We start from the raw sequence: 72089 nt of genomic DNA on the forward strand, positions 1-72089 counted from the left end.
GGGTTGCTTTTCAGGCAAAAGAGATACAGGATGTCCCTTGGCGAAGGTCTTTCCCCCTTCAGTTTGTGGTATAGCAACCTTAGGGCTGACAAGACCCTGTATGAATTGGTCTAGAGTTGGAAGGGTGCAAGCCCAAAAAAATCGAGAAAGTCCTTAAAAAGGACTTCAAGGGTAGTAGAGCCCCTGCCTTCATATGCTTGCGACTCCAGGCCATGAGCTTCAGTTTATTGTCAGGATGACCATCCCCCAGGGCATTACAAATTTGCTCGTTAGAGGTGGGAGCTTGACATCTCAGCAAGCCAGATAGTCCAAGACCATGAAGGGGCATGATGTCGAAGATTTTCCCTAGCGAAGAAATCGAGCTCCAATAATGCTCGGCCTCGAAAAATTCCTCCCTTGAGGAAGGAATGGCAATTGGCTGAGAGGAGGACGGACGATTTGATGACTCCATCAGTGAGAATACAAGGTCACCAGGCTTGAAGGCAACAGTTACTTTGAGTGTAGGGTCAAGAGGGATCGTTCTAAGCTCGGAGTCTGGGTCTGGATAGATAGCGACCCAAAGTTTTTTCCTTTTCCTCTCCTCAACCTCATCAATTTGACGTCGAAAGTGAGCTCGAATATCTTCCTGTTCACACCACACTTTATGTTTGCGAATTAGCCGTTGATTTCGGGTGAAGGGCGATTCAGGGCTTGGAGTTGTCGGAGAATAGGGAGTTCCGAGTAGTGATCCCCACCGTTTTTCAAGATTCTGTGACATCTAGCAAGAAAGAAAAGGGTGAGGGCCAAACACACAAGGAATAAAGAATAAAATTCTAGGTGATGCAAGCTCGAAGGCTAGAAATCACAGAATAAGCTCGGCCGAGATCGAAATCTAGAAGGAATGGGATAAATTCAAAGGAACCCCCGAGCCATTATAAGGCTCGGGCCTCAAGCATGTATTTGACGTAGAGAAGGGAAAGTGGGTTCATTTTATCAATCTTGGATTTTCAGGGAAAAATTTGACGGTTACTCAGAAAGGTGATAATTTTGGGAAACGTACAATTTAAAACCCTAAGTCAGTACCCCATTTCTTGGTCTACACGGTACATTACCCGTAAGCAAGAAATAACAATAAAAAATCTACATTCGCATCCTCTACACTAAATATGGGTTTGAAACCCATGATCTCAGAAATTTTTTGAACCCAAAGATTGTGCAGTATCAGCTAAACGATGTGGTTGAAATTACTAATTGCTACAAATATCCTAGTCCAAAATTAGCAAATATGCTCATAGTGCAACAGGGACACAGAAATGTAAAAATATATATATATATATAAATACATGGGATCAAGAACAGGAACTTACACATGGTGGCTTGCGGATACAGAGAGATTGACGACTGGAGTAGTGGTTGCAAGAATAATCTCACGGAGTCGAACAAGCCAAAGTTGTTTTGCTTTCTTGATTTGGAAAACATGCAAGAACATAACAAAGTTTGGGTTCTAGTTTTTTCTTTTTTCTCTGAAAATGAAAGTGAGGGAAAGAAGATGGTATGGGCATATTTATAAACCATAAAGAATGTCAAACGACGAACTGATCTGGACCGTTGGCCAAACTTGATATTTGATCAAACGAATGGGCACAAACGTGACAATGGCGGCATAAAGGTGGCAGATGAATAGACGTGGGCATGGTACAAAAGCGTTCAAGTGCTCTAGTTGAGCAATCCCTGGCTGACACGTGTCCACTCTTGAGTACATTAGATACCGTTTCCAAGGAGGGCAGTTCAAAAGTTTCCTTCTCATAGGATTCGAACTGATACTTTTGAGGGGGCAAAATGTTACACCTAAATTTTGAGATTGGGGAATTATGTTCCCGAAATCTAGGCTCATTAGGTGTAAGCTCGAAATAAGCACAGTTGTCATATGATCCTTCAGTCACAGTTGCACTGTAAATGACGACCTCGTGAGCTCGAGTAGTGTGTAGCCTCAAAGATTCTCCGAGCTTGTGAGGTAAGCTCGCAATAACAAGGGTTCAACACTTGTATATATTTCTTGATGCATCTCTTACCCTCAAACAAGATGGTTCGAGCTCGTAATAGACAAATAGTCTTGAAGGTGTAATGGACTCAGTATCTGAGCTAGTCGGTTACGTGTGAATGCATTTATTGTTATAGAATCCCTATGTTTAAGGGATATTATGTAATTTGTTAACCAATCCCGCGTTTTATAGGGTGTTACCGTGTATGTGGCAAATAATACATTAAGTGGCATTATATCATTTGAATTACATAATATCTTCCAGAAATATGTGGGAATGAATTCTGAAACCTTCTCTATAAATAGAGAAGGAAACTCCATTTGTAAAGGACCCGAAGTTTTGAGATCTTGAGAGAAAACTCTAGGCAACTATTCTTTGAAAGTTTCTAGAAGACTACTAAGGGTTAATAACACAGACTCGTGGACTAGAAAGATTTAACTGCTGAACCACGTAAAAAGATCAGGTTTTCATCTTCTTATTTCATTTCCTCTGATATATTCTAGTTTAATTTCTCTCCTTTTTAAGTTGACAAAAAATGGCATCAACAATAAAGAAAACTGAGGAAAGACATTTTGATACAACCTTCTCATCTATAAAAATCATATCCATACTAATTAATTCTCCATTCTCCTTAGTATTGAGAGAATCCCACAGTCTACAAACTCTAATCGTTATCATCCAATCATCTCTATCATTGTTTAAGTCGGAGAGAAAAGAATACTACATTATGAAAATTGTAATTGAATTAGTTTAGAGAGAAGAAGAGGAAGAAAAAAAGAAATTAGAGTAGAAGAAAAAATGAGAGTTAAAGAAAATGTTTAGAATATATATAAATTCATGAAGAGATATTTATAGAGAATGTTTAGAATATATATAAAATTATGAAGAGATATTTATATATAATATTATTAATTTAAATAATAATTTAATAGTAAAAAATGAATATATGGTTACAACAGATTGTATATGGTTCATCAAATGAATAACAAAATGAATCAAATGAAACTACCATCTCATGTGGTTATTCATATATAAATAACTTTTCATATATCCTAAAAATAATGTTTAAAATCAACTATACATTTGATATATAAATTATAGTATATATTTATATATCACATTATTCTTAAAATCAACTATACATCTTAATTAAAATTTCATTGTATTCCTTAAATTATATATGAATGTTTCATTGTTATTCTTAAATTATTTGTTATTTTAAAATATTTTTAATACATAAAATTTAGATTCTTATTTTAGAATCAATCATTTTAAAGATATATTTTTTTAATCACTAACCCATTAGCTTTGTAATATATATTTATCCAATATAATAATGCACCATATAAAAGTTAGTAAAAAGTTTATATTCAGTATATTCTAATAATTTTGTTTACTTCCATGCACCAAACATATTATAAACTATTGAGATCAAAAATTAAAAATATACTTTTTTATGCATGCTCTTTTCAGTAATATATAAGTCAATATATATACACACACACTTAATGCATGATTAAGTGAATATAATTAATTATGACATTATCAAATTATTAATTAGCACCATTTGTACCACAATGAGATCTTTATTATGATTATTCATATATATTTATAAAATTGTTAAATATCTTTAAATATTAAATATAATTAAAAATAAATATAATATAAACTCAAAAAATATTTATTAAATTATTAAATATATTATTAAATAAAATTATAAATAATTATAAATATAAATAAAAATATAAACACAAAAAATATCTTATTTAAAATTTTGTTAGTTTATTAGTATATGTTATGATTTTGTAAATGAATTAAAAAATTAGATTAAAGGAGACAACATAAATATTGCTTTGAAGAGATTTTAGAGTGTCACAAAATCTCCTTGAAACTCTCATTTATATATATTTATATATATATATCTTCTATATAATAAGTGTGTAGATAATGAAAATTCTTGGTTTTAATAGTTTTTTATTTTTTTAATGTTAACTTTAATGGAATATTCTTATATTTAACAGAATATTCTTATATTTAACGGTAATTTGTAAATACTTAAACTTAAATAAAATAAAATACATAAATAAAAATTTTAAAATAGGATATTTTTGAAATATTTTACAATGATGATTATTTAAAAATAATAAATGATTAAACAAATTAAAATATGATATTTTTGAGATATTTTATAATGATAATTATTTAAAAATAATAAAATTATACGTTTTATAACTTAAATAAAATTTAATTAAACTTAATCTCACTTATTAGAATAATATCTGCTTATCCAAAAAACGGCTGTTGATGACGTGGCAAGAATTTTCAACACGTGGCAGAGATACTACTAGCCTATCGACCAAAAATATTTCTGCATGCGGAGATCAAGTTTTATATACGACCAAACTGGTTGTATACTTTGTTCATTTATGTAAAGATCTGTACAGTTGTAATGATCTCCGAGAATATCTCTTCATTATGACCTGAAGATCCATTTATTAAGGGAATATATTATTACTTGACTCATGTATCCCTTCTTGAGCCTATAAATACACAAGACATAGCTCAAGGAAGGGGATCCTTTTCTCTTTTTCCGAATTATATTACTATTATCCATCGTTGTATTGTTTTCTTCTTCTAAGGTCTGTGAAACTCAGGAACTCTAGTTCTTTGATCACACCTTTGGAGCTCAATACTTATAATTGTATCAAGTGGACGTAGGTTATTACCAATCATTGGGGTCGAACCACTATAATTCTTTGTGTTCTTTATTTTCCATTAGATTGTTTTCTCTAGCTTTATATTATTCTTCTTTGTCGTTTTCTTGACTGCGTGTAGTTGACCAAAACGAGGGTCAATATTCTGGTGCTTTCATTGAGGGTTGAACTCAAGAAGATCTAATGGAAAAAACTACCAAGAAGACTGGATAGGCTGCCGCTACACCATCCCAGCCTCCTCCCCCAAATGTGGCTGAAGACGAACCTCATTTGGAGTTTGATGAGGAGGAGCTGGACTCTGAGACCCTGAAGACAACACTGGGGGTGTTGCAAGATGAGTTGGCCAATCTGAGGGCCAATCAGGAGAATGCTGCCGAGATAATGGCATCGCAGCAAAGGGAGATAGAGCGCCAGTGCTAGGAGCTGAGCGAGCGGCAGGCGGAGGTGAACCGTCGGCAGAGGGATGCCATGGCAGCCCTTGAAGCAGCCATCCAGCTGGCTAGGAATCAGGCTGCGCCAGTCTCCCAGCCGGATCAATCCCCAAGCGGGCCACCTCAAAGGGGTCCCAATCCTAGTCCTCCGCTCCAGCCAATAAGCCCTCAGAGGCTGGAGCAGCCATCTATGCCTTAGGATGATATCCCACCTAGGGATCCTGAGACGCAACCCTCGTCTCAAGCTGGTCGAGGCAATCCCCCGCGCCCGAGGAAGAATAGGGCCTGGCAACAGCCCCGCAGCCCTAGACGCCCAGGGGGTGAAGAGCCGAATCCACCAAGAAGGGGCAGCGTCCTTCTGCCAACAGAAGGAACTCAAAGACAGGCTCTGCGGTCAGGGGCACCCCACGGCATGACAATTCACGGGGACCCACCGACCAACGCAGGCCTCCCCCTAACGCTCAGGAAATGCCAGCCCAAGGAGGCAACAGAGGAAATAGCCGGTCACACCATAGCCAGTCACGGTTCAGAGATGGCCATGGCTACAATGAGGTCGACTCAGGCAAAGGAAATGCTGGTCAGAGGAACGAAGAGAGAGGTGGAGGCAGGAGACCCCCACCTAGAGAAGACTGACAAGCAGGTCATAACTCTGGGGGGCAGCCCAGACAAAATAACGTCTTTAGCCGGCTCAGAGCCAGCGAGCAGCGGCGAAGAGACGATAACTTGAGGGATGTACTCAACGACCGCCGAGAAAGGCACGATGAGTACATTCCCCCGGCACCAAAGGCCCCAGCAATTCTGGAAGCCGTTCAGGCTTAAATCGATGCCCTGAACCAGGCTGTGTAGAAGCTGGTCGAGGGGCGGACATCGCACATTGAGTACGATCGGAGGAGAGGCACCCCTTTCATACAAATGATTGTTGTGGCAGAAAACCCCAGCAAGTTCAAGATGCCGACTCTGCCAAATTTTGAAGGGTATGGAGACCTGGTATCTCATGTTAACAAGTTTAAGATACAGATGGACATTCAGAAAGTCTCTGAAGATGCTCGCTGTAGGATCTTCCCAGCGACACTTTCTGATGCCGCCCAGGAGTGGTTCTTTAAGTTCCCTCCTGCAAGTATAGTATCCTGGGAGATGTTCGTGAAGGAGTTTTACAGACAATTCTATGTGGGTAGTGTGCACCCCACCGAGGCGAACCAACTGGTCGAGATACGCCAGAAAGAGGGGGAGCCCTTGAAGGAATACATTCAATGCTTCATGCGAGCTGCAGCAGGATCCATGACTGTGGGCGATGAAGGCAAGATGATGGGCCTAACCACTGGGGTTAGGCGCCATTCACCCCTTTGGAGTAGCCTCAAAAAGCATGGGGTTAAAAGTACCCAAGATTTTTTAGACAGAGCTGATCGGTACATCAAGCTCGAGGATGCGATTGCCAATGAAGGGAAATCTCCAGCAAAAGACAAGGGGCCCAAGGATGAACCCGCCAAAGCCGCCAATGGGTCTAAACCCAATGGCAGCGACAAAGGCAACAGGAATGGCAATGGTAAGAATGGTGGAAAGCCGGCGAAAGGCGAACCCTTGACCTCCGAGAGTAAGCGCCCCAAAGGTAATCGGTATGAACTAAAATTCACCAATGACACTGCCCTTGTTAAAGCCGAGCTGAGGTTTACCAGGCGACCAGCTCGAGCGTTCCCTACAAACGACCCACGCCAATAAGGAAAGATATCTCCAAGAGAGATTCAACAAAGTTATGTCATTATCATAATGACTACGGGCATAACACCAATGAGTGTAACCAGCTGAAGGACGAAATTGAGTTCCTGATGAGACAGGGACATTTAAGAAGATATGTACGAGCCACGGGAGGTTCTCAACGAGAGGCTCAAGATGGCAACGAGTCGGCACCTGCACGCCAACGCTCACAACCTTTATAGCCAGCTCCCATGGCAGGTACCCTACTCACCATCTGCGGAGGTCCACATCTTGCAGGAGATAGTGGGAAAGCGAGGGAACGATATGCTCGAACCCTACGCCACGACCAGGACATCGAGATGATGAGTGTCGAGGATCGTGCACCAAAAAGGCTCAAACAGAGGAGGAACTGATCACCTTCTATGACGACGACACCCAGCATGTGCGATTCCCACACTCTGATCCGCTGGTCGTGGATGTACAAATCGCAAATATGATGGTGAAAAGGGTGTTGGTCGATATAGAAAGTTCGGTCAACATCCTATATAAGTCCTCGCTGGAAAGGATGAAATTGTCCGTAAAGGACCTAGAGTCGTGCAACCAAACCATTTATGGTTTTTCCGGAGAAGGGCTCACCCCAGTAGGGTCAATTAGACTCCCAGTCACAGCAGGCACTGCACCTGCTAACAGGACATTACTCACTACTTGTATAGTAGTTGATTGTCCTTCGGCGTACAATGCTGTGATAGGGAGACCAATTCTGGTCGACCTGCGAGCCATCACTTCTATAGGGCACCTCGCCATGAAATTCCCAATGGACGTAGGGGTAGGACGCGTGTTGGGAAACCAAAGGGAAGCGAGGGAATGCTACAATGCCTTGATCACCAAGGCAAAGAAGGGTGTATTGAGAGATGCCATCGGGAAGGAGTTGCAAATGGCAACTGATGTTCAAGCCCGCTCAGGTGATAATCTCACCAAATAGGGCATTTCCCAAAGGAGGATAGAGACTTAGATCCTCGCTTTGGGGATTTTGAAGAAGAAGTGAGCCCCATCGAGGACCTTGAAGAGGTCTAACTCGATGAGGAAAATCCGACCAGAGTTGTGAAAGTCGGTAAAAACTTAGAGACAACAACAAAACAAGCACTGGTGGAGTTCTTAAGGGGGAACCAGGATGTCTTTGCCTGGTCGCATAAAGACATGGTCGGGATAGATCCTGCAGTCATCAGCCATGTCCTTAACATTGAGAAAAGCTTTCCACCAATGCAACAAAAATGAAGGCTGCTCGAAAAAGAGAGATCAAAGTCCTTGAAAGAGGAAGTCGAGAAGCTAAAGGAGAATGGGTTCATCAGGGTGGCGTTTTATCCATCGTGGGTCTTTAATCTCGCACTAGTGCCCAAGCCGAATGGAAAGTGGCGTACATGCGTGGATTTTACGAACCTAAATAAAGCCTGCCTCAAAGACTGTTTCCCACTCCTGAGGATCGACAAGCTGGTCGATGCCACTGCAGGACACGAGATCCTCTCATTCATGGATGCATACTCTGGGTATAACCAAATTAGTATGCATCCCCCTGATGAGGATCACACTAGCTTTCGAACCGATACAGGGCTCTACTATTACAAGGTCATGCCCTTTGGTCTGAAAAATGCTGGTGCGACTTACCAGAGACTCGTCAACCACATGTTTAAGGAGCTGATCGGTAAAAACATGGAGGTTTACATCGACGACATGATGGTTAAGTCGAAGAAAGCAGAAGGGCATGTAAGGGATTTGCAGGAATGCTTCAACGTCCTGAATAAATATAGGATGAAGCTAAATCCCCTTAAATGCTCCTTCGGAGTAGGATCAGGGAAGTTCTTGGGATTTATAGTTAACTCAAGAGGAATTGAAGCTAATCCCGAGAAAATAAAAGCTCTGATCGAGTCGCCAGTAAAGATTAAGGATGTCCAAAGCCTGACCGGGAGAATTGCTGCTCTAAGTAGATTTATTTCAAAATCAACAGACAAGTGCGTCCCATTTTTCAATCTACTCAGAGGCAATAAGAAATTTGAATGGACAGATGAGTGCGAACAGGCCTTTCAAGCACCAAAGTGCATATGGCGCAGCCACCCATCCTGTCAAAGCCGGTCGATAAAGATATTTTGTTCATCTACCTGGCAATCACAGATTATGATGCAAGTGCTGTTCTTGTAAGAGAAGAAGAAGGTGTGCAGAAGGCTGTCTATTACATAAGCAAAAGGCTAATCGGAGCAGAATTGAGGTATCCCCCCATCGAAAGGTTAGCCTGTTGCTTAGTTTTGGCCTCTAGGAAGTTGTGGCCTTACTTCCAAGTTCATCTGATTATGGTATTGACCGACTAGCCTCTTTGGCATGTCCTGCAAAAGCCAGAGGTTTCCGGAAGATTACTATAGTGGGCAATCAAACTCGGGTAGTTCGACATATCTTACCTGCCGCGAGCATCGATAAAGGACAAGCCTTAGCTGACTTCATCGCCGAATTCACAGAGCTCGCGGGTGGTGAGCAGATTGATAAGCCCAGCGAGCCTGAATGTCAAATCCAAGCACCCTCGTGGAAATTGTTCGCAGACAGTTCATCTAACGAATCCCACGCAGGGGCAGGAGTGATATTGATAACGCCGGAAGGGCATCGATTTTACTGTGCAATTAGATTTGACTTCACTGCTTCTAACAATGAGGCTGAATATGAAGCATTACTCGCTGGACTGCGATTAGCCAAGGATATGAATATAAAAGCGCTTGACGTCTATAATGATTCTCAGCTGGTGGTGAATCAAGTCTTGGGAGAGTATCAGGCGCGAGGTTTGAAGATGGTCGCCTATTTGAACAAAGCAAAGGATCTATTAGCCCAGTTCGACAGATACAGTCTCTAGCAAGTACCTCGCGATCAAAATTCCAACGCGGACGCTTTGGCAAAGTTGGGAAGTGCAAAAGATGCTGATACTATGAACATAGTGCCAGTCGAGCGACTATCAGTACCAAGCATCCAAGCAGCAGAAACCACTCTGGTCATCCAGATGGCGGACACATGGATGGCACCATATGTAGAGTATCTGTCAAGCGGCGTGCTACCAGCGGATAGAATGAAAGCTAGGACCCTTCAGCGGCAATCTGCTAGGTATATCCTGGTCGATGGAATCCTATACCGAAGGGGATACTCACTGCCACTTCTCAGATGTGTTATGAAGGAGAAAGCCAAAGGGTTAATGAAAGAGGTGCACGAAGGTTTTCGCGGGGACAACGCTGGGGGCTAAGCCTGTCAAAAAAGATCCAAAGGCAGGGATATTTCTAGCCAACCATGAATGAAGACTCAATAGAGTTCGTGCGAAGATGTTACAAGTGTCAGAGATTTTCTAAAATCCCACGAGCAGATCCCAACGAGTTAAAGCAGATGCAGAGTCCATGGCCCTTCGCAGTTTGGGGAATAGATCTAATCGGATCTTTGCCTACGGGAAAAGGTAGTGTAAAGTATGCAGTGATTGCCGTCGACTACTTCACCAAATGGGCTGAAGCTGAGCCATTCGCGACCATAACGACCAAGAAAGTGCTTGACTTCGTAGTAAAAAACATCATCTGTCGCTATGGATTACCAAAAAATATAGTCTCAGATAATGTCCCCCAGTTTGACAGTGATCTATTCACAGACTTCTGCAAACGTCATGATATTATCAAAAGCTTTTCTTCAGTCGCTCATCCCCAGGCGAATGGGCAAGTCGAAGTAGTTAACAAAATGCTGAAGGATACCCTAAAGAAAAGACTTGAAGAAGCTAAGGGAGCATGGCCAGAACAGTTGCCTGAAGTCCTTTGGTCGTACAGAACTTGTTAGGAAAAAAAAATTGTTTTGCCTCAATGGAAATGATTATAATATTACAACTCTAAGCAATAATATTACAAATAAAAATAGATTGATTAAATAAGGTTACAACTCTATAATTGAAAATTACAAATAAACAAAGAAAAGGAAGAAGATGATGATGAAGAAGAGAATAGTGAGAATACAACTCTAAGCAAAAGATTACAAGTAAAATAAAGTGTTTAGACCAAAAGAAAAGATTACAACTCTTAAACAAAATATACAAGTAAATAGAACAAGAGAATAAGAAGAAAAGCAATAGAATAAAAAGAAGAACAGAAACACAAACAAACTCTCACTTACACAACCTAAGTGAAGAGGGTTGGGGATCACCAACTTGAACAAGGTTTAAAACCTTTGTCCAAAAGCTTATTTCCCCCTAACTCAAGCACTAAGGGATCTCTCTCAGATATTGGAAAAGCTTTCTGGAATTATCAAGCCTCAAGGTGTTTCTAGCCAAGTGCTCTAATGGATAGAAATGTTGTGTCTTACAAGTGAGCTATAGGCTCTTATTTATAGAGTTTAGAGACAACCTTTGAATTTCAAATTACACCAACCCCCATGGCTGTTACCAATGTTTAATTGGATTAATATGGAATTAAAAAAGAGATTTAGGAGTTATTTGGGTTTTTTGAGCCGTTCAACAAAGATTGAAAAAACTGAAAAATTGGTCAGTTTTTGGCCTGTGGCTGCGGCTAGAGACATTAGTGGCCGCGGCCACTGGTCTCTGTCCCACAGGCCACGGCCACCAACATTCAATGGCCACGGACACCGACCAATTTTAGCACTTAAAAATGTGCTATTTTTCCAAATGGTTCCAAACCCTCCCAAATGACTTTGTAACTGTCAAAACACATTATTGGGGTTAAAATCATTTCTCTAACAACCATATCACATATGGCTTTATGAAATTCATCTCAATATTGTGTAACAACAATTTACACAATAAAGGGTAATATTTGGAAGTTACAAATTTGTAACACCAAATATGTTACATTATTTGGATATATCTCATATATCTAAATATTGTAACTCTCTATTATATGTTACAATATGTGACACTCTTTGTCACATTTATTTAATCTAACATATTATATTATAATATAATATAATTTTACATTAAATTATAAAATAATATAACAGAACTTCCCACCGAACAGCAACAAGTCATACTCTGTTTTCCTTAGCATACAGGTATGAAGCCATGTTTCCTGTCGAGTTGGATCCACCCTCGTACCGCACAATAACATACGACCAAGATTCTAACAGCCAGCTACTGATGGAATCCTTGGATTCAATTTATGAAAGGTGTGAACAAGCCCAGCTCTGAGTAGCTTCATACCAGCAGAAGGTCCCCCGGTATTTCAACTCTAAAGTGCGAGAAAGAAAATTCAATGTTGGAGACCTTGTTCTTTGAAGAGTTTTCCTTAACACCCACAACCAAGCTGCTAGAGTACTCGGGCCAAATTGGGAAGGGCTTTACCAGATTGATAAAGTCCTTCACCCAAGCACTTATAAACTTGCCCGCTTAAACGGAGATCTCGTTCCTCGCTATTGGAATGGAGAACACCTGGGCAAGTATTACCAATGAACAATTCTTCTTAAAGAATTGGCTTGTACAAATTTTACTTTTGCAAGTTTCGGAAAAGTGTAAGATCTTATTGATCACTCGTAAAGACATGTTTAGTCCATTTATTACGAGAAATAAAAGGGACTGTGCTTAGCCAGTCATTTCTTGCCAACTATTGTATTTATTACAAGTATTTTCTCATTACGTGTGTTGTTTTGCTGTATTATAATGCTAATCATATTGCTCCGAGTACTATGTTCTAGCAGGTTCTAGTCAAGGCAAGTGACCAAGGACCTAAAGCTCCCCGATCACTTGGGGGGCATACAAGATACAAGTAAGCAAAGCATATCATTAAAAGGTACATAAACACATGAGCAAAATAAGTGAAAGCATGCTAGGGCACTTAGAGTATTTTTCAAAATTTAGTTATTTTGTTAAATCAAACCAAAGTGCTATGCTAAGTTTGGTCATACAAACAGATGTTATAATAATATGAAAATATATTATAATATCAAAATGAATCCTTTTACACTGCAAGCAATAACTGCTTGGATGTAATTATTCAAGTAAAAGTAAAAGTTGCCCATGCAGCAAACAAACATTATATTGTTTTTACATCACGACCCATAGGTTGTGTAGTTAAAAAGAAGAAACATAAACAGAAAAGACTAAGGAGCTCAAGGATTTTGAGGAGCTGGAGGATCTTGGGGGAAGGTTCTGGTCGACAACGCCCGCAGCCTCGTTGTCTGCCCTGTCCATCCCAGCGGCCAGCAAGATTTCAGGGGAAGCAGGAATCCTTGATCTTTCTTCCTCAGCCAACTGAGCAGCGCAGCGAGCAAGCTCGATATTTCTCGCATTCTTGGGAAGGTAGTCGAAGTTGGCCCCCTGATTGTGCTTCCAGAAAACATAGAAGCATCGAAGAGTGGCATTCTTGTACCTTTCCAAGTTGTCAGCGTTGGCCTTCTCCAACTCCTCAATCCGGCCCTCCAGAGTTGTGGTCTCCTGCCTGCTCGCGGCCAAATCCACCTCAAGCTGTTGCGCCGCGCGGTAGTTAAAACGGTTGGACTCCTTAAATTGGTCCCTCTGCTCGCGAACTTTCTCCAGAGACCTCTGCTTCTCCTCCAACTCCTTAGCCAGTTGGGCTTTTTCCTCAACCACCACTGCCAGCTGTTCAGCATGTTTGGCCTCAGAAGCTTTAAGTTCATCCTCATGCCGTTGCTCCGAAGTTCTGCCTGCTCAGTGATAGCACCCAAGCGGATTCAGCCAGCAGTGAGGGTCAGCATGGCCTGCAGTCAGGATAGAAGTTAGACAAACAATAAACTAAAGAAGATCTATTTCCGTAGAAAGAGATGACTTACACTAGTGAACTTGTTTAGGGCACGGTTCAGGATCGGGTCAACTCCCATCGTCTCCGTAGCAGCCATTGCCTCTCAGCAGCGGTCGTGCTTCGCAATCTTGGTGATCCTCTCCTTGATCAGTTTAAAGGCGCGACCAACTATCTCGCCCCTAGTTGAAGCTGGATCAACCTTTTGAGGTTGGTCGATCAGGGCCGCGAGAGGAGGAGTCGATCCGGCTGGAGCAAAAGGAGTCTGCTGCTCGTGGAGAGATGGTGGAGTCGTGGTAGTGGAGGGCCTATCCTCCGAAGGGCCTGTGTTCTGAGCCTTCTTCGCCTGAGGCACTTTGCTGCTCTCCCCGTGGTGTCTCTTGCTAGTTTTCTTCTTACTCGGGGGAGCTGCGGCAGCCTCAGGAGTGCTGTAGATGTCAAATACATTGACAGATTTCATGTCTAAAAAAGAAGAACAAAGTTGAAACAGTGAGATAGCATGAATGACCAAGTACATTACATCAGAAAAAGAAGCAAAAAATGATTGCAAAGTCAAATACCCGAGCTATTATTACTGGTCGCTATCCTATAGACTCTACTAGTCTTATACTCACTCTTTGACATGAAGAAGTCTGGAACTAAATGTGGAGCATATTTAAAATTGCCGTCCCTGTCGAATAGATGACAGAGAATTGGAAAATTGTCTAAAAGCAAAATAACTGTACCATTATCATCTGACGAATCATCAGAGAGTTTGACAGGCTCAGTGGCCTTCTTCTTTCCTTTCCCCAAGGGGGCCGAGGGCCTCTCTCCTGGGGTAGTGCCAGCAGGTTCCCTGATTGTGACCCCAGTTGGTCTCCTTCGTGGAGGTGACGCTGGAGGTTTCTGCTCGGGTTCCTCCTCGGCAAAGGCACTCCCTGCTGAAGGCGCCCTCGTGTCCAGTTGAGGGGCCAAGAGGCCAACCAACCTAAGGTTAGCCTCCATAACTAGATGCTTGACGCTCTTCTCTGCGTCAGTCATGCTGGCTAGGAGCACCGATCTCAACTCCATGTCCGAAGTTGGGTCTAGTCGCAGCCATGGGCCTAGAAGACATTAACAATTTAAGAAAATGTGGAGGGGAACACTAAGTGAAGAAGTAACAGCCAGTGATATGAAAAGTTTACCTCCTTGTGCGAAGGTCAGGTTGTCTGCGATCATGTCAGTTGTGAGGAAATACTCCTGATAGTACCTCCCCACATTTGAGATGTGGGTGGTGTCAGTCAGGAAGGTGCGTCCGGTTTCCTGATGACAGAAGTGAAAAAACCCCGTGCCTTCTTGGTTGGGGTTGGATTTGAGGTTGAACAGGTAGTTGACCTCATGAGGCGTTGGCACGGACCATTTCTTTTGGATGTACAGGATATAGAGTGCAGCGAGCATCCTATATCCATTTGGGGTTATTTGAAAGGGGGCAACTCCAAAATAGTTGGCCACCGCATGAAAAAATGAGTGAAGAGGCAAGGTAGCCCCTGCCTCGATATGAAACCTCGACCAAGCACTGAAGGCGCCTCCAGGCAGATTCGCCCTTTGGTCTTGGTTGGGTCTGACTAGGGTCATCCCTGTAAGACCATACTTCCTTATATAATTGGCGATCATTCTGATCGTCACTCTGCTTTCAGGAACTAAGTGCCACTCAACATTTGGCTGAATGGCTTGTCGGGGTCGAGCGCGTCTTTGAATGTTAAAGATATGAGCACTTTCATCTCGACCACTGGTCGAGGGAGCATCAGTTGAAGGAGCAGGCTGATGAGAAGGATCGAAGGTTCTCCTTTTCTGGGCTTTGGTTTTGGTGCGAGCCATATTTTGAGTCAAGACAAGGGAAGTGTTTGGATTGGCACAAGAAAATGGGATTTCGGGTATCAATGATGAGGGTTGTTCTTCATCCTCGAGCAATTGAGCTAGCAGGTCATCACGATGGGTCTTTCTCCTCCCCACGGGTCTTGCATGTAAACTGCAAACAGAGAAAGGAGGAGATAAGACGCACAGCCTGGGAGCTTATGTTGAAAGTTGGAATAATGTTGCTCGCGTCTATGACTAGCAGCATTCTAACCGAAACACTAAGTTTTATGCGAACAGTTTGAAAAACGGATCAAAAAGTGAATGTAAAAAGTTTTTCTGGAAAATGCTTTTTCAAATCCAAAGGGGCGGGAAAAACCCAGTTTTTCAGCTAGTCCACAAATCGAATTTTTTACTTCGATTTTACGCCCTAAACCTATGATCCTGACTATCAAACTGGTTCCTAACTCCTACAGAGCGAAACTACACTACCCTATCAAGCATCAAATGGTATACATAAAATCCTCACGAATTTTTACCCAAGATCACAAGGTTTCAGAACTCAAAAGCAGTATGCATGGCATCTCAAAAGGTTTAAAAGTTGAAGAAATTTACCTGGATGAAGCTTGGAGGTTCTGAAATGGAACGAATTTGGGCGTGCAAACAAAGGATCCTTAGAACAGTGACGGAAGACCTTCGAAGTTTTGAGCTCTGAGATGGAGTTCTTGAGAGTTCTTGGCAAGAAAATGGCAAGTAAAAAGTTAAAAGGTAAATGTGAGGATTATTTATAGAAGCTGAGATGTGTTGAAAAGGGGTAATCATGAGTTACCTTTTTCAAGGCATGGGGGAGTGTAATAGTCGTCCGAAAGGTTACTTGGAAACTGAAAAGGCATGATTGGACGCGATTGAGTCACAATTTTCAAGAACGCACGAGAGGCTCTAACAGATTTCATGGGGCATATGAAAGGTTAGTTTTCTAAGTTTACTTATTGCTGGTCGCAATAAATAAACTTGGGGGGCAAATGTTTATCCAAAAAATGGTTGTTGATGACGTGGCAAGAATTTTCGACACGTGGCCGACACATGGCAGAGATACTGCTCGCCTATCGACCAAAAAATTTTTTGCATGCGGAGATCAAGTTTTAAATACGACTAGATTTGTCGTATACTCTGTTCATTTACGTAAAGATTTGTACAGTTGTAATGATATCCGAGAATATCTCTTCATTATGACCTGAAGATCCGTTTATTAAGGTAAGATGTAAATGTGGAAAGTTCTCCTTGAGAATTCTATTCGCGGATGAAGCTCTATACTATGAGACACCTTCACTAGGCGAGGGCCCTCGGCCACTTGCCCATCCGAACTTCACCCTCGCTATGCAAGGGTCCCCAACTGGTCGTCCGCATGCGCCCCGTTCCATCAGGCATCAAGCCTCGCCTACACTCGGAGGAAGAATGTCAGCCTCGCTATGCGAGGGTGGGGGCTTTGTTGTGGCATCCGTGCTCCTAGCCTCGTGACGCTGCACCTGGAAGGAGGAGAGGCAGCCTCGCTATGCGAGGGTGCTACCTTGTTGCGACGCCCGTGCCATGCCCATACCTGAGGGAAAAGGGCCAGCCTCGCTATGCGAGGGTGTGGCCTTGCCACGGCGCTCTTGCTGCTAGCCTCGTGTCTATGCGATCCGCATAGGCCGGCCCTGACCCTTGGCACCTTGACTTCTCAGGACATGCATAGGTTGAATCCTCCTTGGCGTAGGCACGAGATCACTTGGGGGAACCTTGTTGATATGCCAAACAAACATGGAGCATTGAACGGGAATTGATGAGGACAACCGAGTACGGAACACGTGCGCTGACACGAGGTGTACAGTTATGGAAAGAACAGAGGCACGACCCTATGATCTGCGTCTGAGGAGTAGTGGCGGTACGGACCTGTACGAAGAGTGGTGGTACCACTTGGACACCCCCGACCATACGCCAGAGCCGACAGTACTATGTCCAAGGCCACGACTCTGACACCATCAGGGTAGACACCACTACGCCCTGAGCCACTACATTATCAGAGAACCTATGTACGTCCCTGTGGTCCGGGTCTTGTTTGTATCCAGGGCCAATAGAGCCCCCCTCCTATAAATAGACTCCGACCCCTCAGGCTAAGGGGTTGGAAAACTAAATGTATGAAAAACTTAAGAAATATATGTTTCTGGTTTTCATTGTTGCCTGAGTTTTCTTCTGTTGATTAGAGTTCTTTCTATCTGATCCAAAGCTTCCTGTAGCATTGAGACTGAAGTTTTCTAACCATCAATCGTTGACGAGTTCTGACCGTCAACAGAAGATATTATTACTTGACTCATGTAACCCTTCTTGAGCCTATAAATACACAAGACATAGCTCAAGGAAGGGGATCCTTTTCTCTTTTTCCGAATTATATTACTATTATCCATCGTTGTATTGCTTTCTTCTTCTAAGGTATGTGAAACTCAGGAACTCTAGTTCTTTGATCACACCTTTGGAGCTCAATACTTATAATAGTATCAAGTGGACGTAGGTTATTACCAATCATTGGGGCCGAACCACTATAATTCTTTGTGTTCTTTATTTTCCATTAGATTGTTTTCTCCAGCTTTATATTATTCTTCTTTGTCGTTTTCTTGACTCCGTGTCGTTGACCAAAACGAGGGTCAACAATATCATATTAAACATATAATATAATATACTGTGAAATAGCAACAAATTGATTTTTTTAGAAAAACAAGCAAGAAACTTAAATTTAAAATCCACATATAGTATTTTATATTACACTAAACGAATAATATTTAATCTCTTGTTGTCACTCCAAAATTCAAAAACTAGAACAAACATAAACTTAAACAAAAATAAATAAATTATTTATTTATTTGAAATTTATATGACATTAATATAAATTTAATAAAAATAATTAATAAATTTTATAAATTAAACTAAGAGAAACTTGCATAATGCACGTTGTTTATATCTAGTATATATATATAGATTCATACCACAATAGAATCTTTATTATAATTATTCATATATATTTATTAAATTATTAAATATAATTAAAAATAAATATAAATATAAACCTAAAAAATATCTTATTTAAATTTTTGTTAGTTTATTAGTATATGTTTTGATTTTGTAAATAAATTAAAAAATTAGATTAAAGGAGAAAATGTAAATAGTGCTTTGAAGAGATTTTAGAGTGCCACAAAATCTCCTTGAAGCTCTCATTTATATATATATATAGATTCGTACCATTGAGATTTTTATTATGATTATTCATATATATATTTATTAAATCATTAAATATCTTAAATTATTAAATATAATTAAAATAAATATAAATATAAACTAAAAAAATATCTTATTTAAATATCTTATTAAATTATTAAATATCTTATAAAATTAACTATCTAAAATCTAATAATAAAATTAAAAATTAATATAAATATAAACTAAAAAAATGTCTTATTTAAATATTTTTTAGTTTATTAGTATTTGTGTTGATTTTGTAATTAATTAAAAAATTAGATTAAAGGAGAAAATGGAAATAGTGTTTTGAAGAGATTTTAGAGTGCCACATAATCTACTTGAAGCTCTTCTTTATATATATATATATATATATATGTTACACCCAGATTTCGAGCATGAGGAATTATGATCCCGAAATTTAGGCTTGTTAGGTATAAGCTCAAATTATGCACGGTCCTCATATGATCCCCCAGTCAGGCAATTTTGCTATAAATAACGATCTCGTGAGTTCGTGCAGTATGTAGCCTCGAAGATGCTTCAAGCTTATGAGGTATGCTCGCAACAGTAAAGGGTTACAACACTTGTATATATTTCCTGATGTGTCTCTTGCCCTCAGACAAGATGATCCGAGCTCGAGAGACATAAGCTCGAATATAATGACTCCATTAATGATTTGTTGAGAGCAAAGGTGAAGCAAGAATAAAGAGCTCGTGATCGACAAATAATCTCGAAGGCATAATAAGCCCATTATCTAAGATAGTCGGTTACGTGTGAATGTATTTATTGTTGTAAAATCTCTATGTTTAAGGGATATGATGTAATTAGTTATCCAATCCTACATTATATGGGATATTATCATACATGTTATACCCAAAAAATAGGATGTGGTCCTAAGAGAGCTAAGGGGAGTGGTCCTAGGAGACCCCAAGGAGGGTGTGGTCCTAGGAGACCCCAAGAAAGTGATCCTAGGAGAACCCAAGGATGAGGTCCGAGGAGAACTCAAGAAAGTGGTCTTAGGAGACCCCAAGGAGAAAGTGGTCCTAGGAGACCCCAAGGAGGATGTGGTCCTAGGAGACTCCAAGGGTGTGTTTGAGGTAAGCCTCCCAATGTTTCCTAAGTGTTGGCTCGAACGTGTCCAAGGTAAGTAGCTAAGGAGGAGGAGTCCCATGCAAGTCAAGAATGGGGACTTAGATTTTGACAAGAAGAGCCTACACAATGTCCGATCGGACATGCTTGGGAGATGCTAAAGGAGAATGCCTTGAACTTGTCCAAGGTAAGATGTCAAGGAGGATGCCTCGGACCACCTTGGTCCGAGGAGAAGCCAAGGGGATTGGTTCAAGGAGGAACATGACATGCTAGAGGAGAGTGTTATGTTAGAGGAGAAAAGTGCATGTCCTACCACCATGCACGTTCAACCCACAAAAACATGTCCTACCACCATGCACGTCCAACCAACACTTGCATGAGTAGTCAGTAGGAGGTGGGTCAACTAGCTAAAGGAGACTAAGTCAAGGTCCCCAGAAACAACTTCAACAACATATGCGGGAATCTCTCATTCTTCCCACAAATGGGGGGTTTGTTACATTTTGAATTTTGAATGTTTCTTTGTAATTTAAATGTAATAAATATAATAAAATATCCCGGTTCTTGGGGATACCGTATGTATGACCCTAAGCCTATAAATAGGGGCTTATGGGATGAGAGAGGGGGTTCTTCTGCTTCTTCTTTCTAGAGAGAGAAAATTGGGTCTGTGTATTCTAGAGAGAGAAAATTGGGTCTGTGTATTCTAGAGAGAGAAAGTGCTGATATTTGAGAGAACTCTTGTATTTTCATAATCTGTACTGAAGAAACTCAGTTGGCTCAGTCCATCTGATCTTGAGTATAGATCTATAAATCACAACCCTAAGTGGATTAGGCTATTACCGACAATCGCGGCTGAACCACTATAAAAATCTCTTGTGTGTTCTTTATTTTCTTTATTATACCGTCTGTGTTGTTTATATTCTCTTGAAGGCTTGTCGTTATTGACGTTCTCACGTCGTTGGCTAAAAAGACAGTCAACAATACACATAGAAAATAATACATTAAGTGGCATTATATCATTTGATTTATAGAATATCTTATCGAAATATGTGGGAATGAATTCTGAAACCTTCTCCATAAATAGAGAAGGAAATTCCCTTTGTAAAGGACCGAAATTTTGAGATCTTGAGAGAAAACTCTAGGCAACTATTCTTAAAAGTTTCCAGAAGACTCCCAAGCACTTATAACACAGACTCGTGGACTAGGCAGATTTAACTGCTGAACCACGTAAAAAGATCCTGTTTTCATCTTCATGTTTCATTTCCTCTGATATATTATTGTTTAATTGCTCTCATTTTTAAGTTGACGAAAAATGGCATCAACAGTTTTGTGCTTTCATTGAGAGCCATTAAATAGTGCGTGAGTCTGTTTAGTCAGAGAGCCTCTCGGATTAGCAATGGCTACGAACGATCCCAATATACCTGAGGAGGACATTCTAAATGAAGATGAATACCCACGGTGGCCTGGAAAGTAGCCTATGGTGAATTTTGATCCCGATGAGAGGAGTGACTCGTCTAACTCCCGTGGACCACCTGTCCCCAGGGCCGACGAAGATATGTATTACAATCCCGATAGAGATTTGTTCCAATCGTGGAACTCAAAAATCGCCAACTGCGTAAACATTTGGCAGAAGCTACAAAACGCAATGAAGAGTTAGCCAGGCTAGATGCTAAAGCACATGTGGCTCAGGCCCCGCCTCCGCAAGATACCCAGCCTTCGCGAGACACTCTAGCCGCCCCACCTCGTAGGCCCAGGGGACATCCTCAAAAGAATGCAGCCACCCGGAGAGCGGAACAAGCACCATCACCAATTTCCCCTCCTGTTCAGCCAAGACCCTGGAGGGGGAATCAGGCTGAGACCACTGCCAACCCGACTGTAGCAGCACACACAGGGATGGGGAATAACCGAGCCCCCTTGGTGGCTAGGACCCCAAATCTTGGTGCAACGCAGAATGTCCCAGAACCTGATCGAGCGAATTCGGGACCTTCCAGGCCCAATAGTGGGAGATAGCCACCGTCTCCCATAAGACACCCGCCATCACCAATAAGGAATCTCTCACCAATTCAAGATGCTCTGCGACCTGCCCCTCAAAATAGGGATCCACAGGCTGGACAGGGACATAGAAATGGAGAGGCTACCCGTGATCGCAGGGCTCCTCAACCTACTAGAAGCCAAATGTCGCAGTCACGAGCTGCTGGGATGAGGAGACCAGCAGGGGATCCACCTCGTAATCACCGACCGACGAGCTACGTAAGTAAAAGCTCGAATTACACTAGGTCTGTGAGCATTTATGACACAGAGCCATGGAATGTCGGGAATCGAGGAGATCACCCTGACCTACGGGAACACTTAAACCATAATTGGGGGAGTGACAATCCCCCAAATCCAGATCTACAAGATCATCTGAACGGTCACAAGTAGCCGATATACAACCCTGCACCGAGACGAGGAACTGGAGTTGTAATCAACGATAACCAACTCCCTCCAGTTCAGGCCAGGCCTTCTGTAGATCCAGTCCAAGAGAGGATTGGGCAGTTGGAGAGAGCATTCAATCTCTTACAGAACAAACGTAGCCGGGAACGGGATGAAGAGTTCGATGAGGAACTCGAGCCCTTTGCCCGACACACCTCTAACACCCTGTTTCCTCAAGGATTTAGAATTCCTCATGTCCCGCCATTCGATGGAAATTTAGATCCATACAGCCACTTGAGCACATTCAACACAATTATGCGAGCTAGCAATGTGGGCTACGAGCTCAGGTGTATGATGTTCCCGGCCTCTCTCACGAGACCAGCAAAAAACTAGTTTGAAAAATACAAGAGATATTCGATTGCCTCCTGGGATCAATTGTCGAGAGATTTTAAGAAACAATTCAAAGCCATGGTCGGCATTATACCCGAGGCTTCAGTCTTGACCAGTGTCCGACAACAGCCAAATGAGTCAATAAAAGGTTACATCACAAGGTTTAACTTAGAAGTCGCTCGAGCTCAAGATGTTGACGATAGTGCCCATCTAATGGTCGTTCGAGCCAGAGTAATGCCTGGGATTCCTCTCTGGGAAGACTTGCAAAGAAAGCCTGTAAGGTCCTTAACCGAGTTCAAACGAAGAGCTCAGAGGTTTGTTAATGTAGAGGAGGCGAGGTCAGCATTGAATATGACCTCTCAGCCCATAACTATAACAACGAACGCTAACTCTGCCTCGACCTCGGTGGATCCTACAACTTCAAAAAACCCCCGAGGACAACCCTTCCAAGAGAAAGAAAAATGAAGGAAATAACCCCAACAAAAATGGGGGAAAGAAGAAGAAAGGGGAAAGATACTTCTCCGTTTACAAGGTGTAAACCAAACCCAATGAATCTCGGGAGAATATCTACATGGCTAATGAAAACCAGGTCCCTTTCAGATGACCTGATCCCATGAGGAATCAAAGGCGAAAAGAGATTTTAACAAATATTGTAGATTCCACAAAGATATCGGACATACAACCGATGAGTGTAGACAACTAAAGGATGAGATCGAAGGACTAATCTCGAGGGGTTATTTCAGTCAGTATGTAAGAAACCGAAACCCCAATTAGGCTTCCACAAGCCAGAGGGCAGTAGCTGCACCACCTGCCCAAAACAATAACTCCCGAGCTCAGGAAGATGAACGACCCCCTCCAATTTATGGAGAAGATGTTATAACTATCTCTGGGGGACCCCATATTGCAGGATCGGGCAGGAATGCCCAGAAAAGATATGTGAATGAGTTAAAGATTGGTGACGGATCTCCCTACGAACCCAAACCCAGAGCACTAAAACAACAAGGGGTTGAAACTCAACCTATAGCTTTCACTGAAGACGACGCGTCTCATGTACAGTTACCTCATAAGGACCCTCTGGTCATCACCCTTAAGCTCGCAAACAAGAGGGTACACCGAGTCCTAATTGACAACAACCTGAAAGGGACCTGGTTTATAAGGCTACTTTATAAAAGATGGGACTCGCGCTCGCGACCTAAAAGCCTGTGCAACTACGTTGTACGACTTTTCAGGAGAAGGGATTGCCTGCATGGGGTCCATCGAACTCCTTGTGACCTTGGGAGACTACCCGGTCTCTATAACCGGATGATGGAGTTCGTGGTGGTGGACCTTCCATCAGTGTATAACGTACTGCTTGGGAGACTAGCCCTAGTAGGGCTGGGGGCAGTTTCGTCCGTTAGGCATCTGGCCATCAAGTTCTCGACTTCTAGTGGCATCGGGGCTCTAAAAATGGAGTAACTCCCGGGGAGGGAATGCTATATCATTTCTGTTAGAGGGAAAAAACAAACTAGTGCACAGGCACTTATCATAATTTGGAAAGAGGACGGGACGATCTTCAAAATCGACGAGGAAATCGACCCTAGAGTCAAGGAAAGAGCTGACCTCGAGCCATTGGAGGAGCTTGAAGAGGTCAAGCTCGAAGAAGTCGATCCCTCAAAGACCGTGAAGGTGGGGAAAAATCTTTCTGAAAAAGGAAAATAGCGATTAATTTTCTTCTTAAAGAAAAACCAGGATTTTTTCGCATGGTCACATTCGGACATGGTAGGGATAAGTCCAAATGTAATAATCCATGAACTTAATATTGACAAGAGCTTCCCCGAAGTAGCAGAAACGTAGACTCCTGGATGATGATAGAAAGAAAGCCTTAAAGGAAGAGGTCGACTGATTAAAGGCAAATCGATTCATACGAGATGCCTTCTATCTTGATTGGATCGTTAACTCGTTGTTGGTCCAGAAATCCAATGGAACGTGGCGAACTTGTATAGATTACTCCAACCTCAACAAGGCATGCCAAAAGGATTGTTTTCCCCTTCCTCGGATCGCTCAGCTTGTAGATGCCACAACTGGGCATGGTCTTATGTCATTTATGGATGCTTATTCTGGATATAGCCAGATCGCCATGCACGCACCAGACCAAGAGCAAACGAGCTTTGTAACCGATAAAGGGATGTACTGTTACAATGATATGCCCTTCAGACTTAAAAATGCTAGAGCAACGTACCTAAGGCTGGTGAACAGAATGTTCTCCGAGCAGATAGGTAATAACATGGAAGTTTATGTTGATGATATGTTGGTCAAATCTAAACATAACGATAACCATGTAGACGACCTCAAAGACTTCTTTGTTGTGTTACGGAAATACAACACAAAACTCAAGCCCCAAAAATGCTCTTTCAGAGTGTTGTCGGGGAAGTTTCTGGGCTTCATCGTAAACACGCGAGGAATAGAGGTTAATCCTGACAAAATCCAAGTGTTAATCAACATGCCCTCACTTCGAAAGCATAAAGATGCTCAGAGTTTAACTGGACAGATGGCAACATTAAGTAGGTTTGTTTCTAAATCTACAGACCGATATCTTCCATTCTTCAACCTTTTGAGAGGAGGCAAAAAATTCGAGTGGATGGAGGAAAGCGAGCTCGCATTCCAAGACCTAATGAAACACCTCGCGAAACCGTCGATCTTGTCAAAACCTATCACATGAGAAATCTTATACTTGTATCTTGCTACAACCGAGCATGCAATCAGTGTTGTGCTCGTCCGAGAAGACAAGAAGGTACAAAAACCAGTGTACTATGTCAGCAAGAGGTTACTAGGGGCAAATTCGAGATACCCATTAACGGAAAAAATGGCTCTTAGCCTGATCCATTCATCTCGAAAGCTCCAACCTGACTTCCAAGCGCGCCCCATCCATGTGCTAACAGACCAATCACTGCGACAAGTCTTGTCCAAACCAGAGGCCTCGGGCAGATTATTAAAATGGGCAGTTGAACTCGGATAGTTTGAGATCACTTATCATCCGAGAATGACTATAAAGGGGCAAGCCCTGGCAGACTTCATCGTGGAATGTACAGGAGTATCAAATGACAAGGTTATAACCCCAGCCCGCGAGCTGTGGAAACTTTACGTCGATGGATCTTCCAATGAAAATGGATTAGGGGTAGGAATCATATTGATCACTCCAACAAGGAAGAGATTTCACTCTGCTTTAAGGTTCAGCTTCAAAGAACCCTATAACAAAGCTAAGTACGAGGCTCTATTGGCAGGACTCCAGATAGCAAAAGAACTCAAGGCAAAAGCAATACACTGCTACGGTGACTCGCAGTTCGCGGTCAACCAAATCCTAGGGGAATATCAGGCCCGTGGCGTAAGGATGGCCGCGTATCTAGAAAAAGCTAAAGCGGCGCTCGAACATTTCGAGTTCTATGCCATAGAGCAGGTTCCCCGAGAACAAAACTCAAATGTAGACACTCTAGCCAGGCTCGCCGCGTCCAGCGAAGTTGATACACTAAACGTAGTACCGATAGAGCACCTGTCGACTCGCAGTACTAGAGAGCCTAAAGAGGAAGATGTATTCATGATTGACTCCAAACCAACCTGGACAACCCTAATAGTTGATTACCTCGAAACTGGCATTCTCCCAGCAGAACGGAACAAGGCTCGAAAACTGATGTATCAGATTCCGAGATACACTATTGTGGAAGGAAGGTTATATCGAAGAGGATACTCTATGCCATTACTCCGATGTGTGACTCCACCCGAGGCAAAGAAAATCCTAGAAGAAATTCATGAAGGGTTTTGAGGAGACCACACTAGGGGGCATACCCTATCAAAGAAAATTATAAGACAAGAATACTTCTGGCCCACTATCAAAGTAGATGCATTTGAGTATGTCAAGAAATGTGATAAATGCCAGTGATTCGCTACAATTCTGCGAGCTCCACCATCCGAGCTAACCATGATGACCTCCTCATGGCCATTTGCAGTATAGGGAATCGATGTCATAGGTTCGTTGCCAACTGCCAAAGGTGGAGTAAAATATGCTGTGGTCGCGGTCGATTATTTTACAAAATGGATTGAGGTCGAACCTCTGGTAACGATTACCTCAAAAAAAGTCTTGGACTTTGTGGTAAAAAACATCATCTGCCCATATGTAATGCCAAGGAAAATAGTATCAGATAACGGTCCTCAATTTGATAGTGAATTATTCACCCATTTTTGTCAAAAAAATGGAATAATAAAAAGTGTTTCCTCCATTTCCCATCCCAAGAAAACGGCCAAGTCGAAGCAGTAAATAATACTCTGAAGAGTTTTATGAAGAAGAAGTTAGAAGAAGCTAAGGGAAAATGGCCTGAGAAGTTACCGCAAGTTTTGTGGGTATATCGAACTACAGCTGGCACTTCAACAGGGAACACCCCTTTTTCCATGGCATATGGATGTGAGGCCATGTTACCAATCGATGTCAAAATACCCATGATTCGTAGCGATACTTATGACCAAGCCTCGAACCAATCCGAACTCGAAGTAAGTCTGGACCTTATTGAAGAAAGGAGAAATGAAGCTCAATTGAGAAATGAAACATATCAGCAATGAGCTACTCGATATTTTAATAAAAAGGTTTGGGAGAGGAAATTCAGATTGGGAGACTAAATGTTAAGGCATGTTTTTCTAGCTACAAGGGACCCGGCTACTGGCGTACTTGGACCTAATTCATTGGCGTGTGTTCTTAGTGTTAAGGTGTGTGTTCTTAGTGTTAAGGCATGTGTTCCTAGCTATGGACTACAAACCAAACAAGACCTAAATAAGGTTTGGAACAAACCAGCTAAAACTGATTGGCACAAGTGGGAAAAAAGATAAACCAACTTCGAGCTATGTCAATATCGAGGTTGGAGTATTTTGCAACAAAAATTTTCGACCTCATAACCTCAAGGAACTACTCGAGGAAGAGGAAAAGTGACTATGGAAAGAAAGATATAACTAAAATACCTAGCTTATATACCACTTAAGTACTTTCGAGTGCGTGGAAAAAGTAAGATTCGACCTTGACACAAAACGAGATCGGATATGGATACATCGAGCAAACTATGCATGAATGCATCGAAAACTCGAGCTGAAAATCCGATAGAAGTTTGTATGAATAAGCAAACATAAAGGTGAAAATTTAATATAAGTTGCTCAAAATATTTCGACCTAGAAATGTGAAGCAAAAATATTAAAAGTCGAGCATAAAAATTAAGTATACCATATATACCAAAAGTTTCGACCTAGGCTCTTATACGAGCTGTAAATTATTTTTGCCCCATGGGCACAAAAAAGAAAGATCGTAACTATTACAAAAAAATTTAAATGGGATGCAGCCCATGATCTCGCCTCTAGGAAGAGTGAGCATCCCCTCCCCCCGACGGCACTCGTATCCTTGGCCTTCTCAGCTTCCTCCGCCTCCAGCCGAGCTTGCCACTTAGGCACGAGCTCGTCCTCCAGGGTACCCAAGAAGCTTGTATCAAGATCGAAATTGTTGGCCCAGATCCTGTACATGGCCATGTCAACTGCTTGATCCTTCCTCTGCTTGAACTCTTCGAGGAGGTGAGCCTTTTCACCCTCCATTATCTCGAAGGTGGCCTTTTTCTCCTCTTCGAGCTTAGTAGTTATCTTTTTCTTCTCCTCGAGTTCCTCTCTTTGAGCTCAGCCTCCAGCTTTGACTTGGCAGCCTTAAACTCGTCAGCGACCTTAAGTTAGAGATCCTTCGACTCCTGAGCGTAGGACATGATCGCATGAACCTCGTTGTTCAGCTTGTAATTTAGCTGAGCAATTGCAGCAAGAGCCTAGCACACAAACAAATCAAGTTGGAACATGTTTCGATTAAAACTCAAATAAATAAAAAGTAAGAAAAATTACCGAGGAGATAAGCTCGGTACTCTTGTCATAGAGGACATTGGAGTCCTAAGAATTAACCAGGAACTACCATTGAGGAGCCCCAAGATTGTTGAAGCTTTGGCCCACTCGAGACAGGACATTCGAGCCAAGAGTGGCTCTGTGAGTCTCGGCAGCGTTGTCGATGACATACTCATCGGCATGAGTCAAAATCGATAGCAGGCGCTCCCGAGTTGGGGCTGGTTTCTTCGGAGTTGGTGCAATCAGTTGGAGGGTTTGGGTAGCAAGAGGCAAGGAAGGAGCGGATTCCACGGAAACCCTGACTTGAGTATCCGAGGTCACATCCTGGCTTGGGCCTTGAGGGCTCGGGGGAGGAGGAATCATCTCGGCCCTTTTAGGGACTTTGGCAGGCCGACTAGTTTTTTTTTATGCTCTTAGGCGCTTGCTTTGCTTGGCCCCCGAGCGGCTATTGAGCATTGTTTCGAGGTCAAAGTCCATATTTCCTGCATAGTCAAAGCACATTAGTAAACAAGCTTAAAATGCTAAAGTAAATGTGAAGCAAACATTTAATGGAAACAAATAGACAAGTGACAAGAAAGCTAACTGGAACTCTCCACCGAGCTCGTGCTCGGAGACCAGGTAATTCCCCTATCTTCAGAGGAGGCTGGGGGAGTCCCTTCCCTATGCGTGGAAGTTAACCTCAAAAGGTCCCTATAGTCGTTTATTCCATATTGAATGGCTACCCTTTCCCAAAATTCATTCAGACTATACATTGTTTGGTATTTCCCCAGCCAGTTATCGAACCTCTGGACCCTATCATCTACCCAAGACCATACATGGAAATTATCCATATAATCTGGAAATAAGATCAGGGTGTCAGGTCTATATTTTAGAAGGGAAGGAGATCACAAGGCCGAGCTGAGGATGACTTTACCTCTGTCACTCAAGCTCGAAGCCTCATCATTGGCATCGTTCCCCGAACACGAACTCTAGTGATGACGGGCTGGGGATCGGGCCCTCGAGCTCATTGACCTCTGCCTCAGAGGAAGTTTGTCAGTAGGGAGTGGTACATGATCCCACATCATGTACTTCCAGTAGGTGGTGTCATCTGTTGTCTGACCCTGCTCCAGAAGTCCGCAGGCTCGAAGCTTATCTTCATGAAGAAGATAAGACAAGGAGCGTCTACCATATGGCACCTGGAGCAGAACTTCCTTGTGCTCCTTCATTGCATCTGTAGGGGTAGGATGCTGATAATTGGCTGAAGAATCGAATACATTATAATTAGTTTGAGCCTAAATATTAAGTTGAGCATGAAAGGAAAGGGGGTCATATACTTATGAATTCGTCTGAATGAATAAAACTTTGAGGGAGCCAGGCCGTCTGTCCAAAAGAATGCCAGCTTGAAGTTGGGAGGGTGGTTGGGCATGTCCTCAAAGATCTTCTTCTCCTTGGGATAGCTCGACAGGTAATAGAAGCCATCCCCTCCCCGAGCTCGGGAGGGGTTGCTTTTCAAGCAAAAGAGATACAGGATCTCCCTTGGCAAAGGTCCTTCCCACTTCAGTTCGTGGTACAGCGACCTTAGGGCTAACAAGACCCTGTATGAATTGGTTTGGAGCTGGAAGGGTGTGAGCCCGAAAAAATCGAGAAAGTGCTTAAAAAAGGACTCCAAGGGCAGTAAGGCCCCTGCCTTCATATGCTCACGACTTCAGGTCGCGAGCTTCAGTTTATTGTCGGGACGGCCATCTCCCGGGGTATAGCAGCTACGTTCCTTGGATGTAGGAGCTCGACACCTTAGTGAGCTTGACAATCCTAGTTCGTGACGAGCCAGGATGTCAGTGATTTGTACTAATGAAGAAACCGAGCTCCAATAATGCTTGTCCTCAAAAAATTCCTCCCTCAAGGTAGGAATGGAAACTGGTTGCAAGGTGGATGGGCGATTTGATTTCTCCATCAGTGAGGAAATGAGATCACCCGGCTTGAAGGCAACAGTTACTTTGAGCTTGGGGTCGAGAGGGACCGGTCTAAGCTCGGGGTCTGGGTCTGGATAGATTGCAACCTGAAGAATCCTCCTTTTCTTTTCCTCGACCTCATCGATTTGATGCCGAAAGTGAGCTCAAATATCTTCTTGCTTACACCTCACTTTGTGCTCGCAAATTAGCCGCTAATTTCGAGTAAAGGGCGATTCAGGGCTTGGAGTTGTCAGAAAATAGGGAATTGCGAGTACTGGCCCCCAACGTTTTTCAAGATTCTGCGACATCTAACAAGAAAGAAAAGGGTGAGGGCCAGGCACACAAGAAATGAAGAATAAAATTCTAGGTGGTTTGAGCTCAAAAGCTCGAAAATCACGGGATAGGCTCGATTGAGATTAAAATCTCGAAAGAACAAGTTGAACTCGGGAGAAACTCAAGCTATTGAAAGGGTCATACTTCGAGCGTGTATTTAACGCAAAGGAGGGAAAGTGGATTTTTTTTAAAGAATCCCGAATTTTCAGGGAAAAAGTTGACGGTTACTCAAAAAGGTGCTAATTTTGATAAATGTGCAATTTCAAACCCTAATTCAGTACCCCATTTCTTGGTCTACACGGTACAACACCCATAGTCTAAAAAATAATAATAAACATCTACATTTGCATCCTCTACACTAAATCTGGGTTTGAAACCCATGATATCATAAATTTTTTGAACCCAAAGTCTACACAATATCAGCTAAACAATGTGATTGAGGTTACTAATTACTACGAATATTCTTGTAAAACTAGTAAATATGCTTACGACGCAACGAGAACACAGAAATATAAAAGTAAAAAATAATATGAACGTATGAGGTGAAGAACAGAGACTTACTCACTGAAGCATGCAGATACAATGAGATTGACGATTGGAGGAGTGGTTGCAAGGATGAGCTCACAAAGTCGAACAAGCAAGGATTTTCCCCAATGTACAGATATATTAAAAGAGAAGAAACTTACCAGGATGACAACACGAGCGTCAAAAGGGAGGAGGCCGTGGAGGAGTCAGAGATAGAGGATATCGTGGAGGATAAGAAAAATAATGGGTGTCTGCCTCATTCAGTGACCAACGCTGAACTAAGCCATTCAAACAATCCCCATGAGTAAGCTCATAAGCATGTCGCTGATTCATGTACATGTGCATAGTTTGGTGAGACTGGATGAGATATTGATTTTGTTGCATAATGTAATACAAACGATTAGAAGTGCCTTGCGGTCCAGAGTCGATGGGATCCCCGATAACAACCAATAACAGGTCAACATGCATAGTATCAGTTGGTGGAGGTTCCATATGCTCGTCTTGGGCTGGGATGTCTGGTCGACGTTGCCTTACTGCTCGAGGCTGTGGGGCTGGTGCAACAATGGGAAGAGGATATTCCGCCACAATAGCATGAGTAATAGGAGCAGTAGGCTCTTCTGGAATATAAGTGGTATACTCAGGCACATTATGAGCTCGACATAAATCAGTAATAAAATAGCCATGCCCAAGACCTCCCATTGTAGTGCCATGAGATATATGTTTTATTCTTGTAGGAAGATCACGCCCAAGATCCAAAGAAAACCCTTTCATTATCGCATAAACCATAAGAGCACGCTGCACATGAATGGTGGAAAAATGACTCACCCGAAGGAGACGACAACAAACAAAATATGTCCAAGCACGAGCCTCCCGATTCATTTAACACAATGGCATAGTTTGAGGCACCCCATTCTTCATAGTCCATTGAGCGCCTGGGAAACACAATGTAGCTACCACTTCTTCATAGTCAATGTCATTAGCCAAGAAATTATAATACTGATCGCCAGCATCTTGTAAAGGAGCAGTTCCAAAAATAGCATTAACCGAACAATGATTGACTTTTACTGTAACTCCTCTAACAAGGACTTCATTTTTCGAATCTTGCGGATAATTAGCATAAAACTCATAGACCAAGGACTTGTTAACATCAATCAAATTCCCCTTCACAATAGTAGCCCATCCTCTACGCGCTATGTTAGCCCGTATAGGCTCATAAATCGGATCCTAATATGGCTCACGTTGAAACTCCATACCTCTTTCAGGAATCACTATCTTACGACACAATTTTTCATATCTGTCTACCGCATCTTTACTAACAAAACGATCATTATCATATTCGAGTGGAGGCGAGGGGTCCCTACGATGCCTAGATGATGAAGCCCCAGTATTCCTTGTTTTAGGTCCCATTGTACATTAATCACAACCTTTTCAGTCAAACAACAACCATCCAACACACCACCTACCCACAAAAATTTTTCACAACAATTCTACCCAAATTTCTGCAGCACCTCCCCTTATTTTACTTCCTTTCCCAAAACAATAATAATGCAGAATATACTCCACTAGCAAATATAATCACAATGATACACCAAAAATCCTAAAGTTCTCTTCCAAAATTTTCAAATTCACCCCAAACTTTGCTTAATAGAGATTAAAATTGAAAAATAAAGGAAGGTACCTTACTTGATGATAATCCATAAGAAAAAAGTTGTGATGATGAGTCCACAAACCAAAACCCCATGAGAATAGAAGGAATTTTCAGATTTGAAATTAGGGCTTGAATGTAGAATAAATGGTGTAGATTTTTAGAGAAAAAGAGGATGATTGAGTGTTTGGGTATGTTGAATTTGTGGAATAAAGAGGTGTTTAGGAAAGGATTTGAGAGAGATCTAAGGTAGAGTGGGTGGTTATGGAGGTAGAGAAAGAGAGAAAATCGGAGGTGAAGAAGAAGAAGGAAGGAATTTGGGGTAAAATTCGAAAAATTGGGGATTTTTAAAATCTGGGCCCGAGTTGCGCTAGGGTGCTGGTGTATGGTGCCTAGGCACTGCTAGAAAAATTTGCATGGGGCTCTGGGATCTAACTCAGCGCTGGGGCGCTGCCTGGGTATTGTCTTGCTGGCCGTCTCTAACTCGAGCAGCGCTAGGGCACTGGTTTGTGGCGCCTAGGCGCTGCTCCCTGAATCAAAACCTCTCTCTTTTTTTTCTTTCTTTTTTTAAAAATTTTTTTTATTATTAATTTTTTTCCGTCTTTTCTTTTCTTTTTTTTCACGCTTTTCACGGTTTAACTTACAAAAATAATCCAAAATTTTCCAAATAATAAAAAACCAAAACAACACTTAAAATTGTTCAAAACTAAATAAAACATAAACTAAAGCAAAAGAACTAAAAGAATGGGATGCCTCCCAAAAGCGTTGTCGTTAACGTCATTTAACCGGACGTTGAAATCCTCTTCAGATAGGCTTCAACATGATAATGGACTTGGCTTGATCAATGGGACCACCCAAGTATGGCTTCACTCATTGACTGTTCACCTTGAATGTTTCATTATTTCGATTTTTCAACTCCAACGACCCATAAGGAAATACTGTTACTACTGTGTACGGTCCCGACCACCTCGATTTCAACTTCCCTGGAAAAAGTTTCAACCTTGAATTGAACAATAATACCTGCTGGTCGGGTTGAAATTCTTTACGAGACAAGTTCTTATCATGCCATCTCTTGGTGCATTCCTTGTAAATCTTGGCATTCTCATAGGCTTCGTTCGTAAACTCATCAAGTTAATTCAATTGCAGTAGCCTATTTTTCCCAGCTACATTCCAATCCATATTCAACCTTCTCATTGCCAAATATGCTTGATGTTCTAATTCCACTGGCAAATGGCAAGCCTTACCAAAAACCAACCGATAAGGAGACATGCCAATGGGGGTCTTAAATGCCGTTCTATAAGCCCATAAAGCGTCATCAAGCTTTTTACCAATTCTTCCTTGAGTTATTAACGATCTTTTCAAGAATGCTCTTGACCTCCCTATTAGAAATTTCTGCTTTCCCATTGGACTGTGGATGATAAGGCAAAGCGGTTCTATATTGTACTCCATACCGAGCAAGCAAAGCCTCAAACCATTTATTGCAAAAAATGACTCCCTTCATCGCTTAAGATAGCTCGGGGAGTTCCAAACCAAGTAAAAATATTCTTATGCAAAAAATTTAGAACCACTTTACCATCATTCGTAGGAGTTGTCGCTGCTTCCACCCATTTAGACACATAGTCCACAGTGAGCAATATATAATTGTTATTGTAGGATGATGGAAAGGGGCCCATGAAATCAATCCCCCACACATCGAACAACTCAACTTCAAGAATAACATTCAACGGCATCTCATCTCTTCATGATATGTTACCGGTGCATTGACATCTATCACAAGACTTAACAAAAGTATTTGCATCTTTAAATAAAGTAGGCCAAAAGAAACCACATTGCAATACCTTTGTTGTTGTCCTGGTAGCACCAAAATGACCCCCACAATGGAGAGTGTGACAGTGGTTGAGAATAGAGATCATTTCATCTTCCGGTACACAATGTCAAATTATTTGGTCAGCACAATGTTTATAGAGGATGGGCTCCTCCCAATAATAATGTTTGATCATAGAGTAGAATTTCTTCAATTGTGCTCTAGACATATCAGGAGGCACAACCTTTGCCACTAGGAAATTGACATAGTCTACATATCACGGTGCATTGGCTTTGTCACTCACCCTGAACAATTTCTCATCGGGAAAATAATCATTGATTTGCACTTTCTTGGTAATTTGATCTTCCTCAACTTCTAGCATAGACAAATGATCCGCCACAAGATTCTCGGTACCCTTTTTATCTTGGATTTCCATATCAAATTCTTGGAGTAATAAGACCCAGCAAATGAGATGGGGTTTAGCATCCTTCTTTGTCATGAGATATTTAATAGCGGAGTGGTCCGTATACACAATCACCTTATTTCCAATTAAATACGGACGAAACTTATCGAAAGCATAGACTATGGCTAGAAGTTCTTTTTCTGTTGTTGCATAATTTAGTTGAGCATCATTTAAAGTTCGACTAGCATAGTATATGGTTTGAAATAACTTGTCCACTCGCTGCCCAAGAACCGCTCCAACAGCATAATCACTAGCGTCGGACATAAGCTCGAATGGAAGGTCCCAATTAGATGTACACACTATAGGCGCTGAAATTAGCTTCTCCTTGAGAGTCTTGAAAGTAGTCAAACATTCTTCATTAAAATCAAAAGGAACCCCATTCATTTGCAAGGTGGACAGCGGCTTTGAGACCTTGGAGAAATCTTTGATAAATCTCCGATAAAACCCCCCATGGCCCAAGAAACTCCTCACTCCTTTTACTGAAATTGGAGGAGGCAAATTCTCTATAGTTGAAATCTTGGCCCAATCCACTTCAATGTCTTCACTAGAAATTTTGTGTCCCAAGACAATCCCTTCTCTCACCATAAAGTGGCACTTCTCCCAATTAAGTACCAAATTTGATTCTTCACATCATTTAAGAACTGCTTCTAGGTGATCCAAGCATTCATCAAAATCAGACCCGAACACCGAGAAATAATCCATAAAAATTTGAATACTTTTCTCTACCATGTCGGAGAAAATAGCCATCATGCACCTTTGAAAATTGGCTAGTGCATTACAAAGACCGAAAGGCATCCTTCGGAAGGCAAAAGTACCATATGGGTAGGTGAATGTTGTCTTCTCTTGATCCTCCAGAGTTATGCCAATTTGGTGGTAACCTAAATACCCATCCAAGAAACAATAATAACTATGGCCTGCAAACCTATCAAGCATCTGATCTACAAATGGCAGTGGGAAGTGTTCCTTCCTCGTCGTCTTATTCAGCTTGCGGTAGTCAATACAAATCCTCCATCCCATCACAGTACAAGTAGGGATGAGTTCATTGTTCTCATTTTTTACCACAGTCATTCCTCCATTTTTAGGCACCACTTGAACAGGGGATCACCCAATCACTATCAGAAATAGGATAGACCACCCCCGCATCCAACCAGTTAAGTACTTGCTTTCGAACAATATCCTTCATAGAGGGATTTAGCCTTCGTTGAGCTTCAATGGAGGCTTTTCTATCTTCTTCCATAAGAATTATGTGCATTATCGTTGAAGGGCTAATTCCTCGAATATCAGCCAAAGTCCACCCAATCGCATGCTTATGAGCCCTCAAAACCCTTAAAAGTTTTTCTACTTCACCTTTTGACAACAATGAAGAAATAATTACAGGCAGCGTTTCTTTCTCCCCCCAAGTACACATAACAAAGATGCTCCGGTAAGGACTTCAACTCAAGGACTGGAGGCTTCTCAATAGATGGTATGGGGCGTTCAGGCCCTTGCCCTAATTCTTCAAATTTCTTCTTGTAACATGGACCATAAGAATTGATCCATTTCACATACTCATGAGTCACCCAATCCTCCTCTTCATTATCATCACCCAAATCCAAAGCCAACTCAAGAGGATCATTAGTAATCCTCTTTTTCAACACCACCCCCTCAATCACATTAACATTAAAGCAACTATCACCCTTTTGCACATCAATGAGGGCTTGCCCGGTAGCTAAGAATGGTCTCCCAAGAATAATGGGAATCGTTGTATCCTCCTCAATGTCTAGAACAATGAAATTCGCTGGAAAAATAAACTTGTCTACCTTGACTAGCACATCTTCAATAACTCCCCTTGGGTGCTTGATTGATCGATCCGCGAGCTGAAGAGTAATAGTAGTAGGCTTTGCCTCACCAAGACCAAGCTTCCAAAATACAGATAGTGACATGAGATTGATACTTGCTTTAAGATCAAAAAGAGCATGTTTGCATTCAAATTTCCCTATAATACAAGGGATAGTAAAACTCCTCGGATCTTGAAGCTTTTGTGGAAGCTTCCTTTGGAGAATTGCATTGCATCTTCAGTACATGCCACTGTCTCAAAGTCTTCCAACCTTCGTTTCTTCGATAAACTCTCTTTCATGAATTTCACATAACTCGACATTTGCTCCAAAGCCTCAGCAAATGGGATGTTAATGTGAAGCTTTTTAAACACCTCAAGAAACTTTGAGAATTGTTTGTCAAGAGAATTCTTCCAGAGTCGTTGTGGATACAGGATTTTGACATTAGAATCAAAAACTACCGGTTGAATATTCTCTTTGGTTGCAAGGCCTTCAGTAACCTTTTCCTCCACTTGGGGCTCAAGTTTTTCACAACTCTCCTCTTCTTCTGCCTTTTTTTCTTGAGTCCTTTTTAGAGAAGGATCCTCAATTTCTTTCCCGCTCCTCAAAGTGATAGCTTGACATTGCTCCTTAGGATTTACCACATTATTGCAAGGAAAATTCCCTTGGGGCCTAGTATTCAACATATTGGCCAACTGCCCCACTTGCATTTCCAAATTTCTGATAGAGGATCTAGTCTCAGTCATAAACTGAGTTTGAGTGTTGGTGAGAGTCAGTAGGGCAGGTTGCAATTCACTAGGCTGTTCTGTAGGAGCTGGTGGCCTAGGTTACTGAGAGGTTGATGCTTGTGGTGGAGCTTGAGTCATAGGCCACTTATACTGTGGTTGAAACGATTGTTGTTGGTCCTGATTATTTCTCCAAGAAAAGTTAGGATGGTTTCTCCACCCCGGATTATACGAGTTGGAGTAGGGGTTGTTGTAGGGCCTCTGAAAATTACCCACTGCCTGAACTTAAGTTTGATCTAATGGGACATTGTTGGGATCTAAAGCAGCTTGACACTGGTCAAAAGGATGAGGCCCCCCATACAATTCACACATTACTTGGGCTTGCACAGCCTGGGCAGACATGATATTTTGTTGTAGGTGCTAAGTTAGAGACATAGCTTGAGCAGTTAAGGCTGTGATTGCATCTAGTTCATGAACCCCTGCAACCTTTTTATTACTGCCCGATTGTTCACTTGGCCATTGGTAATTATTAGTGGCCATTTCCTCTAAGAGTTCATAAGCTTCATTAGCTCTTTTGCTCATAAATACTCCTCCTGCTGCTGCATCAATTATTGTACGAGTGGTACCGCACAAACCATTATAAAATTTGTAGACCAACATCCACTTTTCAATACCGTGGTGAGGACATTTTCTGATCAAGTCCTTGAACCTCTCCCAAGCATCATACAAAGATTCTCCCTCAAGTTGAGAGAAGTTATTGATCTCCCCTCTCAGTTTAGCAGCCTTGGCAGGTGGAAAGAACTTCGTAAGAACTTCTAAGCTAGAGCATCCCAAGTTGTTATAGTATTGGCCTCAAGTGAATTCAGCCAACTTTTCGCTCACTCCCTTAGTGAGAATGGGAACATGTGCAATCTAATGGCATCACCACTCACCCCATTCATCTTGAAAGTGGCACACAACTCGAGGAAATTGGCTATGTGCATATTGGGGTCTTCAGTGGGGAGGCCACCAAATTGAATTGTAGTTTGGACCATCTGCAAGATAGCAGGCTTGATCTCAAAGTTGTTTGCCTTTACTGCTGGTGGACGGATGCATGAGTGTACCCCTGTGACAGTAGGGAGTACATAGTCCCGTAGAGGTCTTTGACCAGCAGGATTTTGATCTTGTGGTGCTCCCCCGCTCATGTTTTCCACACTGTTGTTATTAATATCTGTTGTAACAACAATGGAACTTTCAGCCCTCTTGTTTCTTCGGTTTCGCTTGCACTCCTTCTCGATCTCAAGATTAATTGGAACTAGACTGTTAGCTCCCCTTCTACTATGCATATAAAGAAAGTACCTGAGATAGAGAACAACCATAGCCAAACAAGTTAGAAATTATTCAAAAGACAGCCAAATTAGAAATAAAATTAACTATTTTAATATTGATAATTTTTCAGTCCCCGGTAACGGCACCAAAAACTTGTTGTGAATTTTATAACTACGCAAGTATACGTGATCGCAATTTGTAATAAATCTCGATAAGAACGAGTATCGTCGCACGAAAACTGATTTATCAATTACCAAATAATTAATTTCTGGTTTCTATTAGGGTAATGAAAACTGTATTTGTGAAATTTGAAAATAAGAAAACAGAAATAAATGAAAATTGTAGAAATCAAATAATAACAAGAACACAAAGATTAAATTCACTATGAAACAATTAGGAATCCTAATCTTCTCTACTATCCACTCTATTATTCTTTAATTCAATTACTACTGAAACTCTTTTCACTGAAATGATAGGCATGCAAAAGTGTGAACTATTCAAGTTAAGAAATAGAAAACTTGACCTTATGTGAATTCCCTATATTTCTATGGTCAATTCAAACAATAGGAAGCAATGAATACAACCCTATATCACATAAACCAATTTGATACTCTCATTCTAAATTGAAATCTATGTCTATTCAATTTTAGCATATTCAAATCTCACTTTTCAGATTTTGATTCAAATTCATAAATCATATGTAAAAGGTGTGCAGTCAATTACATACACACACTACAAGAAAAATTGTTTTTAATAACACCAAAAATGTGTTATTAAAACATACCATAACACTTTTTGATGTGTTAAGACCGACTATGTTATCGTAGGTCAGGGTACTTTACATAATACTTTATCATTGTTCTACATATGTGTTATTATACTATCAACGATAACACACTTTCTGTGTTATTTTAATAAATAGATAAGTGTTTAATTATATTATTTATAGTCGATTATATAACACATTTCAATACTTATAAATTTGTGTTATACTACACTTTAGTATAACACATTTTTAGTATAACACATTATTTGTGTTATATAATGAAGTTTGCATAACAAAATTCTTTACATAAAAAGTATTATTGTAATAGATATTATAACACAATTTTCGTATTATTTTAATATTTAGATAAGTTGAAATTCTCATTATATATTCATTTATATAACACTATTTTATTCTATTATATTTTAATTTTTTTTATATAATTAAAATTAACTTTCTAATATATACTAGCATCATCAAATGAACTTGATTTTCAAATAACAAAAAGTAAAAACATTCAACATTGTATTAACAATCCACAAATTAGTTTAAAACATTCAACATTGTTTTCAACAACAAAATATTCTTTAAGTATTCAAGTAGTCTTAAATATTCAACATATTGAAAAGTTACTACTTTCAGCAGAAAATATTCTACAGCTACCCAACACAAAGCCTTCAAAATTAAGTATCCTTTGCTCCTCCAATTGATGGGGAAAGAGACATTTTTCTCCTGCAATACCAGATAAAAGGTAAGGTATATGCTTAAAAAAATTAAATAATATGAATCAAATAATAAAACTGTATACAATATAAGACCTAAGCAAGCAATACCAGGTGAACATACTTCAAAATTCAAAATACTGCTATCACACAGTGAATAGATACATATTATACAGTAAACAAACATTAACATTTTCAAGTTAAAGGGGCCTCAATTTCACCCTAAAGACATCTCTAGTTCAGGTGCTTAATTACTAAGACAGCATGTTAAAAGTTTGGGAGATTTGAGTTACAAAAGCATTTAGAATGATACTATTATTTCTAGGGTAGATCCATCGAATCTCATATCTCATTTAAAGGAGAGGTGTAATAGAATATGGAGCTCAAACAGGTACTAAACTCTAGACCTTAAGTTATTTGGGCACTAACAAGTAATTACAAAACAGTGATACATATTCGCAGAGGATGTTATTTCAAAAAGATGGATTTGGCACAATTATTTTGTGTTAAAATCAATCTTTTTGACCCTATATAGGATAGACCAGACCCTAGCTCCTTAAAATTTGTTCTAATCAAGTTTACAAATCTATAAGTGATCTATAAGTGATGATCTCCAATGAAGAACATCTCATTTAGTCAAAGACATGCCTAAGATACAAGTTTGAACCTTGTCTTTTTAAAGTATAGGAGATAAATGAAGCTGGAATAGTTTAATTCTCTAATATCATATTATGAAAGAAAATGAAATTGTATTGAATTGAATGAATACAGAATACAAGTGGCACCAATATCTAGTATCACACATAGAAACCAACATTTAATTGAATGCCAATAACATGTTATGGTTACAAATTGTTTAAAGTTGATTGTTTCTCAAATTGCAATTGAAATAGCCAATTGGCTTCTTGCTAGAAATCATAGAGAGATAATTTGAAGAAAAAATTGCTCATGAAACATTACCCATGGCTGGCTAAAGCATAAACAGGTTAAAAAGCAAGGCAAAAACATATATATTAGCATTGCTTCTCTATACAAAAAGCATGGGATTTCCATAAATAATGAAAGTAAGAGATCTCAATTCCCAACTAGAAAATCAAAGCAGAAATATACCAACTAGAATGGGAAGCAAGGAGGATTTTTTTAAAGATGTTTAGGTAGGAACACAAGTCCTTGGCAACCTAGTAAATTTCAACTTAGTATCAAGATGATAATAAGAAAATTTTTTGGTCACAACAAACCAAGTATTAATGATACAATAAGAAATATTACTGACTATCCCTATTGAAAACAGAACATAGAACTATTGATTGGCCTTTCTTTCAAAAAATTTAAGTTTTGTAACTTTGTACAGTTTTGAGTTAAGCTATTTTGTTGAAAGGAGAATCAAAATATAATTTATCAGTCACTTTTTCTGTACAGAATGAAATTTCATTTACTGAGACTGTCAAGCAAGAACACAAAATCAAAAAGAAAAAAAATATATAAAAGCCATCCATAAGAGTGCCAATGTAGAAACCTTATTTATTCATAACAGTCTAACATCCCCAAGTCCAAAGAAACCTTATTTTCTATTTCCTGACCTTGTAACTATTAGTATAAAACTCAGTACATAGTGTTGCTTATTTATATCATGTCTCAAGAAGTAATGTTTCAAACGAAAGACACTCATATATGTTAAAAGAAATAAACAAATCCTATACTATTGTCTATGACAATTGCATGTTCCATTTGTGGGGCATGGGATGAAATTTTTTATAAATACACATATACAAACTATAAAAAATTGAATTAAATGCAGCCAATATATGCTGAAAAATACAAACCACTACCATGTCAAACACAAGGTAGAATGTACCAAGTTTTAGTCAAAAGCAAGAAATGTAAAATATGGAAAGAATTGTGTGACTTGGCAATAGCAACATAATGGCTGGCCAAAAATAGCTATTATATATGCTTCAGGTACAACCCATCAACACTTGCTCAAACCAAAAGCTTAATGGCTATAGAATGTTTTGTTAAGAAGTCTATTTACACTTATAGATGTTATGATAGTGTTGACCAAGACATAAAAAGTTCCAACAAAATGAGGCAATAAAAAGAACTAAATCTAAAAGCTTGTCTACATATGCTACTGTATATTTACAAGCACTTTCCCCAGATCCAAATAAAATTAAACAATCCAGTGTAGCTAAGAATATAAAAAATCCAACTAAGAGGCATAAAAAATTAAAGCTCAGTAATAAAAGCAAAATTTCCCACTTAAAATAGTTTTCTTGCAAACAAAACTCAATATATAGAATAGAAAACAATAACAAACCATATTTCAAAATAAACAAAAAAAAAAAAGTACTATTATCCACCTCAAATAGAATGGTAGTAGTTGTTCAATACCCTAATAAAAATAATTATTCTTATGAAAAAGTAAAAAAAAATAAATAAGTAAAGCTCCAGGACCTTAAACAATGAAAAGAGGCAAACCCATATCAACATTATGAAGAAGGAGCCCGAATTACATGCTATAAAGTCTATTTTTTACTTGGTAAATTATTTTATTTTGAAAAATAGACAAATCATAAACTAAGAAAAGTGATAGAAGTCAAAGATAAATTAAAGCATAGTATTTACATCAAGTAATATTTGATAGAAATTGTTCTTTTGTGCTGTTCAGATCAGAAAGCTAATAGCCCAAAAGATAGAATTGTGTTAAACCATCAAAAAACACAAGAGAGAAACAATAAGCTAAGAGATGAACGAAGAGAAAATTCCACTGCCAAACAGAGTATCCGCTATCGCTGAATTCCAGGACCACTAACAATAGAGGTACAAAACTAAAAATTAGCTTATAGGAAAAAAAACAAAAATAGAATAGAGCTTCTTCTATTTTTGTAAGCAATTAGTAGATTGAAGCAAACAAGGTTCAAAAATAAATCCCCACTTTTTAATTATCTTTCATTCCAATAGAAAATAGCAAATCAAACTCATAGACACGCTTCAACCATTATCAAATATAACCATTATAAATAAGTAAGCAACAACATGAGCAAATTTAAACTACCTTATGATATATAAATGGAATACTACTAGGCAAACTAGGACATATTAACAGAAAATAAAATAAATGCAAACCTAATTGTTTGTTGCTAGTTAATTAATTATAGTTTTTGGAGCTCATTGTGGGGTGAAAATTGTAGATATATATACAAGTCCTTTAATAACATGAAGAGAAAAAAAAAAAGAATAATACAAAAACATAGAAAGATTTAGTGAAAATCTTATTCCTTGTTGTATCTTAGATCTCATTGTGCCTATTCTAATATCAGAGGATTAGTTTGAATCCTCATAAGTATATAAACATATATATAATTGTAGTAATGGAAGACATGAAAACTAATTTCTTCAAAGGCAGGATTTTTGAGCATGACCTTAAAACATTAAGTATTCTTCTCAATGTATGGAACGATCAATTTTATATGAAATAAAAGATAAACTACTTAAGTTTCCAAAGAAAAAAAATATAAACTACGACATTGAAACACACGAGAATAAAAGGAGATATTAAAAACAGATTTCTAAAACCCTCACCTCATCTATTACGATTATGACCACTTGAAACAACAAAAATAAAAAATAGATAAAAATCTAAATCATACAATTTCTAGGCTAAAGTTGTATATATTAGATAAAAATAGAAAAAGGCTTCCCATTGGTTCAAAAATAGTGCTTTTGTTAACTTGTTTTTATATCTCTTCAACCCAATAGAAAACTAAGTATAACTAAGATAAACCAAAGCCAGAGAACTCTATCAATACCTAAAACATAATGAAAATGAAAGAAACATTCAGCAGCATAATTCTAAAACACAACAGAAGACTTTCTTCTTTATACCTTGACAAAGGCTGATGAAAGTCATCTTTTTGTTGGTCGTTCGTCTTCTAACACGGTCATATCCGCCTATTAAGAAAGAAAAATCTAAGCATATGAATTTTCCACAAAACAAACAGTTAAATTCATAAATGAAAGTGAATGAGAAAATCAGAGAGGATAAAGAATGAATGAACTGAACTTTATTGAAATATATAGAAGTGTTAAATAGGAAAAGAGAATACATCACTTATAATGAGCTAAAAATTAGAGTAAGACTAACAGATTCATAGAAAACCATAACAGATCTAGCAGCTACCACTTAATAGATATATTTTGTAGTAATAAAAGTACTACAATCTTTCCATTAATCATTTATAGTGTGCACAAGGGAAATAAAAAGCCCACCTGTTCAGATGATGTTAGAATGCCCTGTATAAAGCCCTGACAGTATATACATGGAGATCAGAAGCATTGCTTGTCTCAACAATAAGGGCAGGCCATACATCATCTTTTACATAATTTCCAACCTCCGAAGCATGGCGTAAAAATCAGAAACTTCTTAGTTAAAAAAAAAACTCATCTTATATTAGTCCAATTAAAGTTTATTACATTTATATTGAGAGTCAATACTATTATGCTTAGATTCACCATTGCAATTGCTCAAAAGGGAGCACCCCTGTCGGGTTTTATTTGCATAGAAAAATTCTAGTTCTAATTTACATAACTATAAGATAGGAAATGGTACCTTAAGAACAGAAGTATGAATGGAAAAAATTAGAAAAGCATACATAACATTTAAACTGTATGATTTGCTACAAATAAAAGAAATAAAGAAGGAAAGCCATGTCTATAGAAAGAAAAAGTGCAAATAGGCTTGTGAGAGACTAGCTAAATATAGTTGGAATTCTGCGTTGATACTTAATTGAATGCTCGTGAGAAAGCAACCAAAATAAAAGGCTTACCATTATTTTGTACCAGCAACTACTATTGATATAGTCAATCATATCATCATATACTTTGACATCCTTATGAGTTCAAAATAGATATTAATAAATCAAAATAACTATTTTACAAGAGCTTCAAACTAATTATAGACCACACTATTTTCCGTTTCCCTGTTTTCAAAATAAAAGCAAAACATACTAATAGCCTCAAATTTGATGTTCAATTGTACTTTATAGACCAAATTTTTTTTTAGTATAAACCAAGCCTCAAAGAAGAGAGCACTAACACTTCATTAATTAAATAAACATAGTGAAAACTACAAATAAAAAACCATGGAAAAGTTGCAGAGCAAATCCATGAACCAAAGCCAAAAAAAAAATAACAAAATTCCAAAACAACAACAAGATAAGAGAACCACATGTAAAGCAAATATAAAATTCGATTCATGCGTTGTAGTGATTCTTGCTCGTTAATATAGCTAATTACTGCACTAAAGGATTCAATTTAATTAATATGCCAACCACTAAGTGAAGCTTAAGAAGAGTGTAGCTACACCTACATCCACTAAGTTAATAAAAATTGGACTTACTCAAATTACCAAACATATCACAAGTGTAGTGCTAAAGCATCTCAGTGTTTTTGACAACAAAAAGTTTCAACACAATTTGAAAATTAGGTTAGATAGAAAGCACGTATGTTTCTCTAAAACTCAACAGAAAGGTTTTCAATAATGATAAATTTTCTTATAAGCTTATAATTATAGCCATTCTTCATATGGCCTAACCATTTTATAGAATTTCAAACAATAGATAAAACTTTAAGTTTGACAACCAAATCAAATGGCATAATTACAGTACTTTACTGCCCTTAATCTAAGAACAGTTAATATAACTCTTTTATGTATACATATCCATATATAAACACAGCACACACAGAAATGTACCAAAAGGAGAGAAATATCAAATAATATTTATTTGAGTTGAAAACACTAACATTTGTTTTAGTACAGAAAAGTTCCCCAAGAATGCTAGCAAAGTCCTTGAAAAGTACTTGAAAACAAGAAAAGAATACTAAAATGAACTACTAAAATGAGGATCAAGATCAGGACTTGTTATAAATTTTCTTTTTTGACTTCTCTGAATTTATGTATGTGTTTTCTTCATCTTTGCTTGCAATTTTACAATCATTTGAAAGCTACTGTACTAGGTATTAATGGCACATTTTTTCAAATATCAATCATATCAAGGATGGTTGAATATGTGTGATAATTTGTTCAAAAGAATAGATAAAATAGATCTCATGCTCAACTCTATTGTATTCCTCAATATAACTATCCATTTGTGTTGACATATTTTTGTGCTAAATTAAATTATAGGGGCATTTAATATTATTAAATTAAAGGCATAATTTTACTTTATATACATATGTGAGCTAGGAATATATTTATTTATTTATTTTTGCCATTTCCTTTTGTTACAGTGTCTTGAGAGCTTAAAAGTTGTCAATCTCAGTTTTTCAAAGAATTTGATTCATATGCCAGATTTATCTCAAGCTAATTTGAAGAGTATTTCTTAAAGGCTGTGAGAGTTTGGAAGAAGCTCCTTCACTCAAATTTCAACAAATTCTTGCTCACAAGTATTTTACAAAAGACAAAATAGTAGCAGAAAAAAATTACAATATCAATTATAATGATATAGATTATTAGAGACCTGAGGAGACTGATCATAAACCATCGTGGTGGGAATCTTATGAACACATAGACTACTTTCTTAATCTCAGTGGCTGCTCTACTCTTAAAGTTCTCTCAGAGATGTCTAGGAACATTAAATACATTTGTTTATCTTCCACTGCCATAGAAGAGCTACACTCTTCAATTGGTCTCTTGTTCATCCTTCTAGTTTGGATCTTAGCAATTGTAAATTCCTCAAGAATCTTTCGAGTGGAATTGGACAGTTGGAGTCTCTAAATCATCTATATTTAGATGGTTGTTTATCTTTTGATAGGTTTCCTGAGCAGCTTCCAAAGAAAATTAGATTATTAGACTTGAGGGGAACTAAGATAAAAGAAGTGCCTTCGTCTTCCTTAGAAAGTCTCTCTAGTCTTGAGGATCTATGTCTAATGAATTGCACAGAGCTTGAAACCCTACCAATGAGTATCTGTAAGCTGACATCTCTTGTGAGTCTAAACTTATCTGACTGCTCAGAATTGAAAAGTTTCACAGAAATCTCAGAGCCAATGAAAAGTTTGAGAAACCTTCAACTAGATCAAAATAACTACAGCTCTTCTCTCCAATAGAAGAAAAGTATACCTCTCTTTCTCTATATATACACAAAATATATATATGTATATATTTATACAAGAAATCCTCTCCGAGACAATACAGTTTTGTCCTGCGAATTATTGTGTCATTAAACATAGAGGAAGTATATAAGTGGTATATACTTTCCCCTTCTCCTTTCTTACAAAGCTCATTATATCTCATCTCATGCAAGAAATTATTGTCCTCTGGATTAATAGCCTAGAAATATATAGCTCACCCTCTAAAACTATCTTGAATACTTCATTAAACCAAAGGGCTCATACAACATATTCTATCTGTCCAAGCTCATAATGTATATACAGTTTCTTTGCATCATTTTATCATACACTTGTGGGGCATTGGCCATTAGTTCAAGAGTAACATAGACCACAGTTACCTTACACTACCTTGAACCTCAATACAAACAAACATTCCAAAAACTAACCCAGAACTTTTTCAAATAAGAAAAAGATAATAGATATAAGGCAAGAAAACCTACCTCTGGAACCACAGCAGAGAAGACCGACGATAGATTAGTTCTCTTCTCTACAACCAAGATTGGAAAAATAACAAGTTAATCATTAATCTAAAGCTCTATGGTATAATATATATACCTATATTATCAAATGTACAAGGAAGAAAATGCATTTATATATATATTGTCAAAGGTTTCCCATACATATCCCGTGAAAAACTCTACTGTACGCAGTCTCCATATCTTGCTCTTTACCCCCACTTTTCCTAAAACAGATCTTAAAAACTAGTGTGAACACATAAAAAAAACTTGATCAATGTTGAAGTTTTTTGCTAAGCTTACATGCTGTTGTTTATCTTGATTCTTCAAACTTATAAAGGCTTTGACTCATCTTTCTGAAGCAACCATTTTTGCTTTAAAAAGCACAACTTCTTACTTCAGCTGGCTTGAACAATAGTGTTGAAACCAATTTTTTTCCCTAAAATAATTAAACTATAAGAACAAAACATTTCAAAAATGTAAGTGAAAGAGGAAAATATGTCTAAAGAGAAAAAAAAAAAGTTTAGAGAGAGAAACGTGGATAGTTTCTTTATACCTTTGACTATAAACTTGCAATGTTAACAACTTTATTGTAATTCTATATATAGTATAATAGGTTGTATAGCACAAACAAGAATCACGCATAAACTTTATTCACACACACACACACACACACACACATATATATATATAAACAAAGAAAGTATGAAGGTAACAGAGAAGAAAAGGGTCCACATGGCTGGTATAGTGCAAAAGAGCTACATGAACAAACTGGAAGTTGCAAATGGATGAACTGAGACGTTTAGATGAGGATTACCTTGGGCTTAGTCCCTATGTAGCTGTCTCATAATGATTCAAGGAATCCCATGGGGAATAAATCTTTGCTAAGAGGTTGTGAGAGACCAGAGGCACAAATCGTCGTTAGGGATTTAGAGAGAGATGAGTGAAGAGAGAGAGAGAGAGAGAGAATTAACTAAAATAAGAAAGAAAGCAATTTGTTAACCTAGCAGCGAAAATTTGGGGACAGAAATTAAAAAGATGGCGCTAAAAATTTTGAGTGACCCGCATAAAATTTTAGCACATACCATAATACTTTTTTAATAGTATTAGATTTTAGTGTTGTGGTTATTAGTCTTTGTTGTAGTGACAATAAACACAAACTGAATAGAGTTTAGATGAAGAAGAAATAGATAAATGCATTAAATCATAATAGAGTTTCAAGAGAGTCAATTAGAAAACCTAAACAGAAATTTAGTTCATAAAGATGGCTAAATCAAACATAAACATAGAATTTAACATAAGATAAATCAAAAGATAAAGAAAAAGAAAAAGAAAAGAACTCTAGGTTTTTGTTTCTTCTCTAGCCCCCTTGTTGCTTAATTTGATCTCCCCCTCTAAAAACGTCATTAAGGAAACTTTTATAGAACCTAATTTATTTTTGCATGAAAAGACAAGATTACCCCTGAAAATTCCCCTAATTCTGTTTCCGTACGGACCCTAGCGCTGGGGCGCCACGGGATAGCGTTGAGGCGCTGAAATTAAGTCTGAAAACACGCTTCTGGAAAACTGATAGCGCTGGGGCGCTGAAATATAATGGCTAGGCGCTACAACCTACATCAAATCATGCTCTCTGTTTCTTGGCAGTGCTGGGGCACTGGTTTTTAGCACTGGGGCGCTACTTTATACAAAATAAAACTTAACTCGTCTCGAACAACCTGCAGCGTCAGCTTATCGTATTTTTATCATAACTCCTTCAATATAACTCCAAATTGAATGATTAAAAAGATATGGAAAGCTAAGAGAAATATCTACAACTTCTATTTATAGAATTATTTCTAGAAAGTGAATAAATAATAGTCAAAATATGGCTTGAAGTCTCAGACTTGCGTTATAGAGCATAAACGACGTGTGTTGAGCATCTTTAATGTAGTATCTTTCACACATAATGTCTTGAAACTCCAAAATCAACACTAAATCCATATTATTCATCATATTTAACATGTTTATTCTCATTTCACTCCATATTATGTACTTGACCATTAAAACCTGAAACAAGAAGAAAACAAGCGTAAATTTGCACTAAACAATCTTAAATAACTAAAAACACAACCTAAAACGATCTCTAAAACAAACCTAAAATGACCCTAACAACGATCGGATGAGTGATTGCAAGGATGAGCTCACAGAGTCAAATAGGCAAGAATTGTTTTGTTTTCTCGGTTTTGAGAACATGCAAAGAGGAAAAAAGGGTTTTTTGTCTCTAGTGTTTCTTCTTTTTCTTTCTGAAACAAAAAGATGCAAAAATGGGATGAAGAAGATGACACGAGCAAATTTTTAAGCCCCAGGGAATGTCAAAGGTCGAGTTAATCTGAGTCATTGGCCAGATTCGGTATCTGATCTGACGGTCGGGTGCAAACGTGGTAATGGCGGCATAAAGTTGGCAAGCGAAGAGACGTGGGCATGGTACAAGAGCACTCAAGTACTCTGGTTGAGCAACCCCTAGTTGACGCATGTTCACTTTTGAGCACTTTAGACGGTACAGTGTCCAAGGAGGGAAGTTCAAAAGTTTCCTTCTCATAGGATTCGAACTGATACTTTTGAGGGGGCAAAATGTTACACCCAGATTTCGAGCATGAGGAATTATGATCCCGAAATTTAGGCTCGTTAGGTGTAAGCTCGAAATATGCACGGTCCTCATATGATCCCCTAGTCAGGCAGTTTCGTTGTAAATAACGATCTCGTGAGTTCGTGCAGTATGTAGCCTCGAAGATGCTTCAAGCTTATGAGGTAAGCTCGCAACAACAAAGGGTTACAACACTTGTATATATTTCCTGATGTGTCTCTTGCCCTAAGTCAAGATTATCGAAGCTCGAGAGGCATAAGCTCGAATATAATGACTCCATCAATGACTTGTTGGGAGCAAAGGCGAAGCAAGAATGACAAGCTCGTGATCGACAAATAATCTCGAAGGCATAATAAGCCCAATATCTAAGATAGTTGGTTACGTGTGAATGTATTTATTGTTGTAAAATCCTTGTGTTTAAGGGATATGATATAATTAGTTATCCAATCCCACATTCTATGGGATATTATCGTGCACATAGAAAATAATGCATTAAGTGACATTATATCATTTGATTTAAAGAATATCTTCCCAAAATATGTGGGAATGGATTTTGAAACCTTCTCCATAAATGGAGAAGGAAATTCCCTTTGTAAAGGACATAAATTTTGAGATCTTGGGAGAAAACTCTAGGCAACTATTCTGAAAAGTTTCCAGAAGACTCCCAAGCACTTATAACACACACTCGTGGACTAGGCAGATTTAACTGCTGAACCACGTAAAAAGATCATGTTTTCATCTTCTTATTTCATTTCCTCTGATATATTCTTGTTTAATTGCTCTCATTTTTAAGTTGACGAAAATCGACGTCAACAATATATATTCGTATCACAATGGAATCTTTATTATGATTATTCATATATATTTATTAAATTGTTAAATATCTTAAACTATTAAATAAAAATATAAACTCAAAAAATATCTTATTTAAATTTTTTATAGTTTATTAGTACATGATTTGATTTTGTAAATGGATTAAAAAATTAGTTTAAATGAGAAAATAGAAATAGTGATTTGAAGTGATTTTAGAGTGCTACATAATCTCTTTGAAGCTCTCCTTTATATATATATATATATATATATGCTTATGTCACGCTGCTTCTATCTAGTGTATATGATATATATATCTCAATAATAATAATAATAATAATATTGGGATACACTTATATAAACAAAGTTTATTTTTTAAAAGGAAAATACCACTTTTGGAGCTCCTTGAATTATAAATACCACTTGGTCTCATACTGCTTTTCTTCTTGTTCTGTATCTCACACATTGATATTGTTCAAAAACTCGTATCACCACTGAACTAATAATCAGATCAGGCCCAGCCCAAGCTTTTGGAGAAACCCATGGAAAAAATCTTAAACGAGACCTTTTTTTTTAAAAGAAAATAAAAAAATAACATTAATATATCATCCAAATTAAAATGATTAAAATTTTACATTTATTTGATGAATTCATAAATCAATTCATCCAAAAAGCATATTTTTCTTCGTCAAATTTTTCGCAACAAACATTCTAAGCCATAAAAACTAATGAGTAGTATAAATAACAATAAATATGATTCGTTTATTATTATTATTATTTATTTTTTGGGATGCAAACTTTCTAATTGAAACATTGTATTGAAGCTTATCTAGCAAATTATATTCAATAAATAACATAGCTAATAATTCACTTGACTGTTTTGCAACATAGTTAATCTTAAATTAGACTTTATCAATTTAAACTTTGAAGCAATGTTAATGAAATTATTAATAACTTTTTATAATCAATGAATGCTGTTGGAAAAGAATCAATTATTTTTATATCATTCAATATTTCAATTGAGCTACTATTTTTAGTTAATAAAACTTCTGTTTATACTTTTAATTCTGAAATAAACAAATCTAAATCATCAATATAAGAAAAATTCATTGTATTTTAAAACATCTTCAAGATTTAAAGAGTAATATTTTATAAAATTTCTTTATCCAATACTTTTAATTTCTTCATATTAAATAAATATCTAAAAATATTTGCATATACTAGAAACTGTTCAATTCTATTTCCAAGTGATGAAGTAATTTAGTCAATCATGTAAAGAAAATAATCAATATATGAAAGCAAATTTTATTATATCATCATCATTAATACTTTTATCAAATTATTTTTTCTTACCAATCAAACATTTTTTTAAAAAATTTAGGTTCTATTTCCATCTCATTTGCAATTTCTTTACCTAAAACCATAGCTCTTACAAATCCATTTTTCTATAATTTAAAAAAAAATGAAAGAAAAACATTTAACTTATTTATAGCATTTACAATAGCACACGATTGGAATTATAAACGGTAACCTTTAATTTAATTAATTGATTTAAATATAAAAAAAACATAATAGGCTAGTCACAGCTAGTTAGTTATTTTGATTTAAAATTAAGAACGTTTTAAATTAAGAAATTTACAAATGCTTATTGGAACTTGTTAAGCATAAGTCAATGTTAAGATTATATTAATTAATAAATTATTTTAATAAATCAATGTTAAGATTATAATCAAGTAAACATTTTACTAAATTATTAAGAATAAATAATTATATACTTACGAAACTTCTTTTAACTAAAACCATTTACCCAATTATGGAAAAGGTTATAAGAAACTAAGTAAACTTACAAATCACTTACAAAAACATATAATACTTTAAGTTACCCTCATACATACACATGGAAATATAGGAAACAAATTAATTTAAACATAGGTTGCGTTGGGTAAAATTTTTGTTTTAAAATTTTTTAAACTCAAAAATAAAAATATATTTTAGTTTTATGTTTTTTTATTTTTATAAAATAAAAATATTTTTGGTAACTATTTTTGTTTTCTGTTTTTTTAAAATAAAAATAAAAATGTGTTTGGTAACTTTTATTTTTATTTTTTTTAAAAAAATAAAAAATAAAAAACATGTTTGGTAAATATTTTTTTTTGAAATTTTATTTTTTATTTTCATTTTCTAAACTAAAAAATAAAAATATTTTTTGTGACCACTACTTATTATTTTAAAATAAAAAATAAGAAATTTATAGTTAAAAAAGATCATATTAATAATATCCAAATAATCTCAAATTTCAAAACTTAATATCTATTCATGAGATAACACAAAATCAATAAAGTCTACATAAGTTCTTATTTCCCTTTAAAACTTCTTCCATAAGTTCCATGAAAATTTCTTCATGCCTTTGAGTCCAAATAGAAGCCTATCATTATTCTCAAAGAAACGTCATTATCAATATCTGCCATCTAGGTAAGACCTAGTGATTCAATAAGAATTCTAAATAAAAATACAAGACTATTCCTAAAGAAACAACCATTTCAAGAACAACAAGAATTGAAAAACTGATTTAGTTATAATTGCCAAGTAAGTAATTCCAATAATAGCAATGAAGAGTATCCACATATTCATCAAATTAACAAAATAATACAATGTCATATGAAATAAAAACACACACCAAAAAACATAAAAGGATACATATTATAAATATATATATTCTATCATGATGTATATATAAATATACTAACTTCAAGTGATGTTTTAAAACATGAACGAAATGAAGATTACACAATATAATGGCTTCTATATGGTCACTTCACTAACAAAGCACCATATATATGATTGTATGGAAAGAGCTTCTCACCAGGACAATAGGGAAAAAAATATCTAGTTCAATTTAAAACAAAACAAAACTTATGTCCTTGACTCTCTAGATCTCTGTCATTCCAAATTGATAGTCATAATACAAAGCAACAAAGATTATTTGTACAGTATGTTGAGTAGTTTATGGACTTTTATTATTTATTTTGAGATTGAGAGATTAATATTAGTTTCACTGTTTGGTGAGAATGATTTGCAGGTTATGAAAGTGGAAGAAAGGAAGAATAAATTTTGAAATGAATGATTATTTAGGTGCAGGAGCCAATCCAGATCACAACCCCAAAACTTCTGCTTCAGTATATGGTTTATTATATGCATAAAAGTTATTAGTTTAGTGTAAGTTTTAGCTTTAAGTTGACTTACTGTCCATTATTGTAGTTATTTTTCTTGGAAAATGTCACATTAAATTTTTTTATTTTGCTTTAAGTTATGTTACTCTGCAGTGAACATGATGGTATTTTACTACTGCCCACTGGCTCAACTTCTCCAATTTGGCTTATATAAGATGCTTTAGCTGAAGGTATACAACATCATCAACCTAGAATTTAATCGAGACATATGAATAAAAAGAAAACCCCAAAAGTAAAAACAATTTAATCCAGACATATGACAAATAGTGTAACCTAGAATTGAATCCCAATTTTGATACATTTTTTGTCTTTCAAAATGGATTGAATCCCAATTTTGACACCCATTGTCTTTCGAAATGGAAGAAGATATTAAGAGAAGAGTGTATAAAGAATTGGGAACCACAAATGAAGAAAATCCAAATAACAAAAATTAATACTGAGTTAAGAAAGCTCAATTATTTTATTTCAAACATGTCATAAGAGCAATCACCATGTTTAACTTCAGTTTTTCTTTTCTTTTCTTTTTTTTTTTTTTTGGAAAACTTCAATTCGTTTCCAGTCTCAGATTTAAATGATAGACAATATTATCCCGAAAACTTTTTCTCTATTTCTTCTATTAATTTCTTTGAATCCGAACACTTCATTTCTCAAGTATTCCTCTTGAAGGATTTAATTGGTCCAGGCAAGACAGCAGAAACAAACAATGGCATCATATCATCAATACAAAACAAGGACAACAACCCAAAGTTATAAATATCAAGTTCTGACCCATACACTTTATTATGCAGTACACATAGTGGAGAAGAAACTCCACAACATAAACACAAAAAATTAACAAGCAATCTAAGCACACCAATATCAAAGACTTTGAAGCAATCACATAAACTCCCAACATCAGAATTGTGAATTAATTTGTCTAAAATGTAATCTTCTAAGACCCAAAGTTTTGATTTTTAGCAATACAACATAGCCAAATCAAGATGAAACAATGAAAGTGAAAGTACCTCTTGGAAGTTGCAAACACGAACTTTCTCAATGCCCCTCTTGCCTTGAGAGCAATCAATATCAGCTTGAATAACAATGGGTACGACAACACCATTAGAGAGAAGAAGAAGAAGAAGAAGAAGAAGATCCCTAGTTTGAACCTCATGAAGCTGCAAAAGCATCCTCGACCCAGGTGCCCCTTTACAGTGAAGAAGCATAATATCAGAACCCAGGCTTGGATTGAGTTAGATATATATATATATATATATATATATATATATATAGCCATGGTGGTGGTTTCAGTATCAGTTTCTATATAATCCTCCTAATGAAAAAATCTACGAATACTCATAGAGCCAGACCCATCATAATTCAAAATACCTGTTTTTGTTTATGTTACTGTTACCATAGCCAAAATCATTATCCGAGCCTAGCTAAGCTAAGCTATGCTATATATGCTATAAACAACAATGTTGGTGATCATCTACAACAACCAACTCCATTAAAATCCTCTGAATCAGACAGAGCTTTTCGCCGCCGATTGTATATTGGACAAGAGAGAAAATGGAGGAAAATCACAAACCCTAATCCCAAACAAAATCAGAAAAAAAAGATTGAGAAGAAGAAGAAATCATATGAGGGAGACACATGAAAGTGATGGTGTACCTGAAGAAAATTTGGAGAGAGCTATGAAAAGCCATTGAAGCTTGAGAAAGCTCTCGGGTAGAAATAAAAATTGGTTTAAATTTTTTTTAAAAGTATGAAAATGGTGTTTTCAAAATTTGGTAATTTTTAATTAATTAAAATTTAAAAAAATTAAAAATAAGTTTAAAAATTTTTTAACTCACCGAACATGTTTTTCGATGTTGTTATCAAAAATTTTATTGTTTAATAAGAAAACTATTTAAAAAATTTGTACCAAACAGGGCCATAATATGCAGAATTGAACAAAGTAAACCACTATCTACAGGAACACTCAAGATAACCCTTGGTCCTACAAGATGATTCGAAGATTTTCTATCACTTAAAGGGGAAAGTAAACAAGGAGGAGCTAAAAGCTTAGTATGGTAACCATCACCCAGAACTCTGGTTTTTATGAAAAAACTCTGCATGGTTAGATTGGATAAAAATATAATCTATCGTCAGGTGTAAAATAAATTAGAGAAACCACAAATTATTACAAGAAAAAACGAGCTACACATGCACACGACTCTCCACTAGATCCTGTAGCTCCTAATCGCATCATAGTACTTGATTTCCTAAACAGGCTAGTCGTCATGATTACCACCACAATTAATTCAGATCAAATAACACCAGATTTAGGTTCTAAGTCTTCACACCTACAGGTGCACCGGCTTGCCACCTGAATTAACTTATGATGACATAAAGACTAGGTTGTGAAACATCAATATGTACAAATCAAAACTAATCACAGCTCTCAAGTTTTTCAACCAAATGCAAGTAGTTCAAAATTCAAGAAGCATATTACTCTTTCATTTTAAAAATTTGGGTAACATAGCAGTGCTCGTTTGATAAAATATAAAAAATCAGAGCTTGTGTTTAATCACATTAATATATATATATATATATATATCTAGTGGTAGCCTTCAGAGCAATCAGAGTATACAAAATCACAAGTCCACTTTTCTATTATATAAACATTTTATAAAATCTAAACATATAGAATATGATTCAAGCTGTCAATAATAAAATCAAAGTTCAAATCTAAGAGTTTGAAATGGTAAAGATAAATCCTTACCTCTCAAGACAAGCTAAGGTTAGCACCGAAAGATCTAAGTTCCACAATGAATTTTAAACATGAACTATCAAATCTTAAAATGAAGAGCATCATTGTTATGAGAAAGCTACGACAGGTATATTGGTGGTCTCCATGGCTCAAAATGCACTTCTAAGCACCTAGAATGGTACTTGGTTGATGCTCCACCATGAAATACGTCACCACTGCATAATGACGAGCAAATGAGGCGTGGGGTAGTGGAATTTGAAGCCTAGATTGTGAAGAAAATATAGTAACAGTGGCGGTGAGGTTCACCTATGCATGTGTTTGCCAAATTTAGGTCGTATATCTCATAAATCTGACAAGCCCCATTCACATCATTCAATGGTGGGAAGGAGAAAAACATCGGTGCCTTGTTGTTCCTCATGTCATGGGGAAGTTATTTCTAGTGTTAACTTTGCCCAGCGGCTTGCACAAACAATGGTATTTCGGGTTTTAGCGACGACAAAAGTCTCTCTAAAACCCCTGTCTTTTGTAGTGACCATGTAAGATCCACAATATTGGTTGGCTTCAATAGTGGTGATGGAACTGAAGTAGTGAAGTGCAATGTTCTCATGTGCCTGTGCTAGGAACCTTGCCAGCAATGTGGCCTTAGATGGTGGAGATGGCCATAAGTGCCATGTGTCGCTGGCTCACATTTTCAGGCAACATAATGCTTGTGCAACACATTGACTACTCTAAGCCAAGGTCACCCTTCCAACCATTTGAGTAACAGTGTGCTCATTTTTCATGTGTTGTATGCCTTATTCACACCTCCGTCTCTAAAAAAAACTTACGCCATGTCAAACTCTCAAGCATCTATGAGTGTATCCAAGCATCAATATTTTCTATCCAAGATACTCACACTGTCCATAGGTTTTCACAATGGCAAGGAAAATCCTGACATAGATGCTAACCCAAACATTCCAAAGCCAGGTATCATGTGCGACCAAGTGCCAACACCAAACTGACGTACCAATGCCTCTCGTCATGCCCCATTTGGTACGGTCCAAATAGCTTCCGTCATGGCACCATGAATCCCATACATCTATATATCCATGGTCTAATCCTCAAGGCACCATGCCTTCATGTATGTCATCAGACACTCGAGACTAGCGACTAGACTAGCAACATACATTGGACCTCTCTCCCTCTCAAACATGGTGTAACCTTCCAATGCGTGCATGCTAACAAGTCCCACAAATGGCTACCCTTGCCATCTTGTATTGAGACTCATGTCCATTGTGCACCATGACGTCTCCCAAAGGTCTGAGCCACATTTTATGCACAACATTCCGACAAACCATGGTAAACATACTCGCGAACCTCTAGCAGCATACTTCAACACATTACCAGATCTGCCAAGCCAGGTAATGTCCATGAGTGTTCTTACTTATGGCGCGAGGACTCCTTTCGTGGTGGTCGTGCTATTCATGGTGACTTTGGACGAGGAAGAGACATATGATTCCCTTGTGGTCCTCATATGCCCGCTCTACTAACCCAGATGGCTAATAGTAGCTCACTTAGCGCACCTACGCTAGGAGGTGGTGGAGAGCTGACACTAGGTGTTCCCCCTCTAGTAAGCATTATGAGCTTTTAGCCTTCTACGAGGAATATATATGAATTTTTCTTGCGAGATATATTGGAGTCCTATTTCACCAATTGTACGAATCGCCCAAAACCAATCACACCATTGTGTCCATTGACCCTTAAATATAGGAACTACCAATTCCAGTCCATTCCGGAAAATATTGAAGATAGTTACAAAAATGTCACTATCATACAAACTAGACACTAACATGCCCACCAACACGCATCTCTGCATGGATACCTACCTAGCTTGTAACATGCCATCAAAGGTCAGCATATTACACCATGCATATAAAAGATGAAAGGTAGAAATGGAGGGTGTTGGGGAAGGAGAAAGAGGGTAATGGAATGGATGAAAGGGTTTGATTTATTTTATTTTATTATTAAAATAATATTTTTAAAAATATATATAATTTGGCCCCTAAGTTCAAAAATTTCAGGATATAAGTCTCTTCTTTTCTCTTTGTTCATGCCGTTTTTCGTCAACTTAAATAGGAGAGCAATTAAACAAGAAAATATCGGAGGAAATGAAAAAAGATGAACACAAGAGGTTTTTTACGTGGTTCAGCAGTTAAATCTGCCTAGTCCATGAGTTTATGTTATTAGAACTTAGAGTTTTCTAGAAACTTTTCAGAGAATAGTTGCCCAGAGTTTTCTCTTCAAAAATTCGAAATCGCTCCTTTACAAATGGTACTTCCTTCTCTATATATAGAGAAGGTTGCGGAATTCATTCCCACATATCTGAGGAAGATATTCTATGAATCACTTAATATAATGCTATTTAATGCATTATTTCCTACATACACGGAAACGTCCCATAAAATGTGGGATCAGATAACAGATTAAATGATATCCCTTAAACATTGGGATTGTACAACTATAAATATGTTCACATATAAATGATTAACTCAGATACGTGATTCATCAAATCTTCGAGACTAGCAGTTGATCATGAACTTGCCGAGACTATCAGTAAATCACGAGCTCGTCGCCTAAAGTTTCCTATGCTCGGAACAAGTAACCCCTGACGAAGCCATCTCATTCGAGCCTACACTTCCCGAGCTCGAATCATTTTGCCTGAAGGTAAGAAATGTATCAGGGGAATACATGCATCAAACCATGGTTATATGCGAGCTCAGAGCATGTTCGAGGCTTCATATTCAAGAGCTTTCAAGGTCGTTATTTACTACAAAGAGGTCCGACTGAAGGATCACCTGACGACCGTGCCTATTTCGAGCTTACACCTAACGAGCCTAGATTTCGGGATCACAACCTCATGCTCGAAATCTAGATGTAACATTTTTCCCCCTCAAAAGTATCAGTTCGAATCCCATGAGAAGGAAACTTTTGAACTGCCTCCCTCGGAAACTGAGCCACCTAATATACTTGAATGTGGACACGCGTCAATCATGGGTTGCTTAATCACAATACTCAAGTACTTTTCCACCATGCCCACGTCTATTCGTCTGCCACCTTTATGCCGCCATCGCTATGCCTGTACCCGTTCGTTAGATCAGATACCGAATTCGGCCAATGGTCCAGATCAATTAGACGTTTGACATTCTTTGGGACCTATAAATATGCCTGTGTCATCTTCTTCCCCTTACTTTCACATTTAGAACTTTCAGAGAAAAGATAAGAAAAAACCAGAACCCAAAATTTGTTCTGCTCTTGCATGTTTTCCAAACCGAGAAAGCAAAACAACGTTGGCGTGGTCGACCCTGTGAGATCATTCTTGCAACCATTCCTTCGGTCATCAATCCCTTTGTACCCACTAGCTTCATTGTGTAATTTTTTGTCCTTGATCCCATATGATTATATGTATTTTTTCTCCATGCACGTTTGTATTGTGGATGCACTTATAGGCACATATACTAGTTTAATACTAGAATGTTTTAGCCGATGCCGTGTAGTTCTTAGGTTCTTCTCATACTATGGGTTCCAAACCCATATTTTCAGTAAAAGATACAAATATGGATCTTTTACTGTGTTTTTTAAGTTTCAAATATCATATCGTGTTGACCAAGAAATGGGGTATGTATTTAGGGTTTCTAAATTGCACGTTTCCCAAAATCATAACCTTTTTGTGTAACTGCCAATTTTTTCCCTCAAAATCCAAAATTCTTTGAAATAAATCCACTTTCTTTTTCTACATCAAGTGCACACTCGAAACTCGAGCCTTGCAATGGCTCGGGGGGGGGGGGGGGGGGGGTTCTCTCAAGTTTACCCATTCCTTCGAGATCTTCGATCCCGGTCGAACTTACTCCGTGACCTCGGGCTTTTGAGCTCGAATCACTTAAAATTTTGTTCTTATTTCTTGTGCCAGGCCCTCACCCTTTTCTTTTTTGCTAGATGTCGCAGAATTTGGAAAGACGGTGGGGGTCAGTGCTTGCGATTCCTTATTCACTGACAACTCCGAGCCCAGAGTCGCCCTTTACTCGGAATCAGCGGATGATTCGTGAGCACAGAGTGAGGTGTGATCAAGAGGATACTCGAGCTCATTTTCGACACCAAATCGACGAGGTCGAAGAGAGAAAGAGGAAAAAACTTCGAGTCGCGATCTATCCAGATCCGGACCCCAAGCCAAGACTAATTCCTCTCGACCCTATGCTTAAAGTAATGGTCGCTTTCAAACTAGGCGAAATCAAATTCTCACTGATGGAAGAATCAACAAATCGTCCATCCACCTCGCAGCCAATTTCCATTCCCACCTCAAGGAGGGAGTTTTTTGAGGCCTAGCATTATTGTAGCTCGATTTCTTCATTGGGACAAATAACCAACATCCTATCTTCCCATGCCCTAGGATTTTCAGGCTCACTAAGGTGTCGAGCTCCGACCACCAATGAACGAAGTTGTTACGCCCCGGGAGATAGCCGCCTTGACAATAAATTGAAGCTCGCGGCCTAGAGTCGCGAGCATATGAAGGCAGGGGCTCTATTGCCCTTGAAGTCCTTTTTTAAGAACTTTCTGGATTTTGTTGGGCTTGCGTCCTTCTAACTCTAGACCAACTCATACAGGGTCTTGTCAGCCCTGAGGTCACTGTACCACGAGCTGAAGTGGGAAGGACCTTCGCCAAGAGATATTCTGTTTCTCTTTTGCTTGAAAAACAACCCCTCTTGAGCTCGGGGAGGAGATGGCTTCTACTACCTTTCGAGTTACCCTAGGGAGAAGAAGATCTTCGAGGACATACCCAACCATCCCCCCAACTTCAAGCTGGCCTTCTTCTGGACAGACGGCCTGGCTCCCTCCAAATATTATTCATTCAGACAAATTTGTAAGTTTACGATCCTTTTTCTTTTCGTACTCGACTTTTGTTTAGGCTCGAATTACTCATAATGTATTCGATTCTTCAGCTAATTATCACAGTCCTACCCCCACAGAAGTGATGAAGGAGCACAAAGAGGCTTTGCTCAGCACCCATATGGCAGGCGCTCCCTGTCTTATCTTCTTCATGAAGATAAGCTTCGAGTCTGTGGTCTCCTGGAGAAGGACCAGTCAACAGATGATACTGCCTACAAGAAGTATACCAAGTGGGAGTTTGTGCCTCTCCCATCCGACAAGCTTCCTCCAAGGCGAAGCAAAAAGACATGATCCCCAGCTCGCCATCGTAGGAGCCCGTGCTCGGGGAACGACGCCAATGATGAGGCCTTGAGCTCGAGTGACAAGGGAAAGGTTATTCTCAGCTTGGCCTTGTGGTCTCCTTCCCTCCTTAAGCATAAAATCGACACCCTGATTGGTAACATGGCCTCACATCCATATGCCAGAGAAAAAGGGGTATGTCCTGTCGAAGTGCGAGCTGTAGTTCGATATGCCCACAAGACTTGAGGCAACCTCGGGCCATTTTCCCTTAGCTTCTTCCAATTTACTTTTCATAGAACTCTCGAGGGTCTTATTCACAGCTTCGACTTGGCCATTTGCTTGGGGATGGTCAACGGAGGAGAAGCTCTTCATTATCCCATTTTTCCACAAAAATTGGTGAATAATTCGCTGTCGAATTGGGTACCATTATCTGATACTATTTTCCTTGGCATTCCATATTGGCAGATGATGTTTGTTTACCACAAAGTCCAAGACTTTCTTCGAGGTAATCATTGCTAGAGGTTCGGCCTCGATCCACTTTGTAAAATAATCGACCGCGACTACCGCATACTTAACTCCACCTTTGCCGGTTGGCAATAAGCCTATCAAATCGATTCCCCACACCGTAAATGGCCATGGGAAAGTCATTATTGTTAGCTCAGATGGAGGAGCTCATGAAATTGTAGCAAATCGCTGGCATTTATCGCATTTTTTGACATACTCGAATGCGTCTGCCTTGATAGTGGGCCAGAAGTATCCTTGCCTTATAATTTTCTTAGATAGGCTATGCCCCCCAGTGTGGTCTCCACAAAATCCTTCATGAATTTCTTCTAGGATTTTTTTGGCCTCGGGTGGAGTGACACATCGGAGTAATGGCATAGAGTATCCTCTCCGATAGAACCTTCATTCCACAATAGTGTATCTGGGAATCTGATACATCAGTTTCTGAGCCTTGTTCCATTCTGCTGGAACAATGTCGATTTCAAGGTAATCAACTATCGGGGTCATCCAGGTTGGTTCGGAATCTATCATGCATACATCTTCCTATTCAGGCTCGCTAATACTGGGTGTTGAGAGGTACTCAATTGGTTCCACATTCAGTGCATCGACCTCGGTGGATGTGGCAAGCCTGGCTAGGGTGTCTACATTTGAATTTTGTTCTCGGGGAACCTGCTCTATCGTGTAGAACTCGAAATGTTTGAGTGTTGCTCTCGCTTTTTCTAAATATGCGGCCATCTTTGTTCCACGAGCTTGGTATTACCCTAAGATTTGGTTGACCACCAACTGTGAGTCACTGCAACAATATATCACTTTAGCCCAGAGCTCCTTGGCTATTCGAAGTATTGCCAATAGAGCTTCGTATTCACCCTCATTATTAGATGCTTCGAAGCCAAACCACAAGGCGGAGTGAAATCGACTTCCAGTTGGAGTGATCAATATGATTCCTGCCCCCGATCCATTTTCGTTGGAAGATCCATCGACATAAATTTTCCACAGCTCGCGTGTTGGGGTTATAACCTCGTCATCCGTCATTCCCGTACATTCCACAATGAAGTCTACCAGAGCCTGCTCTTTTAATAATCGGCTCGAGGCTTCTGGCTTTGAAAAGACTTGCCGTAGTGGTTGGTTAGTTAGCACATGGATGGGGTGTGCCTGGAAGTAAGGTTGGAGCTTTTGAGATGAATGAATTAGGTAAAGAGCCAACTTCTCCATTAACGGGTATCTCGATTCTACCCCCAGTAACCTCTTGCTGACATAGTACATTGGTTTTTGTACCTTCTAATTTTCTCGGACGAGCACGACGCTGATGGCGTGCTCGATTGTAGCGAGATATAGGTACAAGATTTCTCCTTTGATAGGCTTCAACAAGATGGGAGGTTCCGCGAGATGTTTCTTTAGCTTCTGAAATGCAAGCTCGCATTCCTCTGTCCACTAGAATCTTGTGCCCCCTCTCAAAAGGTTGAGAAATGGAAGATAACGGTCTGTAGATTTCGAGATAAATCCACTTAATGCTGCCATCCGACCAGTTAAGCTTTGGACATCTTTATGCTTTCAATGTGAGGGCATGTCAATTAGAGCCTGGATCTTGTCAAGATTAACCTCTATTCCTCGCGCGTTAACTATGAAGCCTAGAAACTTTCCTGACGATACTCCAAAAGAGCATTTTTGTTTGTTGAGTTTCATGTTGTATTTCTGTAACATGGCGAAGCATTCTTCGAGGTCGTCCACATGGTTATTGTTATGTTTAGATTTGACTAACATATCGTCAATATACACTTCCATGTTGTTACCTATCTGCTCGGAGAACATCCTGTTTACAAGCCTCTGGTACATCGTTCCAGCATTTTTGAGCCCGAAAGGCATGACATTGTAACAATACATCCCTTTATCTGTTACAAAACTCGTATGCTCTTGGTCCGATGCATGCATGTCGATCTAGTTATATCCAGAATAGGCATCCATGAATGGGTGCTCAGCTGTGGCATCTACGAGCTGATCGATCCGAGGTAGGGGAAAGCAATCCTTAGGGCATGCCTTGTTGAGATTTGAATAGTCGATGTAAGTTCGCCATGTTCCGTTAGGTTTTGGAACCAAGACCGGGTTGGCGACCCAATCAAGGTAGAAGGCATCTCGTATAAACTGGTTCACCTTTAATCTGTCGACTTCTTCCTTCAAGGGTTTCTTCCTATCATCGTCCAGGAGTCTTCGCTTTTGCTGCTTTGGGGGAAAGCTCTTATCGATTTTAAGTGCATGACTTATCACATTTGGACTTATCCCTACCATATCCGAATGTGACCATGCGAAAACTGTTAAGAAAATATGTATTTGCCTCAATGGAAATGGTAAGAAATTACAACTCTATGCAATATATTACAAATAAATAATGATTGATTAAAAAGAGTTACAACTCTATAACTGAAAATTACAAATAAACAAAGAAAATGAAGAAGATGATGATGAAGAAGAGAATGGTGAGAATACAACTCTAAGCAAAATATTACAAGTAAAATAAAGGTGGTTGAAACAAAAGAAAGGATTACAACTCTTAAACAAAATATACAAGTAAAAAGAACAAGAGAATAAGAAGAAAACAATACAATAAAATGGAGAATAGAAATACAAGAAAACTCTCACTTACACAACCTAAGTGAAGAGGGTTGGGGATCACCAACTTGAACAAGGTTTAAAATCTTTGTCCAAAAGCTTATTTCCCCCTAACTCAAGCACTAAGGGATCTCTCTCAGATATTGGAAAAGCTTTCTGGAATTATCAAGTCTTAATGTGTTTCTAGCCAAGTGCTCTAATAAATAGAAAATGTTGTGTCTTACAAGTGAGCTATAGGCTCCTATTTATAGAGTTTAGAGACACCCTTTGAATTTCAAATTCCACAAACCCCCATGGTTGTTACCAATGTTTAATTGGATTAATATGGAATTAAAAATGAGATTTGGGAGTTATTTGGGATTTTTGAGCTGTTCAACAAAGATTGAAAAAACTGAAGAAAAAAAAATGGTCAGTTTTTGGCCTGTGGCCGCGGCCACTAGTCTCTGTCCCACAGGTCGCGACCACCAACATTCAGTGGCCGCGACCACCGACCAATTTCAGCACTTAAAAATGTGATATTTTTCCAAACGGTTCCAAACCCTCCCAAATGATTTTGTAACTCCCAAAACACATTATTGGGGTTAAAATCATATCTCTAACCGCCATTTCACATATGGCTTTATGAAATTCATCTCAATATTGTGTAACAAAAAATTTACACAATAAAGGGTAATATTTGGAAGTTGCAAATTTGTAACACCAAATATGTTACATTATTTGGATATATCTCATATATCTAAATATTGTAACTCTCTATTATATGTTACAATATGTGACACTCTTTGTCACATTTATTTAATCTAAAACATTATATTATAATATAATATAATATTACATTATATTATATTATAAAATAATATAACAAAAACATCCTGTTTCTCCCTTAAGAAGTAAATTAATTTGTACTTTGTCTTTTTTGAAAGGTTTTTCCCTACCTTCTCAGTTTTTGGGGGACCTGCTTCTTCGAGCTTGACTTCTTCGAGCTTGACTTCTTCGAGCTCCTCTAGAGGCTCGAGGTCAGCCCTTTCTTCTATTCTTGGATCGATCTCTTCGTCTATTTTGAAGATCGTCCCATCCTTATTCTGAATTACAATGAGTGTTTGTGCACTTTTCTGCTTTTTCCCTCTAACAGAAATGTTGTAGCATTCCCTCCTTGTGAGCTGGGCCCCCTTCAGAGTCCCGATGCAACTAAAAGTCGGGAACATGATGATCAGATGCCTAACGGACTAACCTGCCCCCAGCCCTACTAGGGCGGGTCTCCCGAGCAGCACGTTATAGGTCGATGGGAGATCCACCACTACGAACTCCATCATCTTGGTTATTGAGACTGGGTAGTCTCCCAAGGTTACAGAGAGTTCAATGGATCACATACAGGCAATCCCTTCTCCTGAAAAGTCGTACAACGTAGTTGCACAAGCTTTTAGGTCGCGAAGCGCGAGTCCCATCTTTTCTAAAGTGACTTTGTAGAGGATATTTACCAAGCTCCCGTTATCAATCAAGACTCGGTGTACCCTCTTGTACCCTCATTATGAGGGAACTGTACATGAGATGCGTAATCCTCAGTAAAAGTTATGGGTTGAGATTCAACCCTTTGTTGTTTCAGAGCTCTGGGTTCGAGTTCGTAGGGAGACTTGTCACCAGTTTTCAGCTCATTCACGTATGTTTTCTGGGCATTCTTACTCGGCCAAGCAATATGGGGTCCTCGCGAGATGGTTATGACATCTTCTCTATCAATCAGAGGGGGTCGTTCATCTTCCCTTGCTCGGGAGTTGCTGTTCTGGCCAGGTGGTGCAATTGCTGCCCTCTGGCTAGTGGAAGCCTGATTGGGGTTCTGATTTCTTACATACTACCTGAAATATCCTCTCAAGATCAGACCTTCGATCTCATCTTTTAATTGTCTGCATTCATCGGTTATATGTCCGATATCTCTGTGGAATCTGAAGTACTTGTTGGAATCTCTTTTCGCCTTTTGGTTTCTCATGGGGTCAGGTCGTCTGAAAGGGACCTGGTTTTCATTAGCCAGGTAGATATTCTCCCGAGACTCATCGAGCTCAGTATACACCTTGTATATGGAGAAGTATCTTTCCCCTTTCTTCTTCTTCCCCACATCCGCCTCGGGATTATTCCCTTCATTCTTCTTTCTTTTAGAAGGGTTGCCCCCAGGGGGTTTTGAGGTCGTAGGGTCCACCGAGGTCGAGGCAGAGTTTCGTTTGTTGTTGTAGTTATGGGCTGAGAGGTCATATTCAATGCAGACCTCGCCTCTTCTACATTAACAAACCTCTAAGCTCGTCGATTGAACTCGGTTAAGCACCTTACAGGCTTTCTTTGCATATCTTCCCAGAGAGGACTTCCAGGCATTACTCCAGCTCGGATAGCCATTAAATGGCCACTATCATCGACGTCACGAGCTCAAGCAACTTCCAAGTTAAACCTTGTGAGATAACTTTTCAGTGACTCATTTGGCTGTTGTTGGACATTGGTCAAGGCAGATGCCTCGGGTCTAATGCCGACCATGGCCTTGAGCTGTTTCTTGAAATCTCTTGATAATTGATCCCAAGAAGCAATCGAATGTCTTTTATATTTTTCAAACCAGTTTTTTGCTGGTTCCGTGAGAGAGGCTGGGAACAGCATGCACCTGAGCTCGTAGCCCACATTACTGGCTCGCATGATTGTGTTTAACGTACTTAAATGAATGTATGGATCTGAATTTCCATCGAATGGTGGGACATGAGGAATTCTGAATTCTTGAGGAAATAGGGTTCTTCATCGAACTCCTCGTCCCGTTCCCAGCTACGTTCGTTCTGCAATAGCCTGAATGCTCTTTCCAACTGTTCAATCCTTTCTTGGACTGGATCTACGGGAGATCTGACCCGAATCAAGGGGAACTTGTTATTGTTGATTACAACTCCAATTCCATGCCTCGGCGCGGGGTGCTTGTGCTCGTTGAGATGGTCTCTCAGATTTGGATTCAGGGGATTATCACGCCCCCGATTATGGTTTAGATGCTCCCTTAAATCTGGGTGATCACCACGATTTCCAGCATTCCTAGGCTCTGGGTTGTATATACTCACAGGCCTAGTGTCACCCGAGCCTTCGCTGACATGGCTCGTTGCATGGTTATTTCGAGATGGATTTCTTGCTGGCCTCCTTGTCTCGATAGTATGAGATCGAGACACTTGCACTACAAGAAATCATGTTTTTAGCTACAAAAGTTTTAGCTACCAAATATTTTTGGTAGCAGTTAATTACCATTTGCTACTAAATTTTCGTAGCAAAATGATTTAGTAGTAAATTCTAATCATACAATACCAGATATTACTGCTACCAAATATTTTGGTAGCATATTTATATTTTCAGCTACCAATGTTCTTTTGTAGCTAATATTATTGGCACCAATGAATAAATTTGCTACTAAAATTTGGTAGCAAATTATAATTAAATGATACTAAATACGTCTGCTACCAAAATATTTGGTAGCATATTTATATTGTCAGCTACCAATATTTTTTGGTAGCTAAAATTAAATATTAGCACCAAATATAAAATTGATGCATTTTATATGATTTTATCTTTGTTTTTTTCCCATTTAGTGATCAATTCTTTGGTAGTAGAAATAAATTTATTGCTACTAAATTATATCATATTTTGGCACTAGCAAATAAAATATTTCTAGTAGTAGTATTTTTGCTACAAAAGTATTGGTAGAGAAAGTACACAATAAAAATTATAATGTAAAAAATATATAAGAATACCAAACATAAAGTAATTAAATTTAGATTTGTGTTATGGACTCTCAACAAATTAATAAAATTTTAATTCATAAAATAATTTTATTTTTTAAAAATAAGATCAAGGTAAAAAAAACTAACTAAATGTATATGGACAAAATCAAAAGATAAAATTAAAAATATCACAAGTACAATAACAAACTCGAAGGAAAATAAAAGTAAGAAAATACATAAGCCATGTATAGGGATGCATATAACTTTCCTAAAACAAAGATATTGCATTGAACCTATGGCAAGCCTCAATTAAAAAACGCAAAATGGAAAATCCAATGGGAAAAAACCTCTTGGGGGAAAAAAGAGCATAGTGACTATAAAACTATTCAAAATAAATAAAAAACTAGAACCACAAAACTCTTTGGATACAACTTTTGAAAATGAAAATTGGAGAAGGAACTATAGTATTGCTCATTGGAATTAGTCAACCAATTCTATGAATTCGCCAGCCCACTCCACTCGAATTTGATCAGTATTTTGTTTTGTGTAATCTTTCATCTTCTCTTTGCACTGTAATAAATAAATGTAAGTAATAATGAATATTAGTCAATTGTATAATATAATAACAAAATATTCTATTTCAATAGTATTTATATACATCTTACATGAGTAGTTAACCAATTGATAGGTCTAGAATTCATGCAAAAGTCACGCATATATGTCATTACATAATATTCACACTCAATATTCGATGGTTGTTGAGGACACTGCACAAATTCATAAAATGTAAATGACAAGATTAAAAGATATTGATAATTTAAATTTTCAATACAATATTATATTGTAATATTTTAAAGTAACTATCAAATATAATATATATTATGTGATATTATTTTATAACTTACCTTTATAGATTTCCATGTAATCTCTTTTGGTTGGCTATTTTTGGAGGTATTGTAGTAATCAAAAGCCCTAATAAACAAATAAAATATTTAATAATAAATTTAAAGTAAAAATTAAATAAGACTAATCCATATCACTATTTAACTTACATTGCCATTAGACTTTTAATTTCGTTTCGTGGGGGTAGTCTAATTGGATCAAGCCAATAACATGTATCACGCAATTGATCAATTATTACTAGCATCCAATGATATCTGCTGACCATAAAATACGATATTGTATATAAATTAAGATATTGATAATGTAATTAGTTAAATAAATAAATAAATCTTACCCAATATGAATAGGAAGCAACTAAAATTGTCCTGTTTCTGTGTCTTCCAAGCAATTTTCCATTGATATTGTATTTTGTGTTTGACACGAATCCAAAGCCAAAGTTGGATGAAAGAAACGAAAATATTGTGCTCGATTTGCTTTTTCCAACTTTCGATGTAAGATCCTAAATATTACAATTGAATTTGTAAGACAAATAATGTTATTTTGTGCATGAGAATTATGTGAAAGGTATTTCTTTTTTACCTGATCCAAAATGTTATACAAGGAGCTCCAATCTCTGTCATGGTGCCAAGGTGAATCACATCTTCAGGTGAAATAAATAAGTATTGATCACTATCCAAAATTTCTGGGTCCATGGAAATACGAAATGTATGTGAAGGTTCATAAAGTCGAACAGCTAGTAATACAGATTTTACACTCTTTGGAGCATCCTTGGGCATCTCAAATTGAATTGGAGATTTTTGCACTTCCTTTAAACTTGTGGAGTATGTACTGAAAGTTTCTGAAGAATAAGAAGGTTGATCATTTCCTTTACATGGCTCCAGTTGCGGTGAAAGACTATGTTGTTTATTATGAAACAAAATATAAAATTAATAATTGATTAGAAAAAAACATCATAAATTATATGTAATATTAGATTTAAAATTTAATGAAACCATTGATGGAGGAGGTGTGATTTGTGACTCTAATGCTCTTTGTTCTAATAATCGACTTTGTTGTGATTCGTAGAACTTCTCCATATTCTCTTGAACAATTCTTGCAATGTTGTTATTTTGTTCGTTTTTAAGATCTTCAATGATTTTCTCTAATTTCTTCAAACGTTCATCTTCAATCTCTTCACGTTTGGATGATAACTAGGTTGACATCTTCTTTCCGGGTATAGAACCAAAATCTCGTAACCAACCATATTTTTCTTCGCCTAAAAGTTGCCTGTATATAGCAGCCTCATCCACTACTAGTAACAATCCATCTTCAAATTGAATGAGTTTCTCTTTTCGTAACTCTACCATTTCCTTCTACAATAACAACAAAATAATAGTGTAATAGTTTTACAAAATTTAGAAGGTAAAAATTCATAATTTTTAAAAGTCGAACATACATATTTGTCCTCGGCTATTTTGTGGGTCCACTCATTCTTAATTGTACAATGAGTTTTTCGAAACATTTCAATCTCTCCAATCTTCATTGTTTCTTGTTGTACTTTGTCATCCATTATTTGTTTTGATTTCTGTAATGCATTTAAATAATTAATAACATTAAATATAATAAAATTACAATGATATTATGCCAAATATATGTTTAC

The 72089-nt window shown here is 38.2% G+C and overlaps 1 long non-coding RNA gene and 1 other non-coding gene across 8 annotated transcripts; one reads left to right on the plus strand and one right to left on the minus strand.

The window, feature by feature from the left end:
- The first annotated feature begins 38379 nt into the window (after positions 1-38379).
- Positions 38380-38486, plus strand: LOC133827692 (small nucleolar RNA R71). The gene has a single exon (XR_009890343.1). It is a non-coding gene; the product is annotated as a small nucleolar RNA R71 (small nucleolar RNA).
- Positions 38487-40281: 1795 nt separating this feature from the next.
- Positions 40282-56615, minus strand: LOC133823047 (uncharacterized). 7 transcript variants are annotated; one of them, XR_009888110.1, is made up of 7 exons: positions 56441-56615; positions 56156-56358; positions 55795-55973; positions 51951-52125; positions 44775-48566; positions 44391-44456; positions 40282-40515 (listed from the first exon to the last, which is right to left on the minus strand). It is a non-coding gene; the product is annotated as an uncharacterized LOC133823047 (long non-coding RNA). The 7 variants fall into 7 exon arrangements; XR_009888109.1 differs by lacking the exon at positions 56156-56358 and having other exon boundaries at positions 44775-48159; positions 48431-48566; positions 56441-56611; XR_009888107.1 differs by lacking the exon at positions 56156-56358 and having other exon boundaries at positions 56441-56613.
- Positions 56616-72089: the final 15474 nt, after the last annotated feature.

The sequence above is a fragment of the Humulus lupulus genome, chromosome 3 (assembly GCF_963169125.1).
Source record: "Humulus lupulus chromosome 3, drHumLupu1.1, whole genome shotgun sequence".
Classification (NCBI taxonomy): Eukaryota; Viridiplantae; Streptophyta; class Magnoliopsida; order Rosales; family Cannabaceae; genus Humulus; species Humulus lupulus.